At 36.1% G+C, this 64,323-nt stretch overlaps 2 protein-coding genes, 1 long non-coding RNA gene and 2 pseudogenes across 6 annotated transcripts; all 5 read right to left on the bottom strand.

Annotated features, from left to right (window-relative positions):
• On the bottom strand, window positions 21,514–23,992 carry LOC104707599 (putative cysteine-rich receptor-like protein kinase 39). Of its 4 annotated transcripts, none has more exons than XM_010423973.1 (6): window positions 23,107–23,992; window positions 22,777–23,014; window positions 22,483–22,693; window positions 22,164–22,401; window positions 21,932–22,070; window positions 21,514–21,834 (listed from the first exon to the last, which is right to left on the bottom strand). In XM_010423973.1, the coding sequence occupies exons 1-6, from the start codon at window positions 23,967–23,969 to the stop codon at window positions 21,550–21,552; spliced, it is 1,974 nt and encodes a 657-aa protein (XP_010422275.1). In that variant the 5' UTR covers window positions 23,970–23,992; the 3' UTR covers window positions 21,514–21,549. The 4 variants fall into 4 exon arrangements, with proteins under 4 accessions (XP_010422275.1, XP_010422274.1, XP_010422276.1 ...); XM_010423972.1 differs by having other exon boundaries at window positions 22,777–23,033; window positions 23,120–23,992; XM_010423974.1 differs by having other exon boundaries at window positions 22,777–23,021; window positions 23,120–23,992.
• LOC104707598 lies at window positions 28,467–31,282 on the bottom strand (annotated as a pseudogene).
• LOC104707597 (probable aminotransferase TAT4) lies at window positions 55,820–60,562 on the bottom strand. The gene is made up of 7 exons (XM_010423969.2): window positions 60,256–60,562; window positions 59,723–60,062; window positions 59,397–59,615; window positions 59,051–59,110; window positions 57,248–57,403; window positions 57,051–57,144; window positions 55,820–56,168 (listed from the first exon to the last, which is right to left on the bottom strand). The coding sequence occupies exons 1-7, from the start codon at window positions 60,504–60,506 to the stop codon at window positions 56,014–56,016; spliced, it is 1,275 nt and encodes a 424-aa protein (XP_010422271.1). The 5' UTR covers window positions 60,507–60,562; the 3' UTR covers window positions 55,820–56,013.
• Window positions 57,918–58,869, bottom strand: LOC104707596. Its single transcript, XR_754681.2, has 4 exons — window positions 58,613–58,869; window positions 58,291–58,350; window positions 58,047–58,215; window positions 57,918–57,943 (listed from the first exon to the last, which is right to left on the bottom strand). It is a non-coding gene; the product is annotated as an uncharacterized LOC104707596 (long non-coding RNA).
• The window catches only part of LOC104707595, a 6,220-nt pseudogene continuing 5,215 nt past the window's right edge, over window positions 63,319–64,323 (bottom strand).

Here is a 64,323-nt window from a genome sequence, read left to right as displayed (position 1 = left end):
TTTCGTTTATGTTGTACCTTCATATTAATATAAATCAGTCGTTATTTCGATATCTCAGTCATTACGGAATGATAACTCAACCATAAAGTTCGATAAGTCAACCACAATATTTGATAACTCAGTCATCACTTTATCTAAATTTTTTACATAACTCAGTCGTGAATATCTCATAACTCAGCCAACCCTCAAATTAGAATGTGTAAAAATCACTCTAAGTCTATAAATATACCTTTTTATTTGTTTTAATGATAGTAATATTCATATAAAAAATTTAATATTCAATGGTTGGAGAAATACGTTTTCAAAAATAAAATTCTATATTTTGAAAAAAGCTCACTCTATGAATTTATTATGCGTGTGGACTTGAGCAGGCACATAATTAGTGATTTTTCGCGTTTCTCTAACAACACTTTTTGTGACATCGATAGACGTTTTAATATTTATTAGTAGAACGAAAGATCAAGGAAAGAAAGAAGAATACGTTTTCATATTAATGAGAAGACCCTAACCGATAATTTAGCCGTCATAAAATATAACTCAGCCATGACTCCAATTATAAGACTAAATAACCGAAACAAACCGAACCAAACCGAAAAACTAATTTTCCCACATTTGGTATTTTTTTGTATTTGTATTTTCGATTAATTACGGTTATATGCAGGTTAATATAGGTTATATTAAGTTAATCTACCTAATTTGGATAACATTTGGGTTATTTATGGTTATATATTAATCTAACCGACCCATAACCGGAGCTAACCGAATAGTAATTTCAAAAAAAAATTAAATTTGAAATGGTTATCATATTAGTAAACCCAAATTACCACCTTAAATCAAACACATTAGAACCAAAACTAAACTGTTAAATTAAAACCCATAATGTTGGAAATATGAACCCTACACCCCAAATCCTAACCCTAACCCTCACCCTAACCTCTAAATATCATGTTTTGACTGTTTGACACATTTTGATCAGAATATGTAAAAATCACTATTTGTCTATAATTATTACTTTTTATTGGTTATAATAATAGTAATATACATATTTCCATTGTAAATTTAAATTTTAAGTTATAAAAATTTTAATTTACAAATATCTCATAAGTCAGCCGTTTATTTCGATAACTCAGCCATGTAGTCAAATTTTATTAAATAAATTTCGAAAATTTGAATTCAAATTTTGAATTCCTTTTTAATAATAAATCTTTAAAAATGTATTTATTACGCGTGTGGATGATAACAAGAAACATTATTATAGTTTGTGTCTCCCCAACAACACTTTTTGTATTCTCGAGAATGTATATAATAAATTAATATGGTCGTTGCATAACTCAGTCGTAACACAATTAATATGGCTGCTACATAACTCGGCCGTAACATCAATGTTAATTTAATATACCACCCTAAGTCAGTCGTGTAAAGTACATAACTCAGCCGTAACGTATAGTATTGTTAAACGACGTCGTTCAATTTATTGTTTTAGTATAAATGATGGGCTCTAATGTGTTTTATCAGTCTATTTTTATAACTCAGCCATTAATTTGTTTTAACTCAGCCATCATAAACTATAACTCAGCTAACCCTCCAATTGGAGGACTAAATAACCGAACCGACCAAACCGAACCGAACCGAAAAAATAATTTTTCCCAATTTGGTATTTTTGTATTGGTATGTTTGCTTAATTTCGGTTATATTCGGCTTACTTTCGGTTATATTAGGCTAATCTTCTTAATTACAATATATTTTGGGTTATTTATGGTTCTATATTAATCTAACCGACCCATAACCGGAAATAACCAAAAAAAATTTAAAATTTTTTAAAAAATATTCATATTACCACCTTAAACCAAACACATTAAAACACATTAGAACCAAAAACAAAAAAACAAATAATGTTACTCATCTGAACCCTACATCTCAAACCCTAATCCCTAAACCCCAACCCTAACCCTAACCCCTAAACGTCATGTGTTGTATGTTTTACACATTCTGATGAAAATGTGTAAAAATCAATCTTTCTCTATAATTATTACTTTTTATTGGTTATAATAATTGTAATATTCATATTTCAATTGTACATTTAAATTTTGAGTTATAATAATGTAAATTTACAAATATTTCATAACTCAACCGTGTAAGTCAATAACTCAGTCATCACTTAGTCACTTTGTCGGAATTATTTTATTTTTTATTCGAATTTTGAGTTCAGTTTTTTTATTATTTTGTATAATATATTGTGAAAAAGCTAACTTTATGAATTTATTACGCGTGTGGATCTGAGCAGACACAGAATTATTGAGGAGACACTTTTTGTAATATCTGAGCAGACACTTTTTGTAATATCGAGGCACGGCACGAAAGACCAAACGAAGCCGTACCATGTACATAAGCCATAACTCAGCCGTACGAAATACATAACTCAGCCATAACATATATGTTTATTTAATATTTACTTATAACCCAGCCGTGTGAAGTACATAACTCAGCCGTGTGAAGTACATAACTCAGCCGTAACATTGAAAAGATACTATAATATCCAAATGTTTTCAATATCCAAGTACAATTCCTACCAAAAGAAATCCAAATGTTTTCAATATACAATTCCTACCACAAGAAATCCAAATGTTTTCAATATACAAGTCCTACCAAAGGAAATACAAAATTACGTAAACTGACTCATAAAATCAGGTGCCTCATTGTAGATTTCTGCTGCCATTTTAACACGTATACTCTAGATATTTTGATCACAGATTACATCGAAAGACACAGCAAGCGCTAGACATTCTATAAACTTTAAAGAGTACACGCCACAGTCACCAACCTGTACGTTTTGCGGGACCTTGGAGACTCTCCTCCTCCTGAAGGTGACCTGTTTGAAAGTAGGTTCACGATATTCGTGAGGAACGTGCTCGTTCATCATTGCTGGAATCATCCGCGTAAACGCCCTACAAACATTCAGTATTTTACCCTCACTTTCTTTGGTTACTTGTCCGACGATGCTATCATAGCAATCAATATGTCCCCTAAGCAGATCCAAGTGCAGCGCCACCCAGTGATTGCCTCTAGTTTGTGGAGCAATATACAGGTGATCCACATCTTCTATCCACTTCAAATTAGTCGGTTGATCTGAAGGTATCAAACCTTTAACTAACTCTTCGTAACAATTGCCATTGAATTTAAACAGTTTGGGTTTCATCTCGAACTGAGCATAGTCACGAACCATCGTCATGGTGAACCACGGGTCTACAAACGCAATGCGTTTGTTGTGATATGGGAAGGGATCTCGTTTGTACCTAATAGTGAGGAGTCTCATATACACGCCCATGTGCTGTAAAAAAGGAAACTGAGTAAAGAACAACAACTCAGCCATAATGTTTTAAATAACTCAGACAACGACAACAATAAATAAGACATTAAGATAAACTTACTTCATTAGTAAGCCACCCATAGGTACCATAATTTTCTGGTTACACTGGCCAGTCCTTTCGTTCGGTGATTAGCTACCTATAGAATTCAATTTCGATTTCGCCCTTGCCTAACGGAATATTCCTAACAAACAAAATAAACACAAGTTAATATAATGTTAACAAGCTGTGATTAACTTGTTAAGAAAAAGGGTCTAAAGGGTTATACTCGGCTTTCTTTAGAAAATCCATAAGTTTCTGCAACGTGACCGGATCAATAGGTGTCAGAGGATCATATATTCCACGTCCAGGTGAACAGTTCTTCCTCATACACGTCAGTCCGTTGTCTCCAATATAAGGGAAAATCCTGCTTGGATGAGCTTGTTGTGTATTCCATGCACTCCCATCCGGGGACAGCTTAACACTCTCCAGCCTAAAAGCTTTAATTCTATCAAGCCTAATCTTTTCCTCCTCAGCATCCTCAGATTCAGGTTCAAGTGTGTTGGCTTCAGCAATAAACTGGTCTGTAATATCTTCTGTACCAGCTTCTGCACCAGCTTCTCCCTTATTCAAACCTCCATGTAGTACAATAGACAATGGCATAACAGTAGTAGGAATTTTAGGCTTTCTACCTCTACCTCTTTTCTTTTCCTAAATGTCTCCAGCCGCTAATTCTTTGGCCTTCTTTGCCGCAGCTACTTCTTTGGCCTTCTTTGCCGCCTGTAACTCTTTGGCCTTCTCTTTCGCCTCTAACTCTTTGGCATTTCTCCTCGTGTAAGGCCGTGTTTTCGTATCAGCTGGTTTCTTAGCAGCTGGAGACTTCTTAGCAGCTGGAGACTTCTGAAGGAAATCAATATGATTATCAAACTTATCCATCAGATTCTTACTGATCTCATCCAAACCACTGCCATCAACAAAATTATTTTCCCGTATAACATAGCGAAGACAATTAACGATAATGATAACTCAACCTAAACATCCTGGAAAATCAGCCATAAAATTAAGATAAATCAGACATTACCGGAGGACTGTTGACAGAGTAGTTTTCTTGCTTTTTTCCTGGAATGACTGGTGGACCTGTTGTTCTCTGTAGTTTTGCCTGAAGGTCCGGTGATATCAGGTTCTTTATCGGTACATCCGTAAACGCAGATGTCGTGTTTTGGCCAGTTTCCCCAACACTCATGGAAAGCACGTGATCTTTCATCTGTTTGAGATCACGCTCAAAAGGTCTAAACTTGGTATCAATCCTTTCCTTCATCCTCTGTTCTATTCTATCTCCAATCTTCTTCTCCAGATCCAGAGGCATATTTGCAATGTTTGTATCAAGGGTGTCAAACCTAGAGTTTAACCTGCACACCAAGTCAAAGAGAGTTCTAACCGACACATCTTCCCCCACATCTTCCTCCTCACTAGCCAACTGAAAAAATACACAAACTGTCGTAAACAGGCTAACGAAAGGTTACATAAAATATAAACTCACTATACACCATATCATTTACCTTTTTTCCTTTCTTCTTCTTCTCCTGTGCAGCTCCTGCTCCTTCACCAGATTCACCACCCTGAATGGTGGTCACTTGGTTATGGACTTTCCGCTTCTTTGCGGGAGGAGATTCAGACTCAACAGCTGCTTTAGCTTTCTTTTTCTTTTTCTTCTTTTCAATCTCCTTCACATCCCAAAACCCTTTAACAAACTTATCCATATGTATGTCTTCGATCTGGCGATTAATTGCTGGGTCGTCTTCTTGATCTTCCCACGTATGAAATAGATCGTAGCCATTTTCCTCCATAACCATTTTACAGACACGCAGCTGTAACATAAGAGATTATGAAACCTATTAGTAAGTTTTAACTCAGCCATCTAAAACCATAAATCAGCCATCAAAGAACCATAACTCAGCCATAACAAAACCATAACTCATCCATAACTAAACCATAACTCAGCCATATGATATCATAAATCAGCCATCATTAAACCATAACTCAGCCATAAAAGAACAATAACTCAACCATAACTCAGCATTTACTATACTAAATAATAACTCAGTCATAACAGCCGCTAATCACTCAACCACTGCTAAACCATATATAAGCCATCATTTAAACAATTAATCAGCCATTAACTATCAGTCTATCATAACACAATCAAAACCTTACCTCACCAAGCGCTTTGATCTCTTCAGCAATAACCGTTTCCATCGTTGAACGTGTACGGTTTCCACACCATCGAAGTAACAGTATGGCATCATCTTCAGCTGATGCATTCCCAAACCGATCTCCAAAGCATTTGATGGACTCATACGCCCAAGCCTGTAACACGGGTGTAAACCCACTAAGGGTGTACGATTTCCCCGTAGGCCTCAACATCTTTATGCCATCAACAAGGGCTTCAAATGCTGACCGACCCCATGGATAAGTCTTCATTGCTTCATCATCAAAAACTCTTTTGGCACTTTCATATGGAATTCTAGAGTTATGATGCAAACCATAAAGTCCAATGTGTTGAAGAAGCAACAGCCCCAACCATTTACGATGATTAGGGATTTTCCATCCCCGACACACTTTTAATGCTTCCCTGAGTTCATTTAATGATGGACCTTCTCCACCAGGCACTTGCAAAAGTATGAAGAACGCTTTGTGTTCCTCTTCAAGTTCAAACCGTTCTGTCGGCATTGGGTATATGTTTAACCCCGTGACATGAGCAATTCATTCAACCCAAACCTTATAGGTTGACCACCGAACACAAACCAAAGCTCCTTCTTATGTACCCTTAACTGGTTACATAGTAGAAAATGTACAATCTTACCAGACCAGACGAATTGGCTATCAACTAGCTTAGAGATTATTCCAATAGGTACTTTCTTCGTTTCATCCCACGCATCCTGTCCTATTGATTCTCTAATCATAGGGAAATCTCCCATCCTGAAATTGGTATTAATTTCTCTAAACTCTAGATTAGAGTTTCCTTCAGCGTATAGTCTTGGGGGGTAATCCCTTGCTTGTTCTTCAGAAATAATCACCATCGACATCTGATAAATAATATAATTCATAAGTAAATCATAAAATAAATCAGCCATAACATAAAACAAACTCATACACAAAGCATAACATAACTCAGCCACAAATACATAACTCAGATCTAAAGCACGAAATAACTCAGTCACCAATACAAAACTCAGCCATAACTCAGCCACATCAACAAACAAGTCAGCCATCGAATCGAATAGATCTAACAAATCAGCCGTAAACCCTAAAAGTAAATCAGCCATCGAATCGAATAGATCTAACAACCCAGCCGTCATTAGAGACGGCGACAATCAGCCGTAAATCATCGATAAAAACCCACATTCAGCCGGTAAACTCGAAACTAAACATTTGATACATACCGGAACGTTTAAACGAAGACGAAGACGACGAAGAGAGAGAGAGCGACAACGAAGAAAGAGAGTGCGACGACGAAGAAAGAGAGTGCGACGACGAAGAGAGTGAGTGCGACGACGAATAGAGAGAGAGCGAGCAAATACGGCGAGAGATGACGGCGAGAGATTGACGGCGACAGAGTGGACAATGACAGGTGTGACCGGCGACGAGAGACGACGAAGAAGAGTTTTTTTTTATTTTTAGTATTGGCGGTTTGTAAACAGTGAAAACTGTTCACTTTCCCTCTCTTTGATATAAACAAGAAAAAATAAATGTTGATCTGAAAAAAAACTGCTTAATGACATGTTAAATCATATCTGATGTGTATTTTAATTTGCTGATGTGTATTTTTTTTTTTCTGACCGAAATCGAAAAACAAAACCCAAGGGGTAAATTGTAATTACACCCAAGGCACTAAATATTTGAGTAATTTTCAAAATATTTATAGATATGAGTAATAAACCAACTTTTGGATAACATTTGAGTAATTCTTTCTAAAAAACAAAAAAAATGGATCGGGTCATTTTAGTCGTGGGTGCATAGACTCCTCGGCGTCGTCATCGCCACCGCTCTGACCAAGGAGGATGTTGTAGTTTGGCGGGAAAAAATGACGTTTTCAGACTGCGGTTTTCTACTAAAGATACGTGGAATCATGTTCGAATTACTGCCAACAGGGTGACTTGGCATAAGGGTGTGTGGTTTACTCATGCTACTCCAAATTTCTTCTTATGCGCATTGTTGGCGGTACACGATAGGCTTTCCACCGGGGCTCGAATGACTCAGTGCTCGGATGCCTCGTCGAGAATCTGTGGTCACTGCAACGCACACCTTGAAACACGTGATCATCTATTTTTTGCATGTGATTACGTCTCTGATATATGGGACGCTCTTGCAAGAGGTCTTCTCACTTCAAATTTTTCAAGTGATCGGTCAGTCATCATTGCCTATATCTCGCAGCACAACTATGATCGAGTCGATATGTTCTTGCTTCGGTATGTTTTCCAAGCTGTCATTCATACAGTTTGGAGGAAGCAGAATGGAAGACGACATGGTGAAGCTCAGAACTCTGCAGCCCATCTCGTGGGGTGGATTGACAAGCAACTCAAGGATCAGCTTACAATTATTCAACGTCTAGTGAATCACCGGTACGCGGATGGTTATCAATGCTGGTTTCACTCTCGAATGCAGCATTTGTTTCTTTTTGATTGTAGAGCTTTATTCTTTTTCCATTCTAAAACACCAGTTGTAACAATGTTATTTTTTAATATAATTTAATATTAATTTTGAAGAAAAAGAGTAACAAATCTAGTAATTTTTTAAGTGGTTTTTTTTTTTTTTTTTTTTTAAATTTGTTTTTAAGTCAAGTAGCAAATTAGAAATTTTATAAATCGTATCGTAAGTGGCAACGGTGGCCAAGGCCTAACAAAGAACAAGACTCTTCACCCTGAAGTGGACGTAGAAGAAATATTTTAAATTATTGTTATGTTCGTAATCTGTTTTGTTGTGTTCGAATAAACAAATTTATTTTGTTCAACTATTTTTTTTTAATGAATAAAAGTTTATACGTCCGTAGGCCAATACAATATGATTTAACTCTCTTTCAGAGCACATCTCTTGAAAAACGAATTGAACCCGTGACTTCCAAAGTCTCTACTCTAGAATCAATAACCAACTCTCAAGAACACAGACAAGAATTTATAAACACAAGAATAAAGAATCACTCTCTTTACTAGCCTTAGAAAACTCTCTCAAAAACTAAAATTCTTTTGTTCTCCAAACTTATAAGTTATGCCACAACCTTAATATCTCCTTATATATGAAAGACCTAAACATGTTCCCCTAATATTTAAAGGAAAACTTATTTTTTCTCTTAATTTCCTTTTCTATTATATTTAGACAACTTCTAAATACAATCTCTAATTTTTCTTAAACTATAACTTGTTTAGCTTGATCTCCAAACTTCTGTCAAGCTTACTCCAACATTCTCCCACTTAAGCTTGACTTTATCCTCTTCCAAATCTTGAACACCTATAGACTCCCTCATTTTTCTGAACTTGATCCTTCCCAAAGCTTTCGTAAGGATGTCGGCCTTTTGTTATATTCCATGAATATACTCTACCTCTATTTGTCTATTCTCAACACAAACCCTTATAAAATGATATTTCTGGTGTATGTGTTTGCTTCTACCAAGAAACATTGGATTCTTTGTGAGAGGTATTGCTGATTTGTTATCTAGTAAGATTGTGACTTTCTCATTAGATGACCCGGTGACTTCAATAAGCAAATCTTGTAGCCAAATCGCTTGTCTCGCCGCTTCAGTCCCTGCCATGAATTCTGCATCACAAGAGGATAGCGCCACTGTAGTGACCCGCTCTTTGTGGTACGGGCCGGACGGACGTGAGAGTACGGACAGGCCAAACCGGGAAGAAGTACCATGAAGTGGTTGAGGAATTATCAATCGATCAGCAATCGGTCATGGGATCGATCAGCTGCCTTAACGAGGAAAAACCAACCAACGGTAGATCGTACCAAGTATTCGTAGCATGCACGGGATCATGCATGGGACGAACACGGTACATGCCAAGTACTTGTGGGACGTACAAGCCAAATGGAGGAAAGCGGACGGGACCCGAACGAGGACACCGTACGTGAGGTACGAGTGGGTCGGAAACGGGACAAGGAACCATGTATTGCGGACAAGTGCGGGATGTACTTGGGACGCAAGAGAGATGCGGGAAGGGAGAAGGAAGTGGAAGAGTCTCTACGTGAGAGCTCAACGCCACGTGTTGCAAGATTAAGTGGCTTCCGCCATCACCTGAGATGCACGCGCGCGTGAGTGAGAGTGTGTGTGTTTTACATGCAAAGAATATGACTCTTGTCAATTGAAGCTTGCCACATGCCCAGCCAAGAAGTCGACCAAAGAGCTTATAAATAGCCCCTTTTTCTCTTCATTTTCGACCAAAGCCTCTCAAAACAACCAAACTTTGCCCAAATTTTCTCCCACCTCTTTTGGAGAGAAAATCTCTTGGATCCGAGCAAGAGGAAGAAGGAAGAGAAGATTTTGAAGAAGCTTAAGAGCTAGGAGCAAGGGGAAGTGCTATCAGATCGGCGTGGTGTGGTGAATTCAAAGCTAAGGTGAGTTGTGGATCTTGCTTATGGGAGGTGCATTAGCTCTCTAGCTCTTGCATCGGCCCTTTGAGTGTTGCATTGTTCCTTGTTGCATGTAGATCTAGAGGATTGCATGTATTCAAGAGTGATTTTTTGGGGGTTTTATGCATTCTTGGGGGGGAGAAGTGCATTTTTAAAGGCCTTGGGTGTGAAATGCATTGCATGCTAGATCTAGAGGCTTATGGGTCATTTGATGGGAGGAAAATATTTTTAAAAATTAGCTGCAAGTGTGAAATGTCTTGCATGCTAGATTTTGGGTGTTTTGGGATTATTTGAGGGTTGGAAAATATTTTTAAAAATCAACTGCAAGTGTGAAATGCCTTGCTTGTTTGATTTTGCAGATTTTGGGTTCATTTTGGTCGTAGGAAAAATTCTCACTAATTTTTCCTAACTTTAAAATGAACTTGGGGATCATGCATGTTGATAAAAAGTTATAAATAAATTTTTGCATGATTTTTGGGAGAGGTTAAACCCATGGACTTGATGAGAGATCAGTCTAAGAGATGGGTTATTTTTGGTGAGGCCATGCGAGAATCTCTGAGATGGAAAGAGCCGCATGAGTGCCCAAAAATTAAAAGAAAGTTTAGCCTCATAGTTGTGTTGGTTCGTTTTTGGTGAGGCCATGCGAGAATCTCCGGAAGGGAAAGAGCCGCATGTGTACCCAAAACCAGAGAAATGTAACCTCATGGTTCTGATGGGAGATCAAACCATTGGAGTGTTAATTTTTGTGAATCATGCGAGAATCTCCAGGATGGAAAGAGCCGCATGCATATGAGGAATTTGGGTGGAAATGCATGAAGATAGTTATAATGAGAAATTAACCCTAGTTTTAGTTTTGAATTGGGAAAAAATTAACTTGGGGTTAAAAGAATTTGGGAAGAGTTTATTAACAACAATGCCGTGAACAGTGAAAAAACTTATACAAAATGCCACATTCTTATTTCCTTTTTCCCAATGCCACAGCTGTAGTATTAAATGACTAAACTATCCTTTTTTTCTTTTTTTCTCATGTGTGTATCGAGGGATCCTAATTATATTTTCTAACTTCATCTTTTACTTCTCTCTCCTCCCTCTCACTATTGTACTTTCGAGAAATTTAATCTCAACCTCTCACAACAATACAAAGATTAAGAAAAAAAAACTTTAAATACTCTCCACTATTGCGTAAATGGTTAACAATGTTTTGAACTGTGATAAAAAACATCTTACAAGAACTCAATCTAAAGAAGAATAGCAGTTGTGGACAAGTATTTCAAGAATAATAGTTGTAAATTAGTTGTCCACAAATAATAATTGTGGACAAGTTTGCCATGAATAGTTGTTGTAGACAAATTGTTCATGACAACTTGTCCACGATAAATTTGTTGTGGACAAGTTGTGAATTTGTTGTCCACAAGAAGTAGTTGTGGACAAGTTTTCTGCGAGCAGTAGTTGTAAAGAACTTGTCTACGCTGTATAATTTGTGTGAATGGGTTGGAGACAAGTTTTTCACGGGTAGCTGTTCAAGACGATTAGTTTTACATCAATTGTATATGAGTAATAGTGATAGACAAGTTTCTTATTAATTGTAGACAAGTTTATGGGTTAGTAGACAACAATATATAGTTGTAAACAAGTTGTCTACGAGTAATGTTGTATGAATTTTAATCGAGTAAAATAAATAAAAATATAAATATTTTTATACAAAATAACAAGAAATTAAGTGAAATAGTGTAGACCCAAGAAAAAAAAATCTGACATAAAGTAAATGTGTGAGGAAAGAGAAAAATACAAGGCTATTTTGGTCATAATTATTTATGTATCTCAAAAGGTATGACATTTTAGAAAAGACTTTTGCATTGTGGCATTTAGGAAAAGTTTTTTTCCAAAATGTGGCATTCTGAACAAAATTCCCATTTGGGAATGGGTGCATATAGGTTGCATGCATAAGTAGAGATTCTTAAGTTGGATGAATGTTTCTTGCTACTTAAGTTTTGTATGTGATGCTTGATTGATTGGTTACATGTGACGCTTATTTATCTTTCGTGTTATGTGGTTGTACTTAATTCTTGGAGTCATTAGACTTAGAGTTAAGTGCTTGTCCTAGCTAGTCTGCGAGTTGAATGTCTCGGTTCATAGCTAGAGATCGATCTCTGTTCCCTACATGTGATGTGGATGTCCGGTGAGTTAATCCAAAGGGATCTCATGGCTGGATCAATCGGTGTCTAGCTAGCTACTAGCCCGACTGCTGCATGACGATATATGCGGCCATAAATACTCGGTTGTTTACGTGGAGGTAACAATGCGGAGGATTTGGGGTGTGTCAGGTTGGTTGTCTTTGTGGTATCAATGCAGAAGAGTGTTGGGACGGAACAGAGGATCGAAGGGCCCTAGGTTTTGCGGTGTTTCCCTAAGTTGATTGAGTCCCTAGGATGTGGTTGGTGTGTAAGTCATGGCGTGGATGCCTGACTGTTTGAAGTCTAGGGTGGTCAAGTTATCTTGATGCACCGCTAGCAGAACCACCCTGACAGTGTTACGGGTGAGGTTAGCCCTGGGCATTCGGGTTTGGTTTTTGGATTTTTGGATTTAGACATATAAAACCCGTTCGGGTTTTCATACTATCGGGTCGGGTTCGGGTATTACCCGTTCGGGTTTGGGTAATTCGGGTATACCCGAACTCAAATAAACCATGAACAAAAAAAAACAATAACTAATTTTCACTTTTTTATAAATTTTAGAACACTTGTATATATATATATATATATGTATTTAACGTTTCACATTATGACAAAGAAACTAAGGTGGCAAAATGGTTAAAGATACATCCTTAAATGCTCAAGGTACTGGGTTCAAATCCCTCTAAATACATATTTTTACATTTAATTCGGATTAGTTCGGGTGGGCATTCGGGTTCGGGTTTTACACACTACCCAAATCCGACCCGAACCCCATACTTCGGGTCAGGTTCGGGTTCGGGTTCGGGTCCGGGTTCAGGGTAATATGCCCAGGCGTAGGTAAGGTGGCGTGTATGCCAAATTAGAGTCAAGGTCTAGATGAGTCAAGTGTCTTGTTTTTTCCTAGACTTGACTGTGTGTGTATGTTTGCCTGCTTGTTTACGCTTATGCATTGCGTGCTTTGATTGTTTGCTTGCTTGGAGGTAGTTGGATGGGATAAGATAGCATGTTAGAGGGTTGCCCAACTCACTGAGTAATCTTAGATTACTCCCCTTCTCCACAATTGTTTTTCTTGCAGGGAAAGTTAAGTGGGTAGAGTTGGACCTAAAAAACCGGATAGGATGTTTTCGTGCTGTGTTGCAAATCCTATGTTTCTTTTACATGCTGTTTTATTCGAATTGATCCAACTGTTTTACTTGAGTTCTATTGTTTGTTTGTAAACATTTTACTTAAGTAATAAATCGAGATATTTTCATATATATATATATATATATATTCGGACAAGTGGAAATGGTACGGTCTAATCCGGACCAACACAAAGCCGCGTGCGTTCCAAGGGTTGAAAAGCCTGAGGTGCGTACGTAGCGGATAGGCGGCTGCCGGTGGACTGGCTGGGGAACCTAATTCGTTGATGAAACCTCGGCCAGATCGCGGGTAGTTATCCTCTGTTGCGACCTCCGGGCCGGGACGTATGGTTCGGGGGCGTGACAGCCACGTTATCCTGCTTCTGCGAACACCAAGATATTGGACTTCCTCCAAGAAAAAATATGTGACCAGTTGTACTCTTGCCGTCATCTGGATCAACATTGTAGCTTCTGTCGCTATAGCCTAATAGTCTTGGTACTCTTGAGACTGAGCGTGTGAATATTAACCCAAGAGTAGTTGTACCTCGTAAATATCTTAGACATTTTTTCATTGCAGCTCCATGTGACACTTTAGGGCTCTGCATATACCGGCTCAATACTCCTACACAAAATGTTAAATCTGGTCTTTTATGAAGAAGATATCGTAGAAATCTAACATTCTTTCTGTACCATGTAGCATCAATCTCTTTTTCGTTTTCCAACTTTAACAGCTTCAATCCTTCTTCCATCGGTGTGTGAACAGGATTACAAATCTTCATCCCTGCTTCTTCCAAGATCTTTTATGCATAACCATTACGTCTTAACGTTATTTCTCCTTTAAATTGACACACTTCAATTCCAAGGTAATATGTTAGCTTCCCAAGATCACTCATCTCGAATATGGATGCCATCTCTTTCTTGAACTCGCTGATGACTTGTGTTTTAGTTCCTGAGACGAATAAATCATCTACATACACCGCCACAATAAGAAGACTTCCCCTTTCCTTCTTTCGATATACAAACGGTTCTTTAAAGCATTTTTCAAACCGTAACTCCACAAGTATTTGATTCAGGTTATTATTCCAGGCTCTTGGAGCTTGTTTCTACACATCCCCTTTTGACAAACCCTTTTGGTTGCGTAATATACACGATTTCTTGTAACTCGCCATGTAGAAAAGCTGTCTTCACATCAAGATGATGTATTTCCCATCCTTTATAAGCTGCTAAGTTAACAAGAAGCTGTATTGTCTTAATCCGAGACATTGGAGCAAAAACTTCTTCGAAATCGACTCCATATTGTTGAACATAACCCTTTGCAACTAATCGAGCCTTGTACTTGTTGATACTGCCATCAGAGTTTCTCTTGAGTTTGAACATCCACTTTAAGCCAATCGGCTTTACTCCCATCGGTAACTCAACAAGATCCCAAGTATGATTCTTATTAATGGAACAAATTTCATCTTCACATCTTCACAAGCGAGCATCCATTCTTTCGTTTCTTTTGCTTCCATGAAATCTTTCGGTTCATTGTTCAAACATAGAAGCAACATCTCTCCTTCTTCTTGGGAAAGTAAAACATAACCTTCAAGGTATTTTGGTATGTTGATCTGTCTTGTTGTTCTTTTTAAAGTAGGTTGAGATTCTTGTTGAACTTCCACAACATTATCTGTATCATACTTGTGTGTATCACCAACATCTGAAATGTCACTGTCTTCTTCATTGATTTGCGGCTCATGATCTGTATTGTCACTAACTTGTATTGAGTCATCACCACTCTCTTCTTTTTGAATTCCAAGATTACCAAAATCTCGAAAGATAATACTAAAACCTCCACCATGATCTTAATTTTTTTGATTCCAGTTCAAACCCTTAATTTCATCAAATACTACATCTCGACTCACTACTATTTTCTGTGTTTACGGGTCAAGTAATCGATACGCCTTCGAACCTGGTTAAGTTCCTAGGTGAATAAGCATGCGTGAACGATCATCCAGCTTCTTCAACTCTGGTCTTGCTACCTTTGCATACCCAATGCAACCAAAAATTCGGAGATGATCGATGCTAGGTTTCTTATTGCGGAAGACCTCATATGATTTTTGTCTTTGAGTTCTCTAGTAGCTATCCTGTTCAACAAGTATGTTGAATGCCTCACAGCTTCTCCCCATAAGTAGTTTGGTACATGCATATGCTTCAGAATGCTCCTTGACATTTCCATTAATGTCCTATTGCATCTCTCGACAACACCATTTTGATGCGGAGTGTATGGAGCAGTAAGTTGACGCTTAATACCAGAGATTTCACAAGAAGAGTTAAATTCTTGAGATACAAACTCTCCTCCTCTATCTGTTCTGAAGGTTTGTATATTCGCTCATGAGTCTTGTTCCACCACTTGTTTAGATTTCTTGAATTTCTCAAAAGCCTCACCTTTTTCTCTCAACAAAGCTGTCCACATGTATCGAGAGTAGTCATCAATGAGAACGAAGATATACTTATTACCAGCAATTGTGTGTGGTGAAATCGGACCACAAAGATCTCCGTGTATGAGCTCAGCATTGATGTGACTGCATTTATAGGATTTTAACCTTAGTTTTTACACTTTTTTTTGAGTCTTTTATTAGGTCCAAGTGTGTTTTTAGAGTCTTTTTAGTCTTTTGTGAGTCTGTACAGGTTCTAGGTCACTTTGAAAAGAAACTGAGTGTTTTGGGGATGAAAACAAGCATCTGGAGCTAAAGTTGGTTGAAGACCGATCGGACTAGCAAGCAGATGGAGCAAACAGAGAAAAGCATCAAGGATCGGCTGATCCTCATTCGGGATCGACCAGTCCCGTACCCGAAGCAACTTTTCCTTTTATGTTATAAACCGACTTTTAGGGTTTTATTTTACTATTTAAGCACGAGGATTGACCTCTAGAAAGACAACTATTATTCTACGCAGCTTTTGAGTACTTGTAAGCTTCGGGAGAAGATTTCTTATCCTCTCTAACCCTTTGGAGAAGAATTCTGAACCCTTTTATCTCCCTTTGCAATTCCATCATGTTTTCTTCATCTTTGATTTGCTGTTCTTTTACTTCTATATCTGAGTAGTTTTACTATTGGGTTTCGGGTTTCAAACAGGGGTTTATGATTTTCTAAACTTAGGTTGTTAGATTTGGGGTTGATCTTAGCAGCTCGATACGAAGTGGCTTGAGGAAAAACTTTTCGGGTTTGTTTTCCTAACAAACAAGATGAGCATACTTCCTTTTCAAACTCAATAGTTGGTATCCCTTGAACAAGTTCCTTTTGCACCATCGATCATATTGTCTCCATGTTGACATGTCCTAGTCTCACATGCCATCGATTTGACTCTTTCCTTGTTGTCAAGTGTAGAGAAGCAGCGTCTTTTATTCCAATACAAACTTTCTATAAGCGATTTCTCGATCTATCAGCTTTAACAAGTAGCTTTCCATCACGATCGTGCATTGTTAAACATTCTCACTTCATTCGGATATCACACCTAACTTATGTTGCTTGTCCTAGACTTATGATGTTACTCGTTAAATCGGGAATGAAATACACATCAGCCATCCTCCTTGTTTACCATTCATGTCTACAAATGAGATTGATCCTTTTCCTTTGATATCAATCTGAGAGTCATCACCGAATCTCACCTTACGTGTAACAGAGTCGTCGAGAGTTTCAAAGTATCGTCGATCGCCGGTCATATGATTGATATCCTCGTTATCAAGGTACCAAAAATTCTCTTCTCCAGTGTTTGTTTTATATTGACTTGGGATGTGATAAATCATGGTTTTTACGGTTTTTAACCATGATATAAGAGTGCTTTTTGATTCTTTTGATTTGTTTTCTAGGATGCTTTTGAGTCTTTACAGGTTTTCTAGGATTTTGGCATGAAAGGAGCAAAATGGAGCAATTAGAGGGGTTTTGGTGCAATTCAGCTAAGGAAGAGAACTTGGAGCCGATCAGAAGTGATGGTGTCGATCGACACCCCTGTTAGCTGCAAGAAGACCCAAGTTTTGGAAGTTTTACAAATCTGCCCCAAAGTTTTTCATATTTGCATCATTAGTCCCTGATGTGTTTTAGGACATATATATAGTATTTTTAGGATTTAGAAACCCTTAAGATTTATTCTAGCAAGTTTTATTTTTTCTACAACCCTGCGAGATTTTTGAGAGCTTTTGGGAGAGAGAGATCTGAACTCCTTGTAGAGAGAAGAATTTCTAAACTCCTTCTTACCCTTTTAATATCTATTGCTTATTATTCAGAATTATGTTTTGTTCTTCATTGAATATTGTTAGGTTCATGGTTTTTCACAGGGATTTTATGATTTATTAGATCTGTTTATTTAGGATTCATTATCTTTCTAGATCTTCATCATAAGTTGTTTTTTCATATTAATCCTTGATTGGCCATCTAGAATTAATAACTTAGGAAAATAAATTGATATGAGAATGTAATTGATTTTCCTGATAAAACCTTTTGATGAGAAAAATTACTTCTTGCAAAGAGATTTGATTTAGTACTTTTATGAACAATCTAAACCTGTTTTCAAAGCTGATTTTTAACCTAGAATTTTACAAAGAGATTTGGATTTTCTGGTTCTAAATTTAGATAATATTTGCATTGAGAACTGACTTATTTTACAAAAGAGTTTAGAGTTCTAGATCTGATTTTAATTGCATGAATTCTATTTAATTATTGATTTAATATTCTGTAATTTCCTTAGAAATTCCCTATGCCTAGCTTTTTAATCCTCTAAATTTACAACACTTTTATTTAATTTTACATTGCTTTTCAATAATTAAATTAACTTGTTTAGCTTAATTATAAAACTCTATAATTTATTGTGTAGACTTGACTCCTTGTGGAATTCGACCCTTAAGTATTACAGTGACCTCTTAATTTGAGAGAGTAGCTCTATAGTTTAATTTGAGCATATCAGGATGCAAGTGTTTTCCTTTAGCTACACCACCTCATGTATCATAAGCTCATCAGCACCTTGTGTATCATTATTGTCATTATCTTGTACTTCTTGCAGTTTTAGCAAACGATCAGGACAACTTGAAACAAAGTGACCTGTTTTGTCACATCGAAAACACATTACTTTCGATAAGTCTCTTCCACCTCCTCCTCCATTAAAACGTTCGTGAGATCGTCCTCTGTAGTAGGAGCGCCCTCCACGGCCTCTGCCCCTAAAATCAGTGTTGTAGTCACAAGAAGGCTGGTTGGTGTATGGTTCCATGTTGGCATACATCAATTTACTTTGATCTTCTTGAATTTCTTCGTCCTCAGAGATATGTCCTCATAGGCTTTGAGACGCCCTATGATTACTTCAAAACTTGTTTTATTAAGATCCAAGACTTGTTCGAGAGAAGCCACAATGTGTATATATTTCTTACGAGAAAGACTCTTAAGAAACTTTTTAATCAGCTTGGATTCTTCAAAAATCACACCTAAAGCAGCCAATATCGATGAGATCTCAGATAACTTGCTGCCAAAGTCATCAATTGTCTCAGATTCTTTCATCTTAAGACGGTCGAACTCAGCTGTTAATGTTTGTAGTCGGGCTTCTCTAACTCTCTCAGCTCCCACATGTACTTTGATAGCTTCCCATACTTTCTTGGCTGTATCAAGATCTCCAACGTGCAAAATCAGCGACTCGGGTATGGACTGAAATAACATAGCCATCGCCATGTCGTTCTTCTCACCGCTAGTCCGAGTTGTGTCTTGTTCTGTTGAATCATCCTCCATTATCTCCCAAACCTTATGAACCATGAGTGCTATCTTCATCTGCATAGCCCAAATTGTAAAGTTTGATGAATTAAGCATAGGGCATTGGATTGAAGAAGACTCTCTTCCTTCTTTTGGTTGACCGTCGTTGGAATAAGATCCCCCATTCTTTCTTCAAGACCTCCCAAGCCTCTGATACCAAATCTAGAATCAAGAACCAACTCTCAAGAACACAAACAAGAATGGGAAAAAAGCTTAAAAATACTTCATCTATTTTTTATTTGGAAGTTTAAAACCTCATATTATTTTATTAGAATAAAAAGACCTCATTTAATTATTGTTGGACAAAGAATACTTAATCTTTGTATTATTGGTAGATTCATACCTCTTGTTTAACATCTGTTAACGGGCGTGACGAAATCATCGACGGTGTTAATTTTTAATTATAGTTTTTAATAGATATATAGGTGATATTTTAGTTACAATGTAAATTATGTTAGTGTAGTCTGATGGTAGACCGGTAATGGTTGTGTTAAAAACACCAGAGGCGGGTTCGATCCACACAAAAGGCAAAATAAAATTTGTTTTTTTTTTGGGTTTTGTCTTTTGTGTTTCGCCGGTGACGACGAATCAGAAGAAAATGTATGAACAACGAAGAAACGCCATTCATAACACAATCTTCAACAACAACAACACCAGATTCGTTCAAATTCTTCTCAGCCTCAACAACGTTTACCTTATCCTTCTCACCCTCACCAACTCCGTTTACAGAAACCCCAACACCGTTCTCTTGAACAACAACAACAACACCATCGTCCTTTAGCGTATTCTCACCTGAATCGTGTTCCTTAACCGATTCAATCTCCGTATTCTCTTAGGTAAATCAAATTTGATTTTACATAAGATTTTAACCTAATTTATACTTTGGTTTTTTTTTTTTTTGGAGAAATCGTTGGTGTTTATGTGTAAATTGACTAGTTAGGTTTGTTTTTTTTTTTTGTCGTTTTCTGAATTTTTTTTTTTTAATCTACAGTCGGCGAGGAAGTTAGGAGAATAAAAAAATGGAAATGGAAGTTGTTTTGGGAATCGGAGAAGAGGAGAAACCTAAAGCTAGCTGTGCTTCGGAGATTGAATCGGTTAAGGAACACGATTCAGGTGAGAATACGCTAAAGGACGATGGTGTTGTTGTTGTTGTTCAAGAGAACGGTGTTAGGGTTTCTGTAAACGGAGTTGGTGAGGGTGAGAAGGATAAGGTAAACGTTGTTGAGGCTGAGAAGAATTTGAACGAATCTGGTGTTGTTGTTGTTGAAAATGTATGAAAATCTTCATTCACCGAATCTTTCTGGGTTAGATTTGTTCCTTTGTTTCAAAATTAGAAGAAAAAGAAGTCAAAGACGATACCGCAACAATGGCATCTTCTTACCTCCTCCTTGCTATCTCCGTTGCAATTTTCCTCTCAATCACCACCTAACCTCGAATCGTCACCATCTTCACCATCCTTCGTCTTAATCCTCACCACGTTGTTCCTTTCTTCGTCAATCGCCGCCATAGATCCAACGATGGCATAAGGATTGTTCCCAATTATTTCTCCCTTTGGTCTCTGATAACATCAATTCGTTGACAGATCGAACCAAAGAAATTTTCAGCATCGTCGTGGCTGTCTTATTTTCGTTCACCGCCGTTTATTGGCCTCAGTCTCCACCGTTTTTACCTCCGTGTGGGTTTAAAAAGGAAAAAAAAATCAGTTTTTAATACGCATCGAACCTGATACCATGTGATGACTAAAATCCAACAATTACCAGCAGACCACGGCACCATAATAGATAGTATAACTAAATATATCAGATATATAACTATTAAAGACTTTAATTAAAAATTTAAAACCGTTGAATGATTTCGTCATGCCCGTTAACAGATGTTAAGCAAGAAATATGAATATACCAATAATACAAAGATTAAGTATTCTTTGTCCAACGATAATTAAATGAAGTATTTTTATTTCAATAAAATAATATAAAGTATTAAACTTCCAAATAAAAATTAGATGGAGTATTTTTAAACTTTTTTTCCAAACAAGAATTTACGAACACAAGAATAAAGAATCACTCTCTTTATTAGTCTTAGAAAATTCTCTCAAAAACTAAAGCTCTCTTGTTCTCCAAACTCATAAGTTATGCCCAACCTTAGCATCTCTGTATATATGAAAAACTTAAACATGTTTCCTTAATTCTTAAAGGAAAACTTTTTTTTTTCTAAATTTCTTTTTCTATTATATTTAGACAACTTCTAAATATAATCTCTAATTTTCCTTAAACCATAACTTGGTTAGCTTGATCTCCAAGGAAAGATGTTCATTATTGTCAAAGAGATATCATAATACTGTATGGCAAAGTTAGTTATCACTATAAAATAGGTAAATTAAAACAGAAGCAAAAGATGAAGATATTGTGGTTTGAGCTGAAATTTAGGAAATAAAGATACAATGGACGGTTCCTTGAAGAAGGATTATTGTGTAGTTTGTTTTCGAAAACAGTATTTTAATTAAATTATTTATAACTCAACGACAACTCAACTCCGTGAAGACATCTTCGTTCATTGCTATTGTAGCACTTTCGAATTGGGATAGGCTTCCACTGAAAGCAGGAGCATTAGGTAGAGGAACGATGATGGTCTCACTGCCAAGCCAAGTTATCACAGAGCTCATAGTTGGTCTCTTTGTTGCATTCTCTTGAACACACAACAAACCAATTTGTATCAACTTGATGATCTCGTTTCTTGGGTGCTCCATCAAGAAAGGATCAATTATAATCTCAGGCTTTCCTTCAACCCATCTCTTCCATGTCTGCACCAAGAAAATGTAAATGTTTTTACTTTCTCTACAGAAGTTTGAATAGCGATATATAAATGGAACAAAGACTGATATGTGAAGAAGCGCTTACAAAAGCTGCAAGGCCTTCTCCTTCGAATCTTTTGTTTCTTTCACCACTTATTATCTCTAGAAGCATAACACCGAAACCATAAACGTCAGATTTAGCTGAGATTTGTCCGTGGTTCAGGTACTCAGGAGCCATATATCCACTGCATATATGCAAACCAATAACACTAATTAAGTCATGATGACTGTTTGATTCATTTAAATGTGTCTTCAAACTTGATTAATATATTTCTTACCGGGTTCCAGCTATTCGTTTTGTTTCAGCTCGAGTCACGTCAGTGTCAAACAACCTAGCTGTCCCAAAATCTGCAACTTTAGGGTTCATCTCAGCGTCTAAAAGGATGTTACTCAACTTCAAGTCTCTGTGAATAATCTTCAGCTGAGAATCTTCATGAAGATAAACAAGACCTCGGGCAATGCCTTCTATAATTCTGGATCTCAACTCCCATGTAAGAAGTGAACGCTTCTCGTCATCTGCAGTGTTCACAGAAACATTTTCATACTAAAAGTTTCCAAAAATATACGAAAAATGAAAGCTTCTTTACCAAGGCTCACCGAATATAAAGCTGTCAAGACTTGAGTTGGGGACAAACTCGTAGACAAGAATCACTTCATCTCCTTCATTACAGAACCCAAGAAGCTTAACAAGATTCCTATGTTGGAGTCTTGTCAAGAGTGAAACCTCATTCTTGAACTCTATATCTCCTTGTCCTGAACCTTTTGTCAATCTCTTCACTGCTATCTCTTTATCGTTAAATAATGTCCCCTGAAACCGGTTTTAAAGATTGGTTACTTACCCAAGACAAAGATCAACCAACAACTCATTACCGCGAAAAATGTAATTACTACCTTATAGACTGTACCAAATCCACCTTGACCAAGCTTATTTTCAGGCGAAAACTCATTAGTTGCCGTTAAGAGCATACCAAGATCAAACCGTAACATATGGTTACCATCAGAATCAGAGTACCCTGCACCTCCATTGATGATGTTGTTTGATTTTCTCCTTCGTGCATGGACTATGATGAAGCCAACAAACACCAAAAGAATAATGAAAGTAAAAACAACAACTATTGCAATAATTCCGCTATCTCCTATCCTTCTTCCTGCAAATCATTAACTCCTTTTAGTCTAAGAACCTCTATATATCATACGTACAAATTTTGGCAGTGCTCTAGCTCATATGTTTTACCTTTCTCGTCAGTTATAGAGCTCTTCTTTTCCTGAGCCGGAGGTCTAGGAGGCGCAGGAACTCTTGTTACATTATCAAAAGCACCATGGAAATCATGTGTATCCCACCTGAAAAAACAGCTTGGACGATAAACCTCACCTCCTTGTCTTCCCCAAACCTCTTTTCTAAAAAGTGTCACGCATTCTCTCAAACACGTCTTGCAATCTTGGGAAGTTATGTCGGGTGTGCATTGCATCAGCATGTAAACATTTGGAAACTCTGTGAACTCGGCTTTCCCGGCACTATAGTATTTAAGTACCAAGGAAGTTTCAGCTTCCGCGGCAGCCTCGAGGGTCCGATTAGCCATTGCATTCCATTCTTGCTCGAAAAGAGTCATGTTTTTCCATGGGTCGATGCTATTTGGACTTTCGTATCTAACAGCAGGTCTAAGCTCGAGGTTACCAAAAGTTGAGTGGTTTGAGGTACTTACAAGACAAGAAACATTGTCTTCTTCGTCTTTGTCCCATGTGAACGAATCTATGCGGTTTTGACATTTATTTTCATGTAGTATACCCTGAGTTGCACTTTCGACACAACTGATACAAGCTTGTCGTTCATAGCCTCTTGCGCAGAGGGCAAGAGCGTGAACTCTGTTGGGACTTTTGCCGAGTGAAGCGTTGTAAAATCCACCATTGGCGACGACTTTTTTAGCAAGAGTGGAGAAAAGATTCTGACGATTGTGACCGTAGCTGCTGCTGTTACCGTTGAAGTAGCTTCCGGCACACCCGACGGCGTTAATGACTTCGAGGTTTGGAAGGACAAGAAAAAGAGAAGAAGCAAGGATGATCATCAAAGTAGGGCATGCCCCCATGTTGATATAACAAGTTTTTTTAAATGTACTATTTCGTTATTGTTTAGAAGTAATCGATCTTAGAGCTTTGTTATTATATTTATATAGGTGAGATGAGAAAGAGGTAATATCTGACTTCACAAAATGTGTATTGGTCAATTTTGTTTGGAATACTAACATGTGATCCCCAAGCATTACGTACTTCTCTAGCTCCAAACTTACGTTGAAGTTGTCAAGTCTATGGCTTTCGTATGTTTTGCGAGGACACTGCAACTTATAATATGGTTAATTGAAATATTAGTTATATAACGTATATTAAGTGCAGAAAAAACTTTTCGTCAATAGAAGGAAAAGTTTAGAACAAAATAAAATTTCGGTAAATTCTCTACAAATTAATAATGTACTTCCTCCTTTTTTGTTTATACGTGATCTTTTAAAATTGTGCCCAAAAATTAAGAATTCATTTAATTTTTGATTATTTTATAAACAAAAGCATCATTTAATATTCATTTAAACACAATAGGCAGAATATAAATCCTAAAACCATTAAAAACCAATTAATTTTTCATTAAAATATGAAAACATCATCTATTTCAAAACAGAAGTATAAGTCCAAAAGATCACTAAAAAAACACACAAGGAGTAGGACGAGAACCATTGTTTAGAACTTTTGATAGCATCGTCAAATGATTAGTTCAACACTTCAACTGTTTTACCATAATTCGACTATTCTTTCTATAAATTTAGTAAATTTTCAGCTTGATCTTTTAGGTAACTTCGACAAATTTTAAAATTATAATCGAGATTAATACCATTTTTTGTGGAAATGGAAAAATATTCTAAAATGAAAGTTAATCAATAACTAAAATTTTCAAACAAAACATTTTAACACAAGTTATATGTACTAGATGCCGACAAATCTTCTACAATACAGTAGAACCTCCATAAATTAATACTCTTTAAATTAATACTCGCTATAAATTAATAAATTCTTCTGGTCCCGAGTTGGGCCGGTTTTACACATTTCGATAAAATAATAAGATAATAATTTTTTTGGAAATCCTATGTAAAAATATGGTCCAATCAATATCATAAATTAATAATTATATAAACTGATATATATATATATATATATATATATCTAAGAAAATCTAGTGAAAATATGATTCTATTGTTGTTTGCCTATTCTTGAATTTGTATTCTTGTTGGAGCTCATCCCTAATTTTTTTATTGTTGTATTTTCAAATTGCATCCATAAATTGTGAAGAGTCATAGATACGATAATTGTTTCTTTAGTAATTGGTTTTAAAGGTACCTCAATATCTTCTGCGACTTCATCATTACCATGAAGGATAGTAGTAACAATTTTTTCAAAACTCTAAACTTTTAACATTTCTCATTTTTACCTAGATAATCTATTAAACAATTAACATTCATCCTATTACGATAACCAAGATTATAAATTAAGGATTTTTTTAAAAATGTGAATAATAACAAAAGTATCTTATTTTGTAATAGAAAATTTTCAATATGAAAATAAGAAAATCTCTTCATAAATTAATAAAATATTAATTTATCGATAAATTAATAATTATTAATTTATCGATAAATTAAAACCTCTATAAATTAATAAAATTTCAAGGTCCCGACCTTATTAATTTATAGAGGTTTTACTGTATTTAAAACTTTTAAGATTTCAGTATTTCGCTGAGAGAACATGGAAAGCATCTACCCCTTATGCTTTTTTTTTACATTGATAGGTTTTATAGTATATAAATGGTTGAGTATGCTTGAACGTTTCTTGTGTTTGTTTTAATAAAATTTATTAGAAATATTTTTTTTTAGATATTTTTTTCAAAAATATCCTTTTTCGAATATTTTCTCTGGTACCATATTTTACATAATTACCATACGTTAAATTAATTTTTAGAATTTTTTTTTAGGTCTGGGTTCTCTGTTTTCATTTAGGGTATAGTTTTTAAGAGGTAGGGTTTTAGTATTTGGGTTTAAGGTTTAGAATTGGAGTATTTTCAAAAATAGTCATTTTTTCATGCCCCTTTTTTAAAATACCCTCTTTGTTGACCATTTTTAAAACTACCCCTCTTTATGTACAAATGATCAAATTTCTCTTTCTTTGAGTGACAGCAAGAATGTACAGTCATCAAAATCGAAAAAATTTCCAGCCAAAAAATAAAAAAATTTCCCGCAAAATTTTTTTTTCCCGCGAAATAAAAGAAAAAAATTCTCGCCAAAATTACAAATTTGGATTTTTCTGCCAAAATTTTTGAATTTTGATATCTTTTAAAAGGTTTTAAAAAGATTTTAAGAGATTTGTTTTTTTATAAAAACCTTGTAAACGCTTTTAAAAACCTTTTAATTAATTTTAGCATACATGAGAAGATTAAAATTCCTAAAAATTGTTTAATTAGGATTGAGAAATATGAAATTTAGATATGTAATATTTTGCTGCCACAAAAAACATGTTTTTGTAAATAAGAGAAAATTAATAACTTTAATAAACAAAAAAAAAGAGATAAAAATATTATTATTGAAGAATATATGCATACTTACTATTATATATTTTAAATATTAGTTAAATATTTAAATAGTTTTTAATATTAATAGTAAATACTTTCACCCCATACCAAACAATAAAACTATATATATATAGATCTGCCCCATAATAAAAATAAAATTTTACTTGAACTATCTAATACCCCCTCCAATTCATATTATTTGTCATTCTAGGTAGTTTCACACAAATTAAAAAATCAATTATTTTTTTGTTTTATCCTTCATTAATATTCTATTTTATTTTATATAAATGATTAAGAAGCTAAAAATTAGGGACAAAACTGGAAATTTTATTCATAAATTGGCATCATAAATACAAAACGACAAATACTATGAAAAAAATATACTCTACAACGACAACAAAAAAAACAGAGAAAGTATATTGGTATTCAATTCATGTTTCACATCACTTTTAAAATTAGGGTGAACATTTCTCTAAGCTACTTACTCTTTTAGAGTGATGATTGTAGGCATGTTTAGAGCCATCAAATTTGTTAATTATTTATTAAAAAATTTTGTTCTTTTATAAAGACTAAAATTATTTTAGGTTTTAAAACTATCAATGGGAAGATTCCAAAAGAAAAAGACTAATACAGTATTGAGGTTTTAAAATTGTCAATGGAAACTTGAGGTTTATAAAATTTAAGGTGTTGTAATTATCAATGGAAGATTCCCAAATAAATAAAATACAATTTTAGACATTTTAAAAAGAGTAATATTATTTGAGGTTTTAAAATTATCAATGAGAAACTTCCATATTTGAATAGTATCACCAATTTGCATTGGATTATTTGACCATCTTAGAATTTTTTGAAACCTCGTAGGCTTCCACGTACTTGCTACAGCCTACATGAAATTCCTTTTCTTTACTTCAATTTACTAATGAAATAATTAATACCGGAAACAATGTCGTTGTTTCCATTGTCGAAGTCTTACCATTCATTTAATTAACTGATGAATTTTTTGACGAGCCGCGTACGTTATGACTTAAGAAGCCAAAGGGATATTAGTTGACTTAAAAACTGACAAAATAGATATTAATGAGTTGACTTCCAAACTGAGAAAATGTGTATTGGTTAATTGGACTTTAACCAAAAAAAAGTGAAAATGGCAAAGCTGTGACTAGAGCTTTCCTAAGCCGTGGGCGAAAAAAAAACAAAAAGTGATAGTCTTTTATAACATGTTATATTATAAATTTATAACTGAAATAGAAATTGAAATTTTGTATGTTATTCAAGTTGAAAAAAAGATAATAAAATATAGACAAATTTACAATTATATCATGTTCAATATACAAAATATATATTGCAATATATAGTGGTGTTTATAGCAATTTCTTTATACTACTTCCATCCAATCTATAAATTATTTCCAGTTAACTAAATTCAGTTAATTGCTACTTAAACTCGTAAAATCGTAAATTCAATTAATGGCCACCTAAAATTTTCTTACATATAGTCTTTTCTATATTTTCAAATAAATAAATAAGTATATTCGTTGACTTCCTCCCAACTGAGAAGATGTGTATTGGTTGATGTTTAAAGATGCAAAAATGGCTAGCCAAAATTTTAGAGATAACTGCAAAACAAAGATTTAATTCATAGCAGCTTCAAATAAAATAACAATGATCTCCGGTGGGAGTATTAATTGAAATTCAATTTTATAAACGCAAATAATGTATGTATTTGGTTTCGGTTAATTCTTGTTTAATGTATGTATTTTGTGCAACTCTTTATTAGTCTTGGTTTAGTAAGTTTTTTTTTATATATAAAAACCGTGTAACAAATCTTTTCTCGAAAAAGATAGTACACACATCTTTGATTATGTTACACTAATATGTGCTGTAAAAGTTTTTTTCGTGACTGTGATTTTTCTTATCTTTACAACAAATTAAGGTGGATGAGGAAAAGTAAATCTTTATAGAGTTAAAGCAAATGAGTACAATTTATTTAGATGTAAATGAAAGAAGTTAAACGCAAAGAAGGATTACAAGGATTGTCCTGCAAATATGCAATTGTAATTGAAGTAGTATAAAAGTAAACACTATTCTTCATCCAATTAGTTAATTGGTGAACACTTGGGTCCTGCGTGAGTCTAGATTCGATATCAGAGCTTTTATAACTCTATATCGTCTCTTCTAACGAACTTTGGTAAGATCAATAAAGATTCCTGTTTGTTCTTAATAAAACCGGGGCAGTGAGCGTGGATTGAACCCAACCTTCAGACCTCAGTTTCAACGAGGACTTAACTCGGTGATTGTGAGCTTATTCATTGACGATGTGCCAGCTCCACCTTCGGCTTGATTCGATGCATCGGTTCTATGCAACTCGACAGGAAGATGTGTGGTGAAACCAGCAGCTGTAGGTAAAGGAATCAAGATAGTGTCACTTCCAAGCCATTGGATAACCAAACTCATGGTTGGTCTTTTTGCAACATTCTCTTGAACGCACAACAAACCAATGTGGATGAACCTCATGATTTCGGTTGTCGAGCTCCTATTCAGTACATAATCGATGATACTCGTAGCCTCGCCCGCAACCCAACACTTCCACGCCTACATGTTATCATCATAACTTAGTTATAATCTATAACGTAAGAAACAAGGCTCTGATAGTTATATGCTTACATATGCAGGGAGCCCTAAGGCTTCGAAATAGTTCTTGTTACTTCGACCCGTTATCATCTCGAGAAGCACGACTCCGAAACTGTAAACGTCTGTCTTGACTGAAAATCTTCTGTGCTTAACGTACTCAGGAGCCATATACCCCCTACGAATATGCAACAATAACATTACAGATGGCCCCAACTTCTAAAAAAAACAGAGGAGCTATGTGTTGTCTAACAGATTCTGTAAAAACAGAGCAAACTTACAAGGTTCCAACTACTTTTCTTGTCACTGCTCGAGTCTGGTCCATGTTGAACAACCTTGCCATCCCAAAGTCTGATATTTTAGGATTCATATCTGCATCTAAAAGGACATTGCTTGCCTTCAAGTCTCGGTGTATAATCCTCAGCTGAGAATCTTCATGTAGATAAAGAAGACCTCGTGCAACGCCTTCTATGATTCTGAACCTCATGTTCCACGTTAGAAGCAAACGCTTCTCCTCATCTGAAGATTTTAAAGAAGCGTCAATAATACTAAACATTTAAAAACGCACAAAACATAAGTGAAAAGGCTCACCAAATATGAAGTGGTCGAGGCTTGAATTGGGGACAAACTCGTAAACAAGAATCTCTTCATCTCCTTCATTACAAAACCCAAGAAGCTTAACTAGATTCCTATGTTGGAGTCTTGTCAAGAGTAATACTTCATTCTTGAACTCTACATCTCCTTGTCCTGAACCTCCAGCTAATCTCTTTACCGCTATCTCTTGCCCGCCCGGTAATTTCCCCTGCAAACCCGATTCTCATGCTATAAGGTTTCTGACCATTGATAGAACATTTTTACAAGTTTATTTACCTTGTAGACAGATCCAAATCCACCTTGGCCAATCTTATTTTCAGAGGAGAAATCATTTGTTGCGACTAGTATCATGCCAAAATCAAACCGTAGCATAGATTGACCACCAGAATCACACTGTTGCTCTGTACATATCAAAGAGAAACAACAACTTATGAGCAATGATGCATCAAAAAGTTTTATTGAGAAAGCATGACAAAACATACCACTGGTTCTGTTGTTCGATTTTCTTATCCGACTATAGGCTTTGATCAAACCGATAAACACGAGAAGATTAATGGCTATAGGAACCACGAATATTGCAATAATTCCTCCTGCAAGTTAGGTTTTTTTTAATGAGAATTTCAGATTATTTCACTGGTAACAATGTTTATCATTCACACCTTTCAAGCGAGTGACCGAGATTGCTTGTGCTCGAGGAACCAAAGCTCGAGGAGGCGCAGGAACTCTTGTTACATTAGCAAAAGCGCCGTAAAAGGCAAAAATTTCCCACCGGAAAACACAGCTCGGTCGACAAACCCCGCCTCCTTGTCTTCCCCAGTACTGGGTTCTAAAATAGGTAACGGACTCTTGCAAACATTTCTTGCACTCGTCTGAAGTTATGTCCGGTGTGCATTGCATCATCATGTAAACATTTGGAAACTCAGTGAACTCTGCTCTGACAACACCGTAATACTTAAGAACCGCTGTGGAAGTATCAACGGTTGCAGCCTCGAGCGTCCGGTCAACCATTGCATCCCATTCTTGGCGGAACAGGGTCATGTTCTTGGTGGATGTGTCGATAGGAACAGGGCTCGGGTCATTCGTAGCCGGTCCAAGCTCGAGTAGCCCATAAGTTGAGTGATTCGTGGTACGTACAAAACAAGAAACACGGTCTCTATCGTCACCGTCGCAGTTGAACGAATCAACACGGTTAGAACAACTTGTTTTAATCTGTCGAATGGATCTTTCGACGCAGTCGATACAACCTTGCCTCTCGTAGTCTCTTCTACAGAAGGCAAGAACGTGAACTCCGTCGAGTGAAGCATTGTAGAATCCACCGTTTGAGGTGACGTTATCAGAAAGAGTAGAGAAGAGAGAGTCACGGTTTCTTTGGTAGCTGCTATTGGTAGGGAAGGAACTTCCGATGCAGTTGAAACCAGCTTTAACGCCGTGGAGGGTTTGAAGGAGAAGAATAAAGGAAGAAGTGAGCAAGATCGCAGTAGAGTTCTTCATTATTATTGTTAAGAAACGGTGTTTAGGGATTTGTTCATTGTTTATTTTTTATTTTATTTTTTGTAATGAGGGAATAAATGTTAAGATGTTATATTTGTATAATTAGGTGACATGAGTGAGAATGGGTTTTTGTTGACTACACAAGTAAGAAATCTGAGCAGTGGTTGACTTCTAAGATGGCCATTCAAATTAAGAAATTGACAAAATTTTAGCTCAATTTAATCCACATTTTGATTAGCCTTTTCTATTAAATTAAAGGCGTATGTATAAAATTTGTATACAATATTACGACGTATAAATGCAATTTACATGCACATCTCTGTGTGAATGAGGGAATAACGAATTATGCTATTTGATGATGACCAAAACAAAGTTTAGAACCGTAAAAGGGGTTTGGTCATCTTCCAATGTCTCACATATGTCGCATGTATATAAACTGAAATAGAAAGGGTAAAACGCTTGACGTTTTAATCACTTCGTGTGATCTAACCCTACAATATGCCACATGCACATCTTTTTCGTCAAATTCCAGTTTTTGTTTTTGGTCGCGTGACCAAAAAGTCTCCCTTTGCTAGGTCTACAATTGGTACGGAATAAAGTATATAGAACAATTCAAAAAACAAAATAAGAGTGAATTTTTTTTGTATATTGTATATAGGAATTTCTGAGAAACTCGTAAGTCGTAATAGTAAGTCTTCTAAAAAATCTTAATGCAATTAGCAAATAATTTTGGACTGTTATAAACGGATAATCATAACAGTGATTATCTATCACTTCAATTTTATCCATATTTTTCTTAGTCTCAAGTTACTTGTATATATATATTGTATGTATGTACTTTAGCTTAGTCACTAAGTTACTGTACTACATATATGTAGACTATGTAGTCGATGGAAACAAGTAAGACAATAAGAAGAAGAGAAGAGAGAGTAAAGTAATAGCACTAGTGTTTCATTGGTATATCTCTCTCCCTCTACTCTCCATCGCTCTCTCCTTTTATTGCTATATTATGTAAATATTATACATACATATATACACATATATACATATACATATATAATAATATTTTATATTTTTGCGTTATGTTTTATAATATGTTATCAGCATGATGTTTTTACCGCTGAAGCTTTTACGAGATAAGTAAATTCATATTGTTTTGGTTTATATTTATAGAACATAAATATTATAGACATGGTAAAATTATGCCTTTTTCTAGATTGATCATCATAAGTTGTAGGCGTTGCCTTTTTTACGATCAAATAAAAGCTATGTCTTTTTCGGATATATAGATCGTTATATATGGTAGGCTCTGCCTCCTTCACGATCAAATAAAAGCTATGTCTTTTCTGGACAGAAAAATCGTTAAAAATAGAAGGCTATACCTCCTATATGATCAAATATAAAGATTATGTCATTTTCTAGATTGATCTTTATAAGTGGTAGACTTTATCTCCTTTGCGATCAAATATATAGCTATGTTATATCCGAATTGATTGTTTGAATATGGTAGGCTCTACCTCCATCACGATCTAACAAAAGACTATGTCCTTTCCGGAAAGATCGGTTTTGCCTTCTATACTATCAAATATAAGGCTATGTCTTATCCGGATTGATCATTATATATGATAGGCTCTACCTACTTTATGATCAAAGAAAAGTTAAGCCTATTAAATTCTTATATATAAAGCTGTAGCTCTTATTTTATTTTCTGCATTTATATGTTTGTTTATTTAATTTTTTTTATTTTTTAATTTTTTTTATTCGTAACAAGCAACTATATGTGTTATATGAGATTTAAAGACAATGAAATGTCTTTAAAATCAAAAATATATTTCTCTTATGAGAATATATGAAGCACATGTCAGTATATCCTAGACAGTGCAAACATAATTGGAAGATCTAGATGAGTTAGTCTCTCGACTTTCAAAGACATCAGATTCATAATTATCGATGTCTAGTGTTCTCCAAAGTCTCAAAGAAACTCATGGAGTTTTAAAGACATTTTTTTTCTTAATGAAATTATTATGTTGAGACTATAAATAGATTTGGTATCGCAAGATCGGCCATATTGGACACACATATATATGATTATATCATACAAAAAGAAAGATGGCAAAATAATAGTAAATATGAAATTCTTTTATGCTTTAAGTATATCATTACCGGTCAAGCCATCCCGGTCAATCAATGATATTAAAAATCATTGAGAATTTGTTCAAAGGAACAAAAGTTCTTTCAAAAAGTATTGCATGTCCCAGTTCACATTTCATGAAGTTGTAAGCACTGCACTTCATTCATATTTCAGGTAACATCTAATTTATGTTGAATTTATTTAAGTTTATTTAAATTCATTTAAATTTCTATTTATTGTTTATGGAGTCGATGGTTATATACCTCCTCCTTAATTCTGTAGTAGGCTATGCCTCCAGAATCATATAGTGTTGGCCCATTCACCATCTCTTTGGATTAACAAGCTCATTGTATACATATGATGGTTTGATTTCCTTAATAAATCCCCAAATTAAACCCCAAATATAACCGATCTAACAATAAGATTTGGTCAAAGGTGAATGGACATAAAAGTCATCATCTTGAGAGGGGGTAATACTAATCTCACATCTTATAAGGATCTAAGATAATAGACATAACCGAAATCGGTATGTTGTTGATCCTAAAGTGGGATTCAGTACGAGATGAATGAACTCCAAGAGTTATCATCTCGAGGGGGAGAATTAAAGGAATCACACATCGGCAATAAGTTGATAAACTTTGGTGAATTTGACAACCCATAGCGATATAACTATGGTGAAGTCATATCCTATAGTTTATCACATAGATATGTCGCATGTGATAAAGTGAAACATCCATGATGTTCATCTTGAAATGAGCTATGATGAATCGTTCATAGTGCAACTCCAAGATATTGCAAAACGATTCATGGTAATTTAATCTCTTTGTTTTTACATGGAACATGAAACTTTGCATGTAATAAATATTATATATGAGGCCAACAGTTTGAAAAATTTTTTTGCTCCCATGTTATATATTCATGGTTGGAGATTAAATATTTCTCATTTTGAATCTTATGGGTGTGTGATATATATCGTAAATGCTCCTCCACACCGCATAAAAATATCATCTAAAGAGGATGAAATATATATATGCGTGAGATGAGTCTCCGCTCTAATAATAAAAAGCCATTTTATGAGAGATGCGCCTATTGCAAGATTTGCATATCATCATGTTGGATGATAAAATTCTCCATCATTATGGGAGAATCATAAAATAGTTTTGGATCTTTGAACAAATGAATATAATGAATATGAACTTGAAAGTTCAAAAGATCACTATTCAAAATATATTGCAAATCAAATGCAAAAAGCTGATGGATAAGATTTCATATAATTATTGATCCTCACATAAATGAATATGAACTTGTAGTTCTAAGAAATCTCATATCCCAGCTAAAAATGCTCTAATAAAAATATGTCTCTAGCAGATGATAGACTACTTTGGTTCCTAAGATAAATAAAATCCTCGAAAAGAAAAAAGAGCAAATTAAAAAGAAGATTATACTCTCAGAAGAGGAGCAAATGAACTCTTAAAGAGGAGTAGATAGAGTCTTTTAAAAGAGCTAATAGACTCCCAGAGAGGAGCACAAAGACTCATAAAGAGGAGCAAGATACTTCTCAAGATGAGTAGAGAAACCAATTGATATGGTTAATAACGAAATCAGGTACCTGTATAAAATCGTTTATAGAATGATTAAAGAGATCTCGATTAACCATGTCATTACGGGAAATATGGAACCAAAGGCATACATGTCGACAATAAAATGATATAGCGCAAATGTGATTAATGAGGATCATAACTCTCTGCTCTGTGAGCATATAGAGATATATATTGGCCAATAAAAGAGGTAATCAAGTCTATATTTAACTCGTATGAAAGACGAGTAATTTTTGGACTAGTGGTCCAAGCATCAAAAGGGTATAATGATATATAACAAAATGGTGTGTCGCGCCATGTTTTGTTAAAATACCCTATCAAACAAAATGGATGCTATATGAATGACTTGAAATATGCTTTATGGGATGCTTGAAGAGCTTATCCTGAAAAATATATGATATCATAATTATGTTTTCGAAAACTCATAACAGTGATGATTTTAAACATCATCAAAACTCTTAAAGATTTATTTGGAAGAAAAGATCTTGGAAAGACAAATATGTCTCCAGATATTCCAAACTAAACATCTATCAAAATAGATGTTATACTAATCACTTCTAAAGGAAGTCAAATATTTATATATATATATATATAGTTATATAAGATCATCTATAAATGCGGACGAGCATTTATATATTTTATGAATTGTGTATAGCATTTTTTACTAATCCCTTTGCAGCATATAACTCATTCTCTATAAGTAGATTTTGAGTATGAGTTAAAACGTATCTTCTATTGCAAAGGTATGATTAACTTGGGCTTAATATATTTTGGAACCCCCAAGTTTGGTTTAGTTGATTTTACAAATGGAAGATCTATATCGGATCAATATAAAGATAAATCGCAAAACAACGACTTCACGACGTTTCAGTGATAGACTTTGGCCATCGCTTATTCAAGTTATGCCAAAATAATTGTGCTTCATATGCCTTATCGAGAATCCCTAATGGCTCGGATGATGCCTGAACGTCAACCAATAGTTCTCTACCTAAGATAGGAGCCTCGTAACATGTTGGCGAAGAACTTCAAACAGTGGGTTCGATCAGCATCAACTAGTTAATTCTTGTTGAAGACTATAGCATATGTCACCAAAATCAAAGGAAGCTACACCAAGAGTGACAAAACAAGACATATTCCTCTCTTACACTCAAGAATTCGAGAAAAATAAAGAAGTTGATAGCCAGTTCATCAACTCAAGTAACAATGTAGCAGAGTTACTTACAAAGGTGCTTCCGACTACCTCATTCAGTATGCATCTTCAAAGATCAAAATGCATATTTTGAAGATGATACTTCCAGGGGGATGATATGATGATTCGCGTGGCTGCACTCTTTTTCCCTTATCATGGTTTTTATCCCACTGGGTTTTTTATGACAAAGTTTTTAACAAGGCAGCAAATAACACGCAGAAGATCAACCTCAAAGAAGAATGTCAATGGGGAATGCCTATTTCTCTTCAAAATCTTTGTCATATATCGACTAGATCAGAAGAATGAAGAGAATGATCGATATGGATCATCAACGAAAGATACGAAGAAAAGTAGACTCTTATGTTGAAAGCAAAAAGTGGACAATATAAGTCATCTATGAAATCTATGAAGAGAACAAGACTCGTCTATTCTAGCGGGACATTGCGTTACTGTACTTTTTTTCCGAATCATGGCTTTTATCTTAAATGGTTTTTCCATGATAAGATTTTTAACGAGATAATACGTAAAATGTAGATGGTGATAGATAATCAAGAAGGAGTATTATAAACGGATAATCATAACAGTGATTATCCGTCACTTCAATCTTATCCATATTTTTCTTGGTCTCCAAGTTACTTGTATATATATTGTATATATGTATTTTAGCTTAGTCACTAAGTTACTGTGCAATATATATGTAGTCGATGGAAACAAGTAAGACAATAAGAAGAAGAGAAGAGAGAGTAAAGTAATAGCACTAGTGTTTCATTGTTATATCTCTCTCCCTCTACTCTCCATCGCTCTCTCCTTTTATTGCTATATTATGTAAATATCATACATATATAATAATATTTTATACATATATACATATATAATAATATTTTATATTTTTGCGTTATGTTTTATAAACATGGACAGTTTTGTTATCCTCCAATTTGCAGAAAAAGTTTCATATGATGGAAAAATATTTATCAATTCCATGGCTTGACCGCTCCATGATATTTGTTTCCTATAATTTGTTTCAAATTTTTTAATTTTAATAAAAATAAATTACATGACGTTATTAGTTTGATTTAAGGATTATTGTGACTATTTTTTTCAAAAGTCTATTGAATATACTATAATTTAAATATAATATAAGATGCTCATTTATTTTATTTTTTTGCTATTGATTTTTAAGAACAATAGCCACAATAGTCCTCAAATAAAACAAATGAATTCCTAGTATATTTCTTGAAGCTCAATGATTTGAACAAGGAAAACAAATGTAATAAAAAACAGAATAAAATTAATTTAAAATAATACAATAAAATTTCAGTTTATTTTTTTCCTAATATTTTAAGTAATTCAGAAGCTGACCAATATATTAAAAAATTTAAAGTGAAATGAACTTCCACCATTGTTACTATTTTTAAGAAGTTAGTGCTAAAGTGGAAAAGAGTAAGATTTTGTTTCTTCTTTATTATATGCCCATTCAATCTAAAAACTAAAATACTAGTTAATAAATGATGAGGACATCAAGTCATCATCAACCAAGGATCATTCAGAAGACACATCTAACCATACAGATGAGTTAGCTAAGACTTTCCCATGCTCGAGCACTCAGAGAATTAGGCGAATTTATATTTCCCTCAACTTCCTTATTTGGTACTAAATGCACTTAAGGAGTTCACACTGCAACAAATCATTTTCTGTTCGTTTATCCACACATTTGAGACCCTCCAGCTGAAGAAGAGACACACTAGAAGCCCTTGGTTCGCATCAAAGTATTAAGTATAGAGGAGATCTTACTTTCCATCTTTGGCCAAAACTACATTTCTCTTTTGATCTCCAACGGCTAGGAAAGTCAATGCACGTGATTATCATTTATTTTCCCCTATTAGAAGACCATAATTAGCTCACTACCCATCACCAACGGCCATATTCAATGTTGCACACAAAATCTCTCATTTATGTTGATTTTTAAGTTTCCTTTCTTTACACTTTTAGACCGTTTGTATTGACTATTCAGCCTTATATAAGCTCTTCCATCATCATTGTATTATGGACCTTTCAATCATTTTTAAGAAATATACAAAGTTTATTTTTGTTTTATTCAAAGAGTGTCTTTGTTTAAGCAAGTTTGTCTTTTAGTTTCATTTGAGAGATTCATTTGATTCTTGAGATTATAGGATTATGATTGTTTTTTGTGATTCAAACAAGTCTAGTTCTCCACCGATTGAGAGAGTCAATCAAGCTCACAGATTGAGAGAGTCAATCAAAGCATCACCACCACCTCTACCGTCGTTTCTCTTGCATTTTGCAAGATTATTCCCCAAGGCAAAAACAGAGGAAATGCCATGGGAGCTTATTCTGAAGATGAAGAGGATGAAAGGAGTGAGTCTAACACCTCTGAGATCGATTGGGGTTAAGAACCAGACCAATCATGGAATGGAGACGAAGATTACCATAACAGCTCTTGGGGAGAAGGTACTGAATCTGAAATCAGTCCATGAGAGGTCTATGAACGTGATGAAGGGCCTTGGGATGACGAGAAGAATTCAAAAGGTGTTTATGCAGTTGTAGAATTTCAAGATGAGGAGGAGATCGAACCAGAGTCTCCAAATCATTCCCGAAACACCACAAGCTTTGGAATTGAATCAGATTGTGAAGATGATCAACATGACGAAGTTTATTCAGAACCAGGAGCGTTCAGTCAACAAGAAGAAAAATGCTAAAATTTGCAAATAATTGCCTCGAACTCGAGACTTTGAACAAATTGTAAAATAACTTTTACCACTGTACCATTAAAAATTTACAAAAGTGATGCCCCAATAACCTTTAATAAATATTGCTGCCTAAAGCCCTTGCTTTACGAGCTTTAGCTCTGGGCCAGGCCTGGTGTGAGATACCGTACTCCGACCATGAGGAAGAACACCAATGAGAAACTGAATCACAAACAAGTTAAGAAGAACCTGAAGCAAGTTTTGGTGCTGAAACAGAACGTGAAGGAGACTTTGCTGAGGAGAGTGAAGTCAAAGGTGAGGCTGGAAGAGATGATTTCGAAGGAAACATCATCGAAGAGGAAGAAGCCATAAGTGAGGCTGGAAGAGATGACGATGATGATGCATATTTAAGTGACGCTGAAAGTGACTCCGTGGAAGATCAATCCATGGAATACCATCAAGACTATGAAACAATGAGTGAGTTTGCAGTAGAAGAGTCTTTTCTAGAAGATCCATACAACATTTGTTATTCAGGTCGTGATCAAGGACCAGAGGCTTACATAAAATGGGAGAGAGACATGGATGCATGGTTTCAAGAAAACCAAGTTCCAGAGGAGGAAAGAGCGATCATTGCTGAGGAGAAATTAATTGAAGAAGCCTATCTGAAGTGGGATGATGATGCTTATATTCGTCTTGATTGTGATCTACCAGACCACACGTGGGAAGAAATGAAGCAACTTTTGCACAAAACTTTTGTGAAAGAGATAGAGACTGACCCATACTACACAAGGTGTAGAATTCCTCAAGAGCAAGAATATGGATCATAGTTACACCATCAAAGAAGAGGTCCAACCCTAAACCAAGAAAGAAAACTTCAAACATTTCTAAAGAGAAATTCGGAGGTAAACCAATGGAGCCTACCAAGAAGAAGCCACAAGTTCCCAAGGTTAAGGAGAAACAGCTAAAAGCAGCTCCAGCCTAGCAAGTACAGACTGCAAAGAAACCGCAAGAAGAAAGCAATGTTTCTATGCCAAAACCACCAGAAGCACCACGTCAAGGTAAGTGTTCCAACTCAATTAAATTTAAGATTCTTACATGTTATAGATGTTATAAGAGGGGAAATTTTGCCACCACTTGTCCATCTCGGAACCTGTTAAAAGATCATTCGTTAAAAGATCATTCATCACCAGAACTAAAATCAGAGACGTCTAAAAGAAGTGATAGCTTATCTCGTTATGATCTTTTAAATTCCAATTCTAGAATCATACATTTGTCTTTGCCAAAGAGTTTTGATCGAGGAATAAGACAAGAAGATGGAAATAGAAGCAGATATGAAGCACTACTAGAAGAACAAATAACAACTCCAACAAGGAAAGAGAAAATAATGTTCCATCTCGCTAATGCTATCAATGTGAGTTTAAGTTTAACATGAACTATTCCTATAATTTTAAATTCAGATGTAATGCACTTGTTTCTTTTCCAAAATGTTGAGATTTATACAGTAATTAAGGAGATAAAACATGAAGATACTCTGATGTGCGTGGTTTTTGTCACTTCAATCTTTTACCTCAAAAAGACCACACGACTACAGCAAGTGCACAGTTAATCAGTAGTAGTATTTAAGGATTGATGCCACAGAGAGAAAGTTGTTGTTTAGAGAATCCGTCGGATGAGATGTAAGTTTAGGACTCAATAAAATGGGATTTTGTTTGTCACAGTCGTAATTAGGCAAATAAACAAAAATAAAGCAAGTAAAATAAATGAGACAAGCGTTAGGCATCAAGGGAAATTGCAGGGGATCGATGATCTATCTATCTAGGAAAGTTTAGTATTAGTTTGTTTATCTAAGACTTGGACTACAAAACACAAAAGAACCATTAACTTATAGGTCACAAGCTAACAGTCTAAGATCCCTATACTCTATTACTCAATTATCGCAGGCAACGACGCATAGATCAAAGCATTTAAAACAGGTTCGATTATAATCCATGAAGTTCCATAGCTAAGTGGTATGTGTTTCCTATGACACGACACACATCTAAGCTAGGTCAAGCACACATGTAAGTTTTTAGCGACCCACACACACTTTAGGTCATAGTTAGTTCATGAGGCTAACTTAAAGCATTAAGCAAAGACTTAGAATTAAAGTATAGAATAAACAGAATATAAATCTAATAAACCCTAAAAATTGCCACCTAAACTAAGATCATCTCCCCCTTTGATTATCCCTTTAAACTCAACTAGAAAACTACTCTAACATGTTTAAAGGAATCATAAAAGCAAGGTTTAAACAATTCATAAACATAAAATAATAAATAGAGAAAAGGGTTTTAGATATTACTTCAATGGTTGTAAACAAAGTTGTAAAGATCTTCTTCATTTGAAAAACTAGAACAAAGCAAATAGAAAACTTAAGAGTTTGGTGATCTGCAAGGGCGACGAACCGCTATCGGCGAGAGAGGTTGTGTAGCTTCTCTGGTCGTCTTAGGGCTGCTCCCTTAGGGTATGAATGAGGCACAATGAATGCACACACTAAACCCTAGGTTTAAATGAGTAGAGTTTAGAAGGCTTAGAGTTTTGTAAGGATAAAACGTCTTTTCATGTTAAGTGCAGGACAAGGGGCGGTGAAAGAAGGTTCTGGACCGTCGTGACTCCTCTAGACCGGGCCTCCGTGAAGGTTGCTAAACGGCTGTCATTAAAGCCCACTTGCTTCAAACTTATCTTCTCGTCGGTTTATGACACGTTTTGGTAAATCGTGTATATCTTCCAAACAGCTGAACGAAATAAATTGATTCCACTTCGAGGAGAAAGATGACTATTCCATATTTCCATAGACACCAAGTTCGTCAAAATGTGAGTTCTGTAAGGTTTTCAAAAGTATCTTGTCGTACTGTAAAGCTCTGAATCTGTACTGAAATGTATTTTCCTTGTATTTTGGTCATTTTTACTATAAAACCTATAAAACCTTGTTGAAACCTGAAATACTTGATAATAGACCTTTAATACCTGAAATCTTATCAAACTCTTCCTAAATGCATATAATAAATATAGCTAATATGGGTAAAATAATGATGTTATCAACTCTCCTAGACTTAGACTTTGCTTGACCTCAAATAAACAATTAAAATAAAGTCATGGAAAAAAGGTTTTGAAAATAATGGGAAATTCACTTATCTTTGTGGATATCATCTTTGCACTCTTCGTCGCCTTGACATTAGGAACTTACGTTTGCAATCGCCCATGAGAATCATCAACGCTCCTTAATCCCATGATTCTTTGGAGTTTCTGGAATCTCCATTGTCATCTCTTTACATAAATTAAAACAATAAAATGTGAAATCTTACCAAGGGAAGATCGATCAAGGGCTTGTCGACTCTCTTCAAGCCAATACTTTCTTCGTATGATTCCTTTCCTCTCTCTTTTCTCACTTCCAAGGAATCAATTTTCTCCATAATTTTCTATGGTATCATTTTATTTTGTTTATCGATCCATTGATCTTTTTCTTTTGACCGGTTTCAATGAAATCCAAAGTATGCACGGGTCTACGCGACATCCTTCGGCTCACTTCTTTGCTACCTATATCCTTATTCTTTCCTTTTTTTTTTCTTTTTTTTTTCTCTTTTATTTTTTAGAGTTTCGAAGGAAAGAGAGAGGGAAACATACTTTTGAAGAAGTGCAATGTCTTGTGTGGCTTGAATGTAGAGATCTAGTCTAATATATACCAAATCCCATGGATTGAAATTTAAGTCTGGGTTAGGTCCTACAAAATTTAGAGACAACGTTAAATCATCCGAATATCCATCGAATATGGACTTTGGGGATTGTTGAGTCAGCTCACAGTCTTTTCAAACTTCGTGTTAATCCAAATCAAATAAACTGTTAGAATAAGATTATAATCCCATACTAGTTTTGACACAATAAAAAAATGTGACTCGATAAAAATGTAAGAAAAATGTCTCAAGTCAACAAAATAAAAAGTAACATTAGTATTGGATAGAATATCCTTACCCTCAGACTTAATTCATGTCGTCCTCGGTAGAGAAAGAAAGAGTTAAGGATTAAAAATCATAAACTACTTGTAATCCTTTCATGGTTAGCATAAGTCCTTTATCAGTAGATCCCACAACAATACCAAAACTTTTACATACCAAAACTTTTACGATTATAAACGTTTAATACATCTTGTATTGGATAAAACAAAACGTCGTCATTTGGACTTTGGGAAAACAAAAATTTCGAGACTATGGGTTTCATTTAGGTTTCTCTTTCTTTGTTATACCCCTGATTTTTTTTTGTTTTTTCTTTATTTTTTTTTTGTTTTTTTCTAGGAGACTATAATAATACTTTTCTCTCTTTTTTTTTTTTTTTTTTTTTTTAACACTTTAAATGGTTATCATAAAATAAATTGTCTATTTATTTATATAAAATATGTTATGATTATATATTTTTTACATTTTAAGATACATATTGCTATATTTTTATGATTTTTTAGATTATACAGTATCCATTTGTCGTTGAACATTTGTTCAATGATAAGTGGATAATCAATTGCAGTATTGTTAATAGATAGTTACTTGTGTTTATTCATACAAAATATACATACATAAATTTGGTTAGATCATGAAGTGACCTTAGTGCAGTGGCAGGAAGTAAGTCCATTTGTAGAAGGCACCATCACACCCGGGATCGAGTCCCGGTTCCTACGTGAAAAGNTTTTTTTTTTTTACTTAGAGACTTAAAACTAATTAAACTAAATAATTTCTCTTGTGATCCTCAATCCAACCCCAAATAAACATGCTAACCACCTATCTTTCATAACCGATTCTATTAGCTAGTTCAAATGGTTCTAAACTTAGCTAAAACAAGAGCGAGTTCTCTATCGTTCTCAATACTCTCAAGTTTTCACAACCAAAAGCATTATCAAAACTGAAAAGGTCACTCAACAAATCACAACAAGGCTTGAAAGAAAAGGTTGGTGTTCAAGGGTACGAAAAAACAATTCGGGTTAAATGAAAATATTGGCGAAAATGGAGTGTTAACCCGAGTTTAGAATTACCATGAGCAAGCATTCAAGTTTCATAAGCAAGATAATTAAAGTTCAGGTTAAGTCCAATAATATAGAGATGCTACAATGTTCAAGCAATTTCACACAAGTGGAAGAAGCTTTCAAAAGACACAAGGCTTTAAACAAAGATTATTCATTTTTTTCAGAGATTAATCAAGCTACAGTGAACTGTGATTAAAGGTTATAACTTCAATAATGGCCTGAATCTTCTCTGTATCCACTGGAACTCCCTCTGATGAAAAAATATGACCCAAGAACCCTATCTTCCGCTGTCAGAAACTGCACTTACTCAGCTTATCAAACAACTTCTGCTCCCACAGCTTCTTTGCTCTCAAATGCATTGCATGCTCCTCAGGACTCTTGGAATATATCAGGATATCGTCGATAAAAATGATGACAGACACGTCCAGAAACTCCTGAAACACGTTGTTCATCAATCTCATAAATGCTGCTGGCGCGTTCGTCAGACCTAACGGCATCACCACGAACTCATAATGCCCATATCTCGTTTTAAAGGCAGTCTTCCTCACATTTGCATCATGTATCATGATATGATGGTAGCCCGATGCCAAGTCAATCTTGGAGAACCAAGTAGCACCTCTCAAATGATCCAACAACTGATCAGTTCTTGGGAGAGGGTACTTGTTCTTCACAGTGACCCGGTTCAGACCCGATAGTCGATACACAAGCGGAAACTACTGTCCTACTTCTTGACAAACAACACTGGTGCTCCCCACGGTGAACAACTAGGACGAATGAAACCCTTTCTCAACAAATCCTCCAGCTGCTTCTTCAGCTCTGCCATCTCTGCAGGAGCCATCCTGTAGGGCTCCTTGGACAATGGCGTCGTCCTTGGTTCCAAGTCAATGATGAAGGGATCAGACCGAGATGGTGGTAACCCTTGCAACGACTAGAACACATCCTCAAACTCCTCAACCACCCGAATACCTCCAACAGAAGACTGACTCCGACATCGAAATCTTAACCAGGTAGACCTCACGCCCCTTCTCGATTATCTGCACGGCCGAGATCACAAGAATCCCCGAAGTCGGTCTCATCCCCTCGAAATTCAACTTCTCTTCTGAACGCTCAAAGACCACTCTACCCCTGTAACAGACCAGATGTACCCCTGTGATGATGCAACAAATCCATCCTCAGGATGACATCATATAACTCCATGAAATTGATAAGCAGATCCGCTGGCCTCGACTCCCCCGTGATCTGAATATCCACATCCCTCGCCTGGCCAAGGACTCCCAGATGCTTGCCTCCCGCAACTCCGACAACTCACCCTCTCTCGCTGGGATCTCCTCTGATATTGGCGCTCTTAGCGCACTTCGGGGTAATGAAACAATGAGTTGCTCCAAAATCGAACAAGATGTGGGACATAAACCCACCCACCGAAAAGGTCCCTATCATCGCTCCTGCACAGGTGCCACTGTTCTCCACAGTTAAGTACACCCGCTGCATCGGCTCGATCCGTCCCACCCGTTGCACACCCAGCTGAACTCCTGGCTGCCCTCCAGCCTGCTTCACCGCTACTGCCATATGCTGCAACTTAGGACAATGAGGTTTGATATGCTCCATCTCCCTGTAGTGGTAGCACACTTGAGTATCCGCTCATTGCTTTGTCACTGCATGTTGCTCGACCCTCTGCGGCCAGTTGGCCACCTTGTGGTCCATGCTACCACACTCGTAGCACCCCACACCACTTGGTCTCTAAGTAGCCTCCCACTTCCTCTTGGTTCCCTACTTAGGATTTCCGCCCTTGCCGAAACCTCCAAGATGATGAGCCCTCCTAGGCTGATCCGCTGGACTCACCGTAACTGCCTTTGTCCCGGATATCCTCCTCAATCATAGTAGCGCTCTCAACCAGCTATGCTCTCGAAGCATAGCTCTGCCCTCTGCAGTGGACCCACAAGTCATCCAGAAGGGCCCTCATGAACCTCCGAACCCGTGCCTCCTTGGACTCCATCGCCCAACCCCTATACATCAGAAGCCGGCTGAACTCCACGTCTAACTCTGCACAGTCTGAGTCTCTTGAGATAACTGTAGGAACTGCACCTCCAACCGGTCTAATGACTAACGGGGAAAATATTTGTGGTTAAAAACCTCCACGAAATCAACCCAAGACATCTCCCTCTGCACTCTCCTGGCAGCCACTGACCTCCACCACAAGTGGGCATCATCTGCCATGTAGTGGACCCCTATGTCCACCCAAAACACATCTGGATATCTGAGAGACTGGAAGTTGTGTTCCACTCTCGTCCTCCACGCATTAACAACAGTAGGGTCGGTACCACCTAAGAAATGCACTGTATCGATCCTCCTCATCTCCATCAGCATACTGACATACCGAGAATGAGCTCATGCACCCACAACCACTGGCTGCTGCACCTCCGCTACCAAAGGGGGAACTATCGGAGCATGCGCCATTACCACTACTGACAACCGCTCTATTACCCGAGCCAACAAGTCTACAATCACAACATCTCCACTGAGGGCCCCACCTGCTGGAACTCCTGCACCCAGAACTCTAGGATCACCGGCCAACCCAACACCAACACCATCCACTCCGACTCTCTTGGCGCCTACGGTCTTATCAATAGTTCCACCAGCCACACTCACGGCCCCCTCCTGGAATGTCTGCGACTCGCCGACGCCCTCCACTGACACACTCTAGTCCATAGTATCACTAACCGCTGGGCCTCTACCCCTACCACGACCACATCCGCATCCACGACCACGTCCGCGTCAACGACCAACAACAGCACCGCCTCTAACCATCTGCACTACCATGAACAGATGGCTAAGCAAGCAATCTAAACCATACACAACAACATAACTTACCGTGGAATCACACTGTAGGCTCGAAGAGGATGTCCTAGGACCCCATGCCACACACAATTGACTAACTCACATAATCAACTCTAGCATAAAATCCTAAACATCAACAGCAAAAACTAAAGTGAACCCAAGACCTAGAACTGTAAGGGCTTTGATACCAAAATTAAACAACTCATCCTTTTTTTTTTAAGTATAATAAATCTCTAGTGGTCACATATCCACTATCGAGCTAGAATCAATCAACAACAACGGATAACCAAGCAGTACCATTAAACCAATAAGAAACCAACAATGAGTAATCCAATAAACCAACAACGCCAATAAACAATTCTAACATCCTACAATGTTCTATCGACTCCACTCTAGCAACCTAACAATAGCTAGAACATAATCAATCAAGCCTCCTGAACACCATCCTCCTTATCGCTTTGATTCCACGATTACACTTTGCCTTTACCTGCACCACAAACACAAATTGAGATGCATGAGTATTGTTATAAACACTCAGTGAGGAAATCCTCCCATCTACTAGGCTATACACACAAGCAACTGAGATTCTAATGTTAAGCAAACACAAACAACCACAACAAACCAGAGAAACAAGTGTCAGCTTCCTGCTGACAAGGTGGTGTCGACCGACACCATCTTGGTGTCAACCGACACTGCCTCTCAGTGTCAACCAACACTGCCTCTCAGTGACAATCGATACACCTCCTTGCTGTCGATCGACACCAGGTGAGTGTCGATCGACACCGACTCCGCAAGTACGTTNCCAGCCACACTCACGGCCCCCTCCTGGAATGTCTGCGACTCGCCGACGCCCTCCACTGACACACTCTAGTCCATAGTATCACTAACCGCTGGGCCTCTACCCCTACCACGACCACATCCGCATCCACGACCACGTCCGCGTCAACGACCAACAACAGCACCGCCTCTAACCATCTGCACTACCATGAACAGATGGCTAAGCAAGCAATCTAAACCATACACAACAACATAACTTACCGTGGAATCACACTGTAGGCTCGAAGAGGATGTCCTAGGACCCCATGCCACACACAATTGACTAACTCACATAATCAACTCTAGCATAAAATCCTAAACATCAACAGCAAAAACTAAAGTGAACCCAAGACCTAGAACTGTAAGGGCTTTGATACCAAAATTAAACAACTCATCCTTTTTTTTTTAAGTATAATAAATCTCTAGTGGTCACATATCCACTATCGAGCTAGAATCAATCAACAACAACGGATAACCAAGCAGTACCATTAAACCAATAAGAAACCAACAATGAGTAATCCAATAAACCAACAACGCCAATAAACAATTCTAACATCCTACAATGTTCTATCGACTCCACTCTAGCAACCTAACAATAGCTAGAACATAATCAATCAAGCCTCCTGAACACCATCCTCCTTATCGCTTTGATTCCACGATTACACTTTGCCTTTACCTGCACCACAAACACAAATTGAGATGCATGAGTATTGTTATAAACACTCAGTGAGGAAATCCTCCCATCTACTAGGCTATACACACAAGCAACTGAGATTCTAATGTTAAGCAAACACAAACAACCACAACAAACCAGAGAAACAAGTGTCAGCTTCCTGCTGACAAGGTGGTGTCGACCGACACCATCTTGGTGTCAACCGACACTGCCTCTCAGTGTCAACCAACACTGCCTCTCAGTGACAATCGATACACCTCCTTGCTGTCGATCGACACCAGGTGAGTGTCGATCGACACCGACTCCGCAAGTACGTTCTGCTCGAAGCCCAAAGTCAAATCTCCGCTTCTATCCATCTCTAATCCGTCCAAAACACGACCAAAAGACACATAAATCTATAGGAACTGATAACATCATTATTTTACCCATTTTAGCTATAGTTTTATTATGCATTTAGGAAGAGTTTAGTATGATTTCAAGGCTTTAATGTCTATTATCAAGTATTTTAGGTTTCAAGAAGGTTTTACAGGTTTTATAGCAAAAAGGACCAAAAGACAAGGAAAATACGTTTCAGGAAAGATTCAGAGCTTTACAGTATGGGCAACTTTTGAAGAACTTCTACAACTCACATTTCGACCTACTCGGCGATGTAGAGAAGAAGATTATGCAAGAGAGCCACCTGATGCCTACATTGGAGAAAGATCCAAGAGAGCTTGTCTAAGGACAACTCACTCTCCTCACCCTGCTTGAGAAAGCAAGCTAACGTTGAGCCAATGACGCTAAACAGGTGCGCTTCTTGGGAGGCAACTCATGTCTAGTAAGTTTTTATTTTTAGGATTTATTTTCTTTTAGTATTAATATTTTTGCATTTTAGTTTCAGGTTCATAAAAAAAAACACAAAAAAATAGAAAATAGAAAAGCAAAAAAAAAAAAAGAAGGAAGAAGAAGGGCCATGGATTGGCAATGCACACTATGTCTAGTGGCAAGTACCACCTACTGACCGGCCATGTTCACCGTGACCGACGTACGCCAAAGGCAACGGATCAATCACAACCCTCATGTGATCGATGCCGAGAGTCCCCACCAGCCATACCAACCGTAGCCAATGCCATGTCCACGTCCTGTGTGCCGTGTACCATGTCCTAATGTACCGTGTACCATACCCACGGTACCTGTTGTTGTCTGCGACCGTTCATCCGTGTACTGCAAGACAATTCCGAATCACCACCATCCTACCACCAACCATCACCATTCTTTTATTTAGGTATGTTTTTCTTATTTTTATTTTCTCATTATTATTGATGGTTTTAGGTTTTTGTTTCAAGGAAGATGCATTTAGAGATCTATCAAACACAATTCGAATGAACTTAGCCTAGTTCATACTCGATGTCAAGCAACCAAAGGAAGTACAAATGGTTATTCACCACAATTTCATACCACAGCCGACCTCTAGACAATTTCTGGGCGACCATACAACGTCTAAGAGTCGACACAACACCATTCCATCAAGGTGACATTGTTCTTAAATCCTACACTTTTCCTTATGATTTTTAATCCTCAACTCTTTCTTTTTTCCCACTGAGGACGGTGTGATTTAAGTCTGGGGGGAAGGATGTTCCATCCTATACTAATGCTACTTTCTATTTTGTTGACTTGAGACCTTTTTCCACTTTTTACATCAATAATTTTGACGTTTTTATCGAGTCACATTTTTATTGAGTCAAAACTAGTAGGGGATTATGATCTTATTCTAACGGTTTATTTGATTTGGATTAACACTCTTATGACTCTTGATTATGCTTGACAACAGAACCAAAGTTTGGAAAGACTATGAGCCTTCAAGAAGGTTATCAAGTATTTTAGGTTTCAAGAAGGTTTATTTGATTTGGAAAGACTGAGACCTTTTTCCACTTTTTACATCAATAATTTTGACGTTTTTATCGAGTCACATTTTTATTGAGTCAAAACTAGTAGGGGATTATGATCTTATTCTAACGGTTTATTTGATTTGGATTAGCACTCTTATGACTCTTGATTATGCTAGACAACAGAACCAAACCTGAATCTCTTATCAAGTATTTTAGGTTTCAAGAAGGTTTTACAGGTTTTATAGCAAAAAGGATGGTCCATCCTATACTAATGCTACTTTCTATTTTGTTGACTTGAGACCTTTTTCCACTTTTTACATCAATAATTTTGACGTTTTTATCGAGTCACATTTTTATTGAGTCAAAACTAGTAGGGGATTATGATCTTATTCTAACAGTTTATTTGATTTGGATTAACAATCTTATGACTCTTGATTATGCTTGACAAAAGAACCAAAGTTTGGAAAGACTGTGAGCCGACTCAACAATCCCACAAGTCCCTATTCAATGGATATTCAGATGATCTAACGTTGTCTCTAATTTTTATAGGACCTAAACCGGACTTAATTATCAAACCCTGGGAATTGGTATACATTGGACTAGATCTCTACATTCAAGCCACACAAGACACTGCACTTCTTCAATAGTATGTTCCCCTCTCTCTTTCCTTCAATACTCTAAAAAAAAAAAGAAGAAGAAAAGAAAAGAAAGAAAAAGAAAAGAAAAAAAAAGAGAGAATAAAAGATGAGATGATTTTGATCAGTTTAGAGGGGTAGGTAAATTACCTGTGACCTCATTATTCTACTCTTGAGTCAAATGATCACACAAAGCTTGGAAGCGAGGGGTAGGTAAATTACCGATGACCCCATTTTTCGCCAAAACCTTTGATTAAAAAAAAAAGGAAGAAGTGAGAATAGGGATAGGAAAGGAATCATACGAAGAAAGTCTTTGCTTGAAGAGAGTCTACAAGCCATTGATCGATTTTTCCTTGGTAAGATTTCACTTTTTATTATTGCTTTAATTTATGTAAAGAGATGACAATGGAGATTCTGGAGACTCTAAAGAATTGTGGGATAAGGGAGCGTTGATGACTCTCCTGGTGGATTACAAATGTAAGTTCCTAATGTCAAGGCGAAGAAGAGTGCAAAGACAATATCCCCAAAGATAAGTGAATTCCCATTATTTTCAAAACCACTTTTCCATGATTTACTTTGATTGTTTGCTTGAGGACAAGCAAAGTCTAAGTCTGGGGGAGTTGATAACATCATTATTTTACCCATTTTAGCTATAGTTTTAGTATGCATTTAGGAAGAGCTTAGTATGATTTCAAGGCTTTAATGTCTATTATAAGGTATTTTAGGTTTCAATAAGGTTTTACAGGTTTTATAGCAAAAAGGACCAAAAGACAAGGAAAATACGTTTCAGGAAAGATTCAGAGCTTTACAGTACGGGCAACTTTTGAAGAACTTCCACAACTCACATTTCGACGTACTTGGATGTTCCATCCTATAGTAATGCTAGTTTCTATTTTGTTGACTTGAGACCTTTTTCCACTTTTTACATCAATAATTTTGACGTTTTTATCGAGTCACATTTTTATTGAGTCAAAAATAGTAGGGGATTATGATCTTATTCTAACGGTTTATTTGATTTGTATTAACAATCTTATGACTCTTGATTATGCTTGACAACAGAACCAAAGTTTGGAAAGACTGTGAGCCGACTCAACAATCCCCCAAGTCCCTATTCGATGGATATTCAGATGATCTAACATTGTCTCTAATTTTTATAGGACCTAAACCGGACTTAATTATCAAACCCTGTGAATTGGTATACATTGGACTAGATCTCTACATTCAAGCCACACAAGACATTGCACTTCTTCAATAGTATGTTCCCCTCTATCTTCCCTTCAATACTCTTAAAAGAACAAAAAGAAGAAGAAAAGAAAAGAAAGAAAAAAAAAAAGAAAAAAAAGAGAATAAAAGATGAGATGATTTTGATCAGTTTAGAGGGGTAGGTAAATTACCTGTGACCTCATTATTCTACTCTTGAGTCAAATGATCACACAAAGCTTGGAAGCGAGGGGTAGGTAAATTACCGATGACCCCATTATTCGCCTACACCTTTGATTGAAAAAAAAAAGGAAGAAGTGAGAAAAGGGAGAGGAAAGGAATCATATGAAGAAAGTCTTGGCTTGAAGAGAGTCTACAAGCCATTGATCGATTTTTCCTTGGTAAGATTTCACTTTTTATTATTGCTTTAATTTATGTAAAGAGATGACAATGGAGATTCTGGACACTCTAAAGAATTGTGGGATCAAGGAGCGTTGATGACTCTCATGGTGGATTACAAATGTAAGTTCCTAATGTCAAGGCGAAGAAGAGTGCAAAGACAATATCCCCAAAGATAAGTGAATTCCCATTATTTTCAAAACCTCTTTTCCATGATTTACTTTGATTGGTTGCCTGAGGACAAGCAAAGTCTAAGTCTGGGGGAATTGATAACATCATTATTTTACCCATTTTAGCTATAGTTCTAGTATGCATTTAGGAAGAGTTTAGTATGATTTGAAGGCTTTAATGTCTATTATCAAGTATTTTAGGTTTCAAGAAGGTTTTACAGGTTTTATAGCAAAAAGGACCAACAGACAAGGAAAATACGTTTCAGGAAAGATTCAGAGCTTTACAGTACGGGCAACTTTTGAAGAACTTCTACAACTCACATTTCGACGTGAAGGATGTTCCATTCTATACTAATGCTACTTTCTATTTTGTTGACTTGAGACCTTTTTCCACTTTTTACATCAATAATTTTGACGTTTTTATCGAGTCACATTTTTATTGAGTCAAAACTAGTAGGGGATTATGATCTTATTCTAACAGTTTATTTGATTTGGATTAACAATCTTATGACTCTTGATTATGCTTGACAAAAGAACCAAAGTTTGGAAAGACTGTGAGCCGACTCAACAATCCCACAAGTCCCTATTCGATGGATATTCAGATGATCTAACGTTGTCTCTAATTTTTATAGGACCTAAACCGGACTTAATTATCAAACCCTGGGAATTGGTATACATTGGACTAGATCTCTACATTCAAGCCACACAAGACACTGCACTTCTTCAATAGTATGTTCCCCTCTCTCTTTCCTTCAATACTCTAAAAAAAAAAAGAAGAAGAAAAGAAAAGAAAGAAAAAAAAAGAAAAAAAAAGAGAGAATAAAAGATGAGATGATTTTGATCAGTTTAGAGGGGTAGGTAAATTACCTGTGACCTCATTATTCTACTCTTGAGTCAAATGATCACACAAAGCTTGGAAGCGAGGGGTAGGTAAATTACCGATGACCCCATTATTCGCCTACACCTTTGATTAAAAAAAGATGAAGAAGTCAGAAAAGGGAGAGGAAAGGAATCATACGAAGAAAGTATTGGCTTGAAGAGAGTCTACAAGCCATTGATCGATTTTTCCTTGGTAAGATTTCACTTTTTATTATTGCTTTAATTTATGTAAAGAGATGACAATGGAGATTCTGGAGACTCTAAAGAATTGTGGGATCAAAGAGCGTTGATGACTCTCATGGTGGATTATAAATGTAAGTTCCTAATGTCAAGGCGAAAAAGAGTGCAAAGACAATATCCCCAAAGATAAGCGAATTCCCATTATTTTCAAAACCTCTTTTCCATGATTTAGTTTGATTATTTGCTTGAGGACAAGCAAAGTCTAAGTCTGGGGGAGTTGATAACATCATTATTTTACCCATTTTAGCTATAGTTTTAGTATGCATTTAGGAAGAGTTTAGTATGATTTCAAGGCTTTAATTTCTATTATCAAGTATTTTAGGTTTCAAGAAGGTTTTACAGGTTTTATAGCAAAAAGGACCAAAAAAAAAGGAAAATACGTTTCAGGAAAGATTCCTAGCTTTACAGTACGGGCAACGTTTGAAGAACTTCTATAACTCACATTTCAACTTACTTGATTTCTATGGAAAGCTGAGAGAGTCATATTTCTCCTCGAAGTGGAATCAAGTCAATCCATTCACTCATTAGGAAGTTATGCCCGATTTACCTAGACGTGTTACAAACCGACGTAAGGAGAACCATTCAGCCAATGGGCTTTTATTGAAGGCCTGACCAGCGACCACCACAGCGGCCCAGTCCAAGTCTTCACCACGTTAGAGAAGCTTCCTGCGTCGCCTCTTGTCCTGCACTCAAGATGAAAAGATGTTTCTACCCTTACAAAATCCTAAATCTAGACAAAACCCTATAAATACTCTTCTAAGTCTTAGGGTTTAGAGTGTGCCTTCACCTGCCTCCAAAGAGATCACGACCAGAAGAACAGCCACGACCAGCAGCTCTCTCTCGTCCCTCTCCTTGAAGTTCACCAAACTCTTTCTCTTTATTTGTTCCATCTTTTGTTCTAGTTTTCTAAAGGAAGAAGATCCTACAACTTTGTTTGACAATCATTGAAGTAATATCTAAAACCCTTTTCTCTATTTATTCTTTTATGTTTTTGAGTTTTTTAAACCTTGCTTTGATGATTCCCTTAAACATGCTAGAGTAGTTTTCTAGTTGGGTTTAAAGGGATAATCAAAGGGGAAGATGATCTTAGTTTATGTGGCAATTTTTAAGGTTTGTTAGATTTATATCTTGTTTATTCTATGATTTAATTCTAAGTCTTTGTTTAATACTTTAAGTTAGCCTCATGAACTAACTATGATCTAAAGTGTGTGTGCTTTGCCAAAATCTTGCATATGTGCTTGACCTAGCTTAGATGTGTGAGGAGTCATAGGAAGCACATACCCCTTACCTATGGAATTTCATGGATTATAATCGAACCTGCTTAAAATGATTTGATCTATGCGTCGTTGCCTGCGACAGTTAAGTCTCGGAGTATAGTGATCTTAGACGGTTAGCTTGTGAACTATAAGTTAACGGTTCATTCGTGTTTCGTAGTCCAAGTTTTAGATAAACAAACCAATCCTAAACTTTCCTAGATAGATAGATCATCAAACCCCTGCGATTTCCCTTGATGCCCAACGCTTGTTTCATTTATTTTATTTGCTTTTATTTACGTTTATTGCTTACTTACGACAGTGACAACCTAAAACCCCATTTTTATTGAGTCCTAGCCTTACATCTCTTCCGACGAATTCTCTAAACAACAACTCTCTCTCTCTCTGTGGGATCGATCCTTAAATACTACTACCGATTAGCTGTGCACTTTCAGCAGTTGTGTGGTCTTTTAAGGTAAAAGATTTTAAAGTGAAAAACCATGCACATCAGGAAACATGAAGCAACCAAAACAAGCAAGAAAAACACCAAAAACAACATAAAACAAACAAAACAAGGAGATCTTAAGCTTAGATCTGCCATTGTCATGCACTCACCTCTTTTGCAGAAAGTTCTGAACGATGAATCCAACACCTTAGGAAAGTTCTCCTTCGTTCCTAGCACTAGATCCCCACTCCACAGGAACATATCTCACCAAACAACCCAAGAATCTTCCCAAAAACCTCTAGACTCTCAAGCGCTTTCTTTTCTCCCTCTGATTCTCTCTGAAAACAACGACAAACACTAAAACCATGATTTAGGTCGATTTTCGCTTAAATACTTGGTTTGTAGATTCTAGTTAAACCAAACCGAACCAAATTGACGAATCAAATCAACCCGGTCGAACTGGAATTTGCAGGTGTTGATAGACACTCCGATACTCCCCTGGTGTTATTGCACACGAATCCTTGCATATCAAACAATCATAAAAGATGAATTCTTAATTTTATTTATTGAAAAGTAGGAACGCATTACATGGTTATTGGTGATAAGTACACCAATTTTATTAAATACAAGTACGATACGAATGTGTTCATGACTTATCTCAGATCAATAAAACCCACGTTTATTTTTATAGCATATGTAAAAAGTCTTAGGCAAAGATCAATATTGACCATTTTTACTTGACACCATTGACGTCTTTGACTGAAGAAGCTTCAATTAGAGTGGAGTGGCGTTCACAGAAGCTCTTCAGTCTTACAAATGCATCCTCCAAAGCGAATATATCCATGTCGATAGAATGCCTCGCCCAGTTCTTTAGACCAAAAGCAATCCCTAAACCAATCCAACATGGTAACATATATTTATATATGTTGTTATGCGAAAATTGTCTTAAAAGCTAAACTTTTAAATTACCGTGATTATAGGTAATGAGAAATTAATCAATACCTGGTAAGAGGACAAGGCATTCTTCAGTAGCAAGCTTTTCACAGAATTCTTCATCATCTTTAATGTCCGCAAACAGTGACAAGTTCAGCTCGGTCTGGGAGAAGAGAAAAAGCATGTATATATATATGATTTATTTCAAACTAATACTAGTAATAAGAAGTCAGAAATGTTTAAGAAAGGTGGTAATAATAGAATACCCATAAGAAGGTACAGGCTTCAGTTTTCAAGTAGCAGGTTAGGGCTGGTATGTCTTTGAGCTTAGCAAAGGCAAACTCCGCATTCGCTTTCAGAAAAATCTGCCTCCTCTCGAAGAACTCTTTAGGAGTTTTCCTCAAGATGGTGGGAATAGCTGCCTACATGATAAAACACACGAATTCACCTTATTATATGCATGCAAAAAAGAAAAAGAAAAAAAAAAACTGGTTACAGTATGCTTCCGAACTAGAAAAATCCATACCTGGATAACAGTTGGTGGTTTATCATCTATCGACAGAAAATTCTTAACAGCAATTGCGATCTGTCCAAATATAGCAAGATTAGGACAAGGAAAACTACGTACATGTGAACATTTTCAACTCTTAACATGGACGATGTGGACGAGAAANTCCATGTCGATAGAATGCCTCGCCCAGTTCTTTAGACCAAAAGCAATCCCTAAACCAATCCAACATGGTAACATATATTTATATATGTTGTTATGCGAAAATTGTCTTAAAAGCTAAACTTTTAAATTACCGTGATTATAGGTAATGAGAAATTAATCAATACCTGGTAAGAGGACAAGGCATTCTTCAGTAGCAAGCTTTTCACAGAATTCTTCATCATCTTTAATGTCCGCAAACAGTGACAAGTTCAGCTCGGTCTGGGAGAAGAGAAAAAGCATGTATATATATATGATTTATTTCAAACTAATACTAGTAATAAGAAGTCAGAAATGTTTAAGAAAGGTGGTAATAATAGAATACCCATAAGAAGGTACAGGCTTCAGTTTTCAAGTAGCAGGTTAGGGCTGGTATGTCTTTGAGCTTAGCAAAGGCAAACTCCGCATTCGCTTTCAGAAAAATCTGCCTCCTCTCGAAGAACTCTTTAGGAGTTTTCCTCAAGATGGTGGGAATAGCTGCCTACATGATAAAACACACGAATTCACCTTATTATATGCATGCAAAAAAGAAAAAGAAAAAAAAAAACTGGTTACAGTATGCTTCCGAACTAGAAAAATCCATACCTGGATAACAGTTGGTGGTTTATCATCTATCGACAGAAAATTCTTAACAGCAATTGCGATCTGTCCAAATATAGCAAGATTAGGACAAGGAAAACTACGTACATGTGAACATTTTCAACTCTTAACATGGACGATGTGGACGAGAAAAAAAATTTGATTTTCACGTACACCAAATTTATTTATACAATGATAAAATTAACCAATACATTCATAGAGATTTAGTATGTTAATGGTATGTAATCTCATTGTATGCACGTAAAACTTTGTTTTTAACGTAGAAATATACCGACGATATAAAGTAATTGTAGTAATGTTTAAAGAGTGATCGGAAAAAGTAGATTCGGACCTTGTTAGATTGGAAGACACCATCTAGATCGTGCAGCGCGAGCCAGCCGGTTTGCCATCCCGGTACACNCAGTGACAAGTTCAGCTCGGTCTGGGAGAAGAGAAAAAGCATGTATATATATATGATTTATTTCAAACTAATACTAGTAATAAGAAGTCAGAAATGTTTAAGAAATGTGGTAATAATAGAATACCCATAAGAAGGTACAGGCTTCAGTTTTCAAGTAGCAGGTTAGGGCTGGTATGTCTTTGAGCTTAGCAAAGGCAAACTCCGCATTCGCTTTCAGAAAAATCTGCCTCATCTCGAAGAACTCTTTATGAGTTTCCCCCAAGATGGTCGGAATAGCTGCCTACATGATAAAACTGACGAATTCACCTTATTATATGCATGCAAAAAAAAAAGAAAAAAAAAACCCTGGTTACAGTATGCTTCCGAACCTGGATAACAGTTGGTGGTTTATCATCTATCGACAGAAAAGTCTTAACAGCAATTGCGATCTGTCCAAATATAGCAAGATTAGGACAAGGAAAACTACGTACATGTGAACATTTTCAACTCTTAATATGGATGTGGACGAGAAAAAAAACTTGATTTTCACGTACACCAAATTTATTTATACATTCATAGAGATTTAGTATGTTAATGGTATGTAATGTCATTGTTTGCACGTAAAATTTTGTTTTTAACTTAGAAATATACCGACTATATAAAGTAATTGTAGTAATGTTTAAAGAGTGATCGGAAAAAGTGGATTCGGACCTTGTTAGATTGGAAGACACCATCTAGATCGTGCAGCGCGAGCCAGCCGGTTTGCCATCCCGGTACATTCCATCCCTTCGATATAGAACCGAGACTGATCACAGGTACGATCGACGAGAATTTCGCCATGGGAACAAAGGGATTACTCCCAAACACAGTCCATCTAAAAACTTCGTCAGAAGCCACCAGTATCCCTAGTTCTCGAGCCAACTCAGCCAGCTTATATATAAAGAGATATTCAATAGTTACGTTACACATTATCAAAGATGAGATCATATAAGTTATAAGGTCACGTTGCNTTAGGAGTTTTCCTCAAGATGGTGGGAATAGCTGCCTACATGATAAAACACACGAATTCACCTTATTATATGCATGCAAAAAAGAAAAAGAAAAAAAAAAACTGGTTACAGTATGCTTCCGAACTAGAAAAATCCATACCTGGATAACAGTTGGTGGTTTATCATCTATCGACAGAAAATTCTTAACAGCAATTGCGATCTGTCCAAATATAGCAAGATTAGGACAAGGAAAACTACGTACATGTGAACATTTTCAACTCTTAACATGGACGATGTGGACGAGAAAAAAAATTTGATTTTCACGTACACCAAATTTATTTATACAATGATAAAATTAACCAATACATTCATAGAGATTTAGTATGTTAATGGTATGTAATCTCATTGTATGCACGTAAAACTTTGTTTTTAACGTAGAAATATACCGACGATATAAAGTAATTGTAGTAATGTTTAAAGAGTGATCGGAAAAAGTAGATTCGGACCTTGTTAGATTGGAAGACACCATCTAGATCGTGCAGCGCGAGCCAGCCGGTTTGCCATCCCGGTACACTCCATCCCTTCGATATAGAACCGAGACTGATCACAGGTACGATCGACGAGAATTTCGCCATGGGAACAAAGGGATTATTCCCAAACACAGTCCATCTAAAAACTTCGTCAGAAGCCACCAGTATCCCTAGTTCTCGAGCCAACTCAGCCAGCTTATATATAAAGAGATATTCAATAGTTACGTTACACATTATCAAAGATGAGATCATATAAGTTATAAGGTCACGTTGTATAGCTAATTAGAGTATCTGTAAAATACCTGCTTAAGATGAGCTTCAGAGTACGTGTTCCCATTAGGATTGTGTGGGTTAATAATAAGTATCGCACACGTGTTCTCGTCCACAAGCGCACGGACGCTGTCAAAGTCGATCTCATAGTTCTTTTCGCGGAGGAAAGTATATTCACGAACCTCAAATTTATTGTAGATTGCGTGGACCATGTCCCATGGAAAGCCTGGCTTAGGAAGCAAGATGTTGGCATTCGATGTATGCAAGATTTCAATTGCAAGCTCAATGGCTTGTTTGCATCCAACGGTCATAAACACGTCATCTGCAGTCAGTTTCTTCGGAAGATCTCGACTTAGATACTCTGCCACAGCACTGAGAATAACGGAAGCAAAAAAAAATTGTCATGGAAGATATACCAAGATACATAATAGAGTTAAGATGAAAACAGAAGTTTTATATGGGGCTAGATCATATTTTAAATCATTTTTTTTGTGGGACAGTTTTTCTTAGGACATTTCAAGCAAAATATCTTAAATGATCAACGATTATTCGATGTATATATTACCTTTTAGCCGCGGGAAGGCCAATACTTGGAGCATAGGCGTTTCCAGTATCGTTAAGGACAGCTTCAACGACTGCCTTCTTAGCGGAAAAGGAAGTCTCGGGGGCTTCACTTAGAGGGGGCAAAATGGGTTTTACATTAGGGTCACACATAGCCATGATTCTAGAGGTGTAACTGCCTAGGGTGGCAGCTGAAGCCTCTTTGGCTGCTTCGCTACCACTAAACTGCCAGTTGACGGAATTATTTTTCCCCATATTTCTTATAATATTTCTCTTGTTTAGATTTTTGGTTTGGTGATTTTTTTCATCGCTGTGAGTGGGATTATATAGTACAAGTCTCTACATTTTTCTATTAGAATAAAGCATGAAATGAAGTGAATTGAAGAAGTAAAGAATTAATGATAAGTAAGAGATGTGAAGTAACGAATAAAATATGTGTATGATATGTAGTAAAGTATGATGTGTACATGTATGATGTGAGGTAAAAAATAAAACATGTGTGTAAATATGTGAAGAAAGGAATATGTTATATTGTTATGTAATGTATATTTCTCAAGACATGAACTATACATAGAAAGAATTTCTATAAAGATACATGCATGATTGATGTGAGTGATAAAAACACCATTTTATTTATCACATATAATTATAGACGTATGTTTGTTTTTGTATAAAATGTTTAGATTATTATAATTAATATTATGCCAAATATTTTATTAAACCATCAATTTTAGTAAAATAATAAATTTGTGATTCTTTAAATGTACCTATTATCATTACAAAATTATTTTGGTGGTCTTAGACAATTCAAACCTAAAAAAATAGCATAGTCAAATAACACAATGGTTTAAGAAAGAAAAAAAAAGTAACGAAAATAATCCAAATTCTCATTAATTAAAGTTAAGTATGGAACAAAACTGAACACATAAAATGTGTATACTGAAATAGTCTAAACGTGCCATCATTAAAATAATAACTCCGCCAGTAACTATCATAACACAACTAAAACTTTATTTCACCAAGCGCTTTGATCTCTTCAGCTATTACCGATTCTATTGTTAAACGTGTACAGTTTTCACCCCATCAAAGCAACGGTATGTCATCATTATTGGCTACATTACCAAATCGCTCTCCAAAGCATTTGACTGAATCATATGCCTAAGCCTATAACACGGATGTAAAACCACTAATGGTGTAAGACTTTTCCGTAGGCCTTAACATCTTCATAGAATCAATAAGAGCTTCAAATGCTGACTAACCCTATAGATAAGTCTTCATGGCTTCATCATCAAAAACTCTTTTTTCACTTTCAAATGGTATTCTAAAGTTATGATGCAAGGCATAAAGTCCAATGGCTTGAAGAAGCAACAGCCCCAACCATTTACGCTGGTTAGGATACCATCCCTGACACACTAATAATCTTGCCCTGAGTTCATCTAACTTTGGACCTTCCCCACCAGGCATATTCATAAGTTTGAAGAACGCTTTATAGTCAGTTTCAGGTTCAAACTTTTATGTAGACATTGGGTCTGTGTTTAACCTCGTGATATGAGCAAATTCATTTAAGCCAAACCTGATAGGTTGACTATCGACGAGACATCAAATCTCCTTCTTATATACTCTTAACTGGTTACATAGTAGGAAATGTACAATCTTACCAGACCACACGAATTGCCTATCAACTAGCTTAACAATTATTCCAATTCCAATAGGTGCCTCCTTCGTTTTATCCCACACATCTTGTTCTATTGATTCTCTAATCCCAGAAAAATCTCCCATCTTGAAATTGTTGTTAATGCTTTTACCATCTAGAGGAGACTCTCCTTCTGCGTAAAAGTCTTGGAGGGTAATCCGTTGCTTATTTTTCAGAAATAACCTTAGCCATCTGATAAATATAATTCAGCAGTAAAGCATCAAATAAATCAGCCATAACATATAACAAACTCAGCCGCAAAGCATAAAATAACTAAGCCACAAATATATAACTCAGCCGCAAATACATAACTCAGCCGTAAAGCATAAAATAACTCAGCAACAAATACATAACTCAGTTGTAAAGCATAAAATAACTCAGCCATAAATACATAACTCAGCTGTAAAGCATAAGATAACTCAACCCCAAATACATAACTCAGCCGTAAAGAATAAAATAACTCAACCAAAACATTGAACAAACTAAGTCATCAATACATTGATAAAATTAACTCAGCCGTAAATCGTAAAAAAAACTCAGCCACAGATGTATTGATAAATCATAAATCAGTCGTAAAGCATACAGTAACTCAGCCATAGAATCGAATAGATCTAACAAATCAGCCATCATATGTAAATTAACGACGACGATAATCAGCCGTAAACTATCGATAAAAACCCTCATCAGCCGGAACACTCAAAAATAAAGGTTCAACACATATCGGAACTCGTAAACGAAGACGACTGTAGATGACAAACGAACAAGACAACAACAACGAAGAGAGAGAGAGAAAGCGAGAGAGGAGAGCGAGCGAGGATAGCGAGAGATGACAGCGAGAGATGACAGCGAGAGAGGACGGCGAGAGATGATAGCGAGAGAGTAGAGAAAGACAGAGTATCGCCGGCGCAATTAGAGTTCTGCGACTCAGGTTGTGAACAGTAAAAACCTTTCAGTTTCCCTCTTTTTTGATATAAAGAAGAAACTGTTGACTTTGGGGAAAAAAAACTGCCTAATGACGTAGATTATAGAGAATGATATGTATTTTAATTTGCTGATGTGTTTTAATATTTTTCTAATTAAAATCAAAAAATAAAACCAAAGGTTAATTGTAATTACACCGAGAATACGAAATATCTGAGTAATTTTTAGAAAATGTATAACATATAAGGAATAAACCTACTTTCTATAACATCTGAGTAATTCTTTCTAGAATTTTACGGTTCCAGCATTACTACATTATTAATTTATATAAGTTTTACTGTATTTGTGCAACTTTTATTATTCTCGGTTTAGTGAGTTTTTTTCAAACAGATTAAGTGCCTGCATCCGTAAAATTTATTTTTCGAATCTTTACAACAGATTAACGTGGACGAGGAAAAGTTCAGTAGAGTTTAATTGTACTCATTGACCTAAAATAAACACTTGCTTAATCTCTATTTTCTCCTGACATAATTAATTAGATGTATGAGGTTACAGAGTGATCTCTCAGTTTCAACGAGGACTAAACTCGGTGATTGAGAGCATATTCAATGACAACGTGCCAGCTCCACCTTGAGCTTGATTCGATGCATCGGTTCCATGCAATTCAACAGGAAGAGGTGTGGTGAAACCAGCAGCTGTAGGTAACGGAATTACGACAGTGTCACTTCCAAGCCACTGAAGAACCAAACTCATGGTTGGTCTTTTTGCAACATTCTCCTGAACGCACAACAAACCAATGTGGATGAATCTCATTATTTCGGTTGTCGAGCTCCTACTCAGGACATGATCGATGATACTCGCAGCCTCCCCCGCAAGCCAACACTTCCATGCCTATATATTCTCATCATAACTTTATACTCAATAAAATTTTGATAATCATTTGTGTATTAAGAAAGAAACAATACTTCATGATATATATATATATATATTTTCAGCTTTTGCTAAGGATACGACACTTAGCATATTATATATCTAACACCTGTCTTCTTTTGTGTTTGGACCTAATTAATTAAATTCATTTGTACTTTGGATCTAAGTAATTAGAGGCCCATAAAACAAACAAAAAAACTCTTAACATTTTTTTTTCTCTTCTTCAATAAGAACCAGTTGTAGACCCCTTATGATCTAAAGCCATAATTTATAAGTTTGTGGTTTCATTTTAGTTTATTTTGAAATTACATATGGGTTTCAAACTTATGTATGATTCAGGGCAAAAACGGTATGTAAATTATGTATAAAATTTATTTCTGGGTTTCAATCTTATAAATAATTCATAGGCAAGAAAGGATTCTAGATTATGTTAGATTGTGGGATGTTTATGTGTTCTCAAAATTCTCTTATAAATTCATAAATTTTTGGATTTTTATTTCTGCTTAGTTTAATTTAATCTTATATAAT

Source organism: Camelina sativa, chromosome 8, assembly GCF_000633955.1.
Source record: "Camelina sativa cultivar DH55 chromosome 8, Cs, whole genome shotgun sequence".
In the NCBI taxonomy this organism is placed as follows: Eukaryota; Viridiplantae; Streptophyta; class Magnoliopsida; order Brassicales; family Brassicaceae; genus Camelina; species Camelina sativa.
This window is presented reverse-complemented; position numbering and strand designations above follow the sequence as displayed.

Coding starts and splice junctions, on each gene's coding strand:
- LOC104707599 (XM_010423972.1), bottom strand. CDS start 23,969: ATGGGGGCATGCCCTACTTTGATGATCATCCTTGCTTCTTCTCTTTTT. Junction 22,071..22,163: donor AAACGAATAGCTGGAACCCG/GTAAGAAATATA, acceptor GCATATATGCAG/TGGATATATGGCTCCTGAGT. Junction 21,835..21,931: donor GAGAAGGCCTTGCAGCTTTT/GTAAGCGCTTCT, acceptor TTCTTGGTGCAG/ACATGGAAGAGATGGGTTGA.
- LOC104707597 (XM_010423969.2), bottom strand. CDS start 60,506: ATGGGGAAAAATAATTCCGTCAACTGGCAGTTTAGTGGTAGCGAAGCA. Junction 59,111..59,396: donor GTGTCTTCCAATCTAACAAG/GTCCGAATCTAC, acceptor ATATTTGGACAG/ATCGCAATTGCTGTTAAGAA. Junction 56,169..57,050: donor ATGCCTTGTCCTCTTACCAG/GTATTGATTAAT, acceptor GGATTGGTTTAG/GGATTGCTTTTGGTCTAAAG.